This window comes from Hypanus sabinus, chromosome 27 (assembly GCF_030144855.1).
Source record: "Hypanus sabinus isolate sHypSab1 chromosome 27, sHypSab1.hap1, whole genome shotgun sequence".
In the NCBI taxonomy this organism is placed as follows: domain Eukaryota; kingdom Metazoa; phylum Chordata; class Chondrichthyes; order Myliobatiformes; family Dasyatidae; genus Hypanus; species Hypanus sabinus.
In genome coordinates, this window is record NC_082732.1 from 10,599,704 (window position 1) to 10,671,792 (window position 72,089).

The window sequence follows — 72,089 nt, forward strand, 5'->3', positions numbered from 1 at the left end:
GAAGTACAGTCGACGTTTCGTGCCAGGACCCTTCATCAGGACCCCCGAAGATAGTAGTGAAGACTGCATTTATTTCAACCTTACATGCTTCATTGTAATAGTAAGTGGTCAACTGTTTCCTAATGATGATAAAATGTACATAACCCAAAGTGATGTTTTCCAACAAGATACAAGGAATAATTAGGCATTGTATGCCCAGTTCTAAGTCAAGCCAATACAATTCCTTCCCTTATTTTACCCCCTTCTCCAATCAACCCGTTTTATGTATTCTGTAGAAGTCTCTCCTTACGCAATTATCCCACCAGTCTTGCCATTTCCCTAATTTTTAACCCCACTCCCGTCAACCCCATAGCTTTTGATTTGTTAACTGGATGGTCTATATCCATAGTTGAACTTTTAACAGCTTTTTTAAAGCTGAACAATCAGCCCACTCATTCCCCTCAGCACCTCCATGTGCAGAGACCCCACAAGGCCAATACCTTGACTATGCATTTAAGTTTGAAGAGCTTCCAGCAGTAAATTTAGCTTACTGCTAGAATGCCGTTTTACCACTAATCAAAACCAAAAAAAGGACAAATTTCTTCCCACCCACTGTAAACCCAAAATGATCTCAACCAATTCTGCTGTATTTATTAAAAAAGTGGTTAGTAAAATGTTTCTTTATTGTTAACTGTAATTCAGGCACAAAAACAGTCGCACCAACATTCCCAGTTGTCTTTCAGCTATGCCGTCAGCTAGGAAGAACCCAGTAGGACAAAGCTTTCAAACCACTTTTGTAGGTCACCTAATGGCTTGATTATTCAAGTAAATATTGCTTCAACTATCACTAGTCCAATCGTTGTATTGCTGTCCTGGTCGATGACGAACCCATATGAGCCTCTCTACTAACAGAAGGAATGTATATTATGACTTGGGCAGCAGCAACTGCTATTTGCTGAGTAATGGGTCCCTCTTCAGCAGATTGTCAATTGGCATCATATCCTTAATATGGTTCGTCGATGGTTCTTCTTGATTGCATCTGTGTTTTTCCTTTGGTAAAGTTTGACATTGGGTCTGAAGGAAGTGCTTCAGCTGCACTTTCACCCTGGAGGTCTTCATAAGATTTGCAGCAAGTTTGGAGATTGCATCGTTCTCCTTACAGCTTTGGTACTGTTGTTTTCCCAAAGAAAGCCTCAAAACTTCTAAGTTTTCTTGTAGGAACTGGGCTACTCAACTCGGGTGCCATTACGCAACTGCTTGGGTGAAGTACATCAGGAGTAAAACATTTTACAAATGTGTAATGATTCAAGATTGCATTAAACGTAGTAAGAGATGGACAACAGGCAATAAAAGTATGGTATGATTTCAATACAGCAACATTGGAACTTTAAGGTGGGAAATGTAGTTAATGCACGTCCGAACCCCAAGAAACGAAGGTGAAAGAAAGTTGTGGTGAAAAGTTAATTCAGCACTTGAGGATGGTAGTGTATGCCGCCGATATTTAGACTATATCAGGAAATAGCCAAGTGAATCCCTCACTCCAGGAACGAGCTAGTGAATGAGACAGATTATCCTCACAACCTAGCGAAACAGAATCCCCAAGTTGAAAGCACTGAATCCTGACCAACACTTGATTTTATGGTTTCTTATTACGCCAATCAAAAGACCAGAAAACCACTGGAACACGAGAAAATCTGCAGATGCTGGAAATCCAAGAAACATCAAGCTGGTTTCGCTTAAATAAAACTTGTGTAACAATGTCCTATCTACTGGGTGACTATATATTGGTCTGTCATATGATTTCGCGGACTGGTTGATCAATTAATGTTCGACCTACCTGTGCGTGTGAACGTGTACATTGTTTCTGGGTAACTACGAGTCAAGCACACCCATTTGGCTACACTGAACAAAAACATTCTTTAATTATAACATTATACATTTGAGTTCACTATTCCCAACAGAAGCTCTTGTATTACAAACAGCAAGCAGTGACTGTTATAACTTTATTCAATTGGCTTGCATTTTGAGAAAAAAACACAAATGTATGTCAAATGGGGCTTTCACCTCCTGACTCAGTACCATTATAATGAGAGTGTGCAGAATATGGTGGACTACTTAGATCATTTCATCAATTCTCATAGTTCTTAATCACAGCCATTCAACACCCATTTCCTGTAGCCTATTTCTCTGGCACATATGGAGTTCATGACCACCAAGGACAAAATAATCTATCGATGGTCCTACTTACTGAGAGGTCAGCAATAGAAAGGGTGAACAGTTTCAAGTTCCTGGGTGTCAACGTCGCAGACGTATCCCAGGTTACATCTGCAGCTATATTACATTAGTTTGAGATTAGATATGTCTAAGACCAACAGATGCCTACAGGTGCACAGTGGAGAGCATTCTAACTGGTTGTATCAGTCTGGTATGGAGGGGCCTCTGCACAGTATAGGGAAGAAGTTAGAGGGTTGCAAACTCAGTCAATTCCATCGTGGGCACTGGCCTCCCCAACTTCCAAGGTTATCTTCAAAAGGCAATACTTCAAAATAAACAGCAACACCCATCATGAAGGACTAGTATCACCCAGAACATGCTCTTTTAACTACCAATAAAAAGGAGGCACAAGAGCCTGAAGACAAACTCAACAGCTTTGTCCTTTCAGAATGAATTATTTTACACTTAAATGTTTATAATTCATATTTTTATGTATAGCACTGTACTGCTGCTACAAAATAATAAATTTCATGACATATTAGCGATATTGAACTTTACCCACTGATTGGTCAAAACACCTTTCAATTAGCTTAACTTTCCCTAATACTTCATCCCCTTCCCCCCCGCCCTCCTTACAGAACTCAGCACTAATTAACAGTTCACTTGAAATTACAAACCCACTCTAGCTCAGAACACAAGTATGACTTGTGTATAACCGCTGAGAATCACACCAAACCTTAATCAATGGCATCCATAATAAAGTATCTTAAGACGACACACCCCATTTTCTCCAAGCTGCTAAAGCAATCGGTACCCTGGACAAGCCCCCACAAATACAACCCTCTCTCTGGGGCTCGTACTCCAACTTGGCTCATTATCTAACTCCAAACAGCCACATGACTCACTGAGAAGGCTGCCTTGCATAAGCAATACACTATTGGGTCAGTATGATTTGGGATACAACCAAACAGGAATGACATGTTCCAATTAAAGGAACCTCAATTCGACCAAAGTGCCTAGTTATCAGTAGCCCAGAAATGACAGATTGGTAACATAAGACACTTTTATGCACATGTACAATTTTCAACTTCACCAGTTAACTGAGAAAGATATAGGTTAAAGCCCATTACAGTTAACCCAGTCTACATGTGCACATAACATTGGAGCTCATTCCTGTATCAGCTGGGTATATTGCTTTACTCAAGCCACTGAATTCTCATCACCAGAGGTAGGACTTCCCTTCTTGGGATCCTCTGCCACGAAGCATTCCTTGCAATCGTGTCTCCCTTTGGATGGGATTCTCTAGCTGTCTTCCCTGCTGCTCTTTTCTCCGCACCTCCTGCCAAAAGATAACTGTCCTTCAGAAAACTCTTAACCCCTGCTCTCTGGACCTTCTCTCACAACCCACAATCCCTATTGGCTGAAACAACATTCTTAAAATGAACAACATGGCACCCTATCTTTACTCAATGCTTTCCAACAGGACACAGCTTTAACAGAAAATTACTATAATTATCTTGCAGCATAGGAGTAGAAATCTTAACCAGAGCATTACATGTATATAGAAAAGCACAGTACCACACATAACACACAATAGCTTATAAAGGCTATTTGTAGACAGAATCTACAAATAAATTCCACAAAGTACTTTAATGGTAAATATCGTAAGGTATGGAACAGATACTTTGTATATGATGCATCAAGGAGTTCAGAAGCCTAATGGCCCAGGGATAGAAAATTTCTCATCCTGACAGTTCTTGTTCGTATGCATGGTAGTCTCCTGCAAGATGGTAGAAAATCAAAGACAATGCTGGATACATGGGTCAGATCCTTAATAATACTAAGGGCCCTGCATATGCACCACTGATAAATATCACCAATGGATTGTAGGATGATCCCTACAATCCCCTCAGCTGTTCCCAGTCCTTTGTAGGAAATTCTGGCCCAAGGCATGGCTGCTCCCATACCTGGAGGGTGTATGTGTACGAGTCTTGCTTGCCTCAGGGAAGTGATATTAAAAGCAGATGACATCATCTGTGAACTCCCAGGTACTGGGTGTACTTAAGTCTCTCCATTGAGGAGCCATGTATTCAGAAAGGGTGGTTGGTTCAGCTGCACCTTCCTGAAGTCTACAATTTCATTTTCTCTATGTTCAGGCTTGGGTGTTCTCATGCCAATCCACTTCCTCTCTATAATGCCTTGAAATCATTCTTCATAAGGCCAACCACTGTTGTGTCATCCACAAACTTAGTGATAGGATTTGAGCTGGATCCTGCATCAGCAGTGGGAGGGCCAGTGTTCAGTGTAATGGGACTAAAGATGGTGCTGCCCACACAGAATATGGTCTCATTGTTAAAAAAAACATATCTATTTGCAGAAGGGAGTATTGAGACCCAGTGAGGACAGTTTACCCACCAGTTTATGAGGTACGATGGCGAACACTGAACTGGGCTTTAACAGCAGGCTGGCATACGAGACCCAATTTTCCAGGTGGAACAGAACAGAGGCCACTGCATCATCAGTATCAATTTGAGCAATAAGCAAACTGGAGCGGGTCCAATGTAGCCAGGAGAAAGGCTTTAATGCGCTCCACAACTAGCCACTCGAAGCATTTAATGGTTGATGTTAATGCTACCACACAAGTGATTTAAGGCAGCCTACTATCACTGCCTCTGGCACTGGAATGGTTTCTGCCTTAAATGGAGGGGACAATGGATTGTTCCAGAGATGTTTAATACAGCACATGGTACAATTGATAAAACATAAGCAGCAGCATAAATAGTATATGCTGTGCTTCACACCCCAGCCACTTAGTACTACTGTAAATGGGGAATTTTTTTGTCCAAAGGGCTCATTTGCATACCGGGACACTAGTGGCTTCATTGGGTTATCTAAAACTACTGTCATTCCTCAAAACTACAACCAACTTTCTAAGGCACTAACTTCAGGACACAGGATGTAATCAACAATCCTACTATCTCCACCATGCCACCTTCACACTTGCCAGACAGTAGGTACAGAACAGCTACTTCCTTTGAACCACTGGCTTCTTGAACAAACCTGCATAAACCTCACTATAGCACTACAAAGCACTCTTTCCCCCACTAATTGTGTTCCTCCTCAATACACTGTTTTCCCTGTGAATGACATGCATCTCAAACATGCCTGAGGATGCTACAAGTTTTTAACTGCACCTAGGTACACATATACTTATGGACATGACAGTTAACTCCATTTTGACTTTATCCAATACCCTTGTGTGTAGAAATCTATTAATGTTTTCAGAGAAATTGACCTCCAAAGGACACCACCATCCCCAAATTCATTCAGAGGAAAATAGCAACTTTCTTCCAACTACCAGACTTTAGTTAATTAATCATTTATCATTCACATCTGGAACTATTGAATCAGGGCAAAGACCTGCAGTCCTTCAACTGAGGAATTGCCTAAATTTAAGCAGAAAATAATCACAATCTGCAATGCAGCTTCGCTGGAATTATGAAAATTCTAGGGATTAAGCAATTTATATTACAATTAGGAGAATTCAGTTAAAATTTCATAATGGATTACATAAGTGCCAAACGATCTTCAAAGCTAAAAAGTTAAAACAAAAAAGATTGGGTGCAAACTACATGGCATTAGGGAATGACTATCCTTTCATGTAAGAAGTACAACTTAACATAAAACTGAGCAGGTGAAATAATTTTAACAAATCTGATCTGGCTGTAATAACTACTGATTACATACAAGGCAGACTAATAATGTCAGAAATGTAAAATGAATTCAAGATACTTAACTGGCAGCAAACCCATCTAATTGTTACTGGAGTAATGTATTTTTTACCCAGTCCAAAAGTTAGAAGTATCTTGAATGAGAATTGTAAACATCCTGACAAATCTAAATATACAAGGTACTTACATTAGTAGACCAAAGCACACACATCTATAATTAGCTTTTATGATTTAAAGAACCAAATTAAAAGAGCCAAAACACGGCAACAAAATTAAAGTGGATTTAATAGAATGATTGTGAAAGGTAGTACAAGTTTTGGTTGGGGTGTTAATCCCCCTATACATGATCGATTACCTTTTTAATGACAAATACTTGTGATTGAAATATAGGTGGTCATTGCTGAGGCAACATCTGAAATAGCATGCACTTTTACTCTACCCAAGGATAATATGCTGAGGGAATGGCCAAGATTCTTAAAGAAACCATTTATACATATAAATTAGGAATAGGTCAATTGGCTCCCCAAGCTGTATCAATTTAATAAGATCATGGCTAATTAAACCAACACGTTCTTATTAACCTGGCACACCCTTGCATATTCCAACTATTTTGTGAAGTTAGAGCTATATTGCATGCGTTTCTTTCACATGAAGTAAAAGTGTATTTTAATTTAACTGAGAAGTAATAAGCACAAAGAACCTACCTTATAGCCAGAGGTACAGAAATCTTTGTCCCCAAGTAGCAAATTCATCCACGCAGGCAATATAATTGCTTAGTGTGAATGATACTTTGAGCACATCGCCCATTCTGAATAGCTAAAATACATTTGCTTTGGTTACGCATGTTTAGATATTTTGTGAAATCAATCAAGGTTCTTTTTCAGATTTTGGTGAGATAATTCTACACAAATGCACATAAGCCTAGTTTTCCAAAGTTCATTTCAGATTTTGTAGAACCTTGACCATAGATTGGATGGGAGTGCCTTTCAATCATTCTGGAGCCAAAGCAGGAAGAGACCAAATGGAAAATCAAGCTGCACAGAGCAGTTGATGAGAAGTCATCTTCACCCTAAAAAAAAACATTATAGCAGACAGCAAATTATCAATCCTTAAGTTAGTTTTTTTTTATGGATGTTTCTTATGCCCCTCTGCAGTTAATGCAAATCCTGTGTAATGAAATTACCTTTGAATATCTTTGGTAGATTTAATATACATAATTTTCCAGCAAGGTCCAGGACATGGCACCTATTTGTTTTAGTGGAGCTCTTTACAGCATTTGGATTCCTTTACAAACACAGTAGAAAACTTTGAAAATAGTGTAGGTATCTCAACATGGAATGCAGCTGAAAATTGCTTATCCTGCAGTAGAAACCATAATAGAAACAAAAGGTGTTAAAAGGGAAAACTTTCCCAAAAACACTGCTTCAATAAAATTGATGCAACTGCCCCTCTAGTACAGCATATTTTGTCAGTTTGCCTAAAAAACAGAATGTATTTAAGGATGGGAGTCTATTGGGAGCAAAGAAAATTAAGGAAACAGCAGGTTGTGATCAAAAATCCTGTATACAAAAAGATTTACCATAGGTCTGCAGTGTGTCTTGATCAAATATTCCAAAGTGAAGAAAACCTACAATAGGTTTGCAAGTAATTCTGCATTAAAAAATATTTAATCATAGTGCAGGTCAAATGCAACAACCCCTGGAGCACCAGAAGTTTTAATATGTAAGCTTGTGCTGCATATATACAAAATATGTTCAATCATACTTGGACTGAAAAATCACAATAAAAATGTACTCCAAAAATTTACATCATGCATTGGCTTTCGAACGTTTGAAATACGATGACAAGGTGGAAAGTGCCTTGATATAGAAGGCAAAATAAATGCAAAAACCTCATGTAGTTGTAGAACCATGTGTAACACATGTTTTTAAAAATCACAGTAAAGATATAGTAAAGAATCACTTTACTGATGCACTAAATGCTCAGGAAGTTTCAACTGAACAGCTAATTAATCACTGTGTGTAGTCTCTATACATAGGGAAACCCCAAAGCCAATCTCACAGATGAGATAAACTAGTTAAACATATTTTGGCAGTTTTGCATGTTGGATACACGATAGCCTGGATACTGGGACCAAAAACTGCCAGATAATAAATTATCCTGGAGTCCCAATGGTCTTTTGGGTTCTATACTTAACTGGAAATGTTACAAAATATTTACACATTTCTTTCCTCTACTACCCATTCCAAGAACAAATCTAATTTTCTCAAAACATTGACAGTAATTGAATGAATTCGAAACAATATTTCTTTGAAACAAAAGAAATTGTCTAACCTTTGCCAAAGGATCTCCAACAGGTGAACTCAAAAGGGCTTTAACATTTAGCTGAATTGGTAGGCTAAGGCAGCTTGGTTCTTTGCTGCCAAAGTATTATGCTACAGCAACTTAATGAGAAATAGAAGTCAGTGTATTTTCTTTATTCTTGGAGTACCCATGAGTGCAACCTGAACATGTCAAATAAGAGCTAGGCTAAACATCTGCCAGGTTTTCTTAAATCAAACTTTCAGCTGAAGCTGCAAATGAATTACAGCTTTTATAAAATTAGGTCATTTGCTTCGGGTGGACTATTGTGACCGCAGATAAAAATCCCAGTTTAAAAGTTTGTAATTTTCCATTAGGAATGTCAACTTTAAACAAAATCTGACAAAAGTTCCCACTTAGAATTCCCAAATGAGATTTCTAAATAAACTTAAGATAACAGCATCAGTCAAGCAGTTAAAAATATCAAGTGATGACCAAATTCATATACATATAAGCATTACATACTTCCAAGCAGAACAAGGCAATGGCCAAGTTCAATATTCAGTTTGCAAATAACTTGCCCAGTACTGAATTAGAAACACCCAATGTTTAAGCACAAGCTCAAAGATATCTAAAACTTCTAAAAAGGTATTTGTACTGTTAACCTGCAAAGACCCTGTAACACTATAAACTCTAACAATTAAACTCATTAACAATTCTTGTACTGCTTCAAGTTCATTTTTCTGCCTTATCATGTCAGAATACAGAGACAAGAATGTTCGGTCAAGTTAAATTTTTATTAAGAATTACCTAGTGACATTAAAAAAAGGGCTTCAAAACACACTTAACTCAAGCAGTCATTTATTATGCATTCGCAATAAACTCGCAAAAAACACAAACGTACACTCTTGTCCAAGATTGACACTGTGCTCACCCAAGTCATCTCTGGCAGGCAGCAATGCCACAATACACTCCACAGAATATTGTTCCTTCATAACACCACATCATTTCACTTATCCACACTTACAAATCAGTAATACAAAAATACATCACCAACCATTCGGCACACACAGTTAACAGGAAGGGAAGGGAAAGATACAAAATATCAGGGGTTGAAAACATAAGTAAAAACAGTAGTGGTCCTCTCTACAGATTTTAAGGACTGACTGGATGACATTAATTTACAATTAATTCAAGTTTAAAGTAAAACAATTTTATTGTGCACTTTTCATAATTAGAATGCTTACTTCAGTTGGAACATAAATTTGCAAAGGGTTGAATTCTAACCTATAACTTACAACTGAATGCTCTGAATTTTTGTGTTAACTGGAGAACAAAAATTTCTTGGTTTCAACCCCTGAAAATATTCATTTCACTGAACACATTCAACATTTTCCAATTACTCAAATTACAAGCAAATATCACCACTCCAAAGTCTTTTCCCTCATCAGCCACGGACGTCCTTTGTGAATACAAGAAAATCATTCGTACTGTATCCCACTTCTCCTCTGCATTCTCTCACCATGCCAAGGGATTGAGAGCCACATCTTGCCATGTTTAATAACGCCATAATGCAACACCAAGTCTCTGCATGCGCTCTCTCCTTCATCGCTCATACTAGCCCTCTCATTCGCTGGCACCACCATAGCATCAATCCCACACCAGGCTTCAACTTAAGTCACCACAGCTCTGTATTACATCTTGTTTCACAGGGCTGATAAACGAATCGATGAAAAGAACAGTAGAGGACAAAAATGGAACACCCACCGTGGTCCCTTTGAATACAACCTGCAACTCCATGCAGCCTGCAGTTATGTGGCGAAATGGTTTAGAGAAAGCATTTTCTATACATGTGTAGATGCTCATGCCCGGAAATCCAGAACATGCCTTAAAAAAAATTTCAATTTATGAAAACTCTACATAATATTCCATTAAACATAAGATCTAAATTTAGCACTCTTATTTAAAAAGATTTCTACACAGCACTCTCCATTTCCTATTTGTAACTCCCCAAACCATGATATAATGGATACTCTTTCACATTCTTCCTTTGGTTTGCAGTGCTAGTAAAGAGTACTCAGCACTGAAAGTTAATCCTCTTAAATTTTAAAGTGGACAGTACAGAATGTAATAAAAATAACCCAGGGCACACAAATCATTACTGGACACTGATGAGCATTCTGTGCAAAGAAGTCAAACTGGAATGCCAGTAGTTCAAATTCAACACTGCAGATTAACAAGATTATCTACAGCAAAGGTCTTTTCTGATTTACCCATACTGTTCATAGGTGAAATTGTTTTGATGTGCGTAACATGAATGGAAGTGATATTTGCCAGCACAAAGCCAAGAAAAATGTTTCAAAATATGTTAAACCTGGCAATATTTAAAATTGTGACAGCCTGCAAGTTATCCAATTATCAAGAAACTGGTGCACATTGCAACTTTGAAATACCTCATTAAAAAAAAAGTTTTTAAACCTTAACTCAGTCACATACAATTTGTTTTCCAAAACCTCTGCCCACAGCCTTACAGATATTTGCTTGAACACCAAAAGTCAATGGGAAAGCATCCCAAGTACAATAGTAGCTTCTTTGAAGAGATTACTCCTAATTGTATTGAAGGAATAATGGCAAATTGGTTATCAATACAAGGAGAGACACAGCAAAGAGGCATGGAAAGCAGGTGCAGATTATCCAAATCGTAGGTCAAATTATCAGCCTAGAAAGACGTAATGCGTGATACAAATATAAATATTAAGCGATCTTTTACAAGTCAATATCCTTTTTAAATATCTGCAATCCTTTGGGTGATTGAACGCTACTGAAAACCACCATCAATGCACTTGTAAAAAAATAACTTGTCAAGAGCTTTCACCCCTCCAACATAAAATTACATTTCACTCAGAAAATTAGTTTCTAAGGAGAAAATAATAATCCTTCTGAGGTACAGGCGCCACAAGTGGGACATTAAAGATTCACTATTTTGGGGGGGGGGGGGGGGAGAAGAGAGAAAGAAGGGAAGAATTGGGGAATTGAATATAACCAGATGCAATGGATTACTTAGCTCAGGTTTCTAACATTTGGCCCTACGAAATGCCTTTTCACCAACTCCCTCCTTCATGGAAATTCTATGAGCCAATTTCAAAAAATTCTATGAGCAGACTGGGAAGGAAGTTCACCTACATTCAATGTTAGCTTTGTTCAAATACATGTCTAGTGTCAGGAAGACTGACAATGGAGACAATGCAGTGCCAACCACTTGGAGCAAATGCCTTTAAGTGCTATCGTGATCAGCAGTCAATAATAGGGGACTGGTGATGGCACTTGGTCTACATAATTGGAAAGAATTTGACTGAAAACACATTTCCCCAATTTAGTTTAGATTTGTCTCAGATAAATACAAAGTACAGCCTGGGTTGGGAGAAAATATTCAACCAATTTAAAAAAGTCATTTTGATACAATGACAGCGCTGCTACAAAAATATGCAATTTAGCAAGGTAGAAATCTTTGTCACTTGGGAGGTAAACTGCACCTCACTTGAGTGGCTGAAGTCACAAATTCATAACCTGCAGCAAGAATGAAATAACTGGCCTCCCCATGCTGCTGAACACTAACTTGGACATAGTATCAAATTCTTAACACAACTGGGGAGGTAAGGTTCTCAGGAGGATTAACAAATGTGTGCGTATACGAAGTACAGATCATTAGTTTAAGAACTAAAACTCATGACAGAACTACATACTACAGTACGAGTCAGGAACAGGAAGAAGCATTTCCAAAATGCAAGTTCAATTGCTTATTAGTGATTCTCAAAATTTACCTCATCGTCAAGTGTCTTAAATGACAATTCCAAGTAACCACTAAAAACTTTTCAATTATGTAGCAGAAAAAGTTTGTGAAAACCTACTTTTGTTTTTACTTACCATTATTCAAATCTCTACTCTTCCTCCACATTTGCTAAGGACCTATAAAACTTACATTCCCCACCCTGATGATTTGGACTCCATACTGGATCCAAAACCAGAGCTGAAACCAGGACCACCAGAATTTGATGCTGACCCCCAACCTAATGCACCAGAATTTGAACTATAAGAATTATTATTAGTTCCAAATGGCTGATTCTGCTCTCTTGGCACATTACCCTGATTTTGTTGTGGGTTTGCCCCAGCTGCCCCAGATTGGTTCTGTTGACTAGCCAACATTCCCATCATTCCCCAACTACTCTGCAAGGCCGCCTGGGCAGCCGCCATCATTGCTGGATTGATGCTAAAAGCTCCAAAATTCATTCCACCCCCACTCATGTTACTATTTGGACTGCCACCTAATCCTCCACCACCTCTGTTATTTCCAAACCCACCCTGATTGCCAAAGCCTCCCTGGCTGTTTGTGAATCGTCCTCTATCTAGCTGTTGTCTAGCATTCAGATGCTTAGGTTCCGCATTGGAAATATGCACGCTGACCCCTTTAATGATCAGATCTTCACCACACAGAGACTGGGCAACCTGTGGAAGAAAGCAAACCACCATGGAATTATGCAAGATATCATTAATAAATAAGCGTTAACCACACAACTCTATTCAGCTCATAACAATACAGAATCCCTCTAAGTTAACAAATAAGTACACATTTTAAAAACAGATAAATAAGTACTAACAGTGACAGGAAAAGTACCCTTCATATAATGCTTAAACATAATTATTCCTGATGTTGCTCCCAGATTTACAGCAAATAATGACATAGCTCAAAAAAGCTTACAATTATAGCTGTACAATCTGCCTATAGACAGCTTGAAAGTTCCTTCATAAACATGCACCTATAGTGCAGAAACCGAGTACCAAAATAATAAAAACATAGGATTATGGTTTGAAAATTATTGTTGATCTTATTAAATGTTTCTACAAATGCCAGATTAAAGCAATGAACAGTAAACTATATTGCCTGATAAAAGTCCTGAAATTGGTCAAAAGTACACCACTTAGTTTGGTTAAGGTTCACGTGAAAAAAGGAACATTAAGGCTCTTCCACTGGGAATAAATTGGACTTTAAATCATGTATAGGGACCTACTTTTATGTGAAATTAATGACCAATTTAATGTGCAATGATATGGAATAAAAAGTCACTAGAGACAAACTATGTGGCCCCACACACTTTTTGCATCATCTTTCATGGCATGTCGCAATTTGGTACTTCACATTCAAGTTTGCAAATGTGATCGGATTATCAGATACTGCCTCAGAGTTGAGGTATACTGCAAACTTTGGATCCATTTCCCCAACTTTTTTTCTCAAAACCACCTAACATTTTTTTTAAAGCAGACTTTTGAGAACTTATTGAAACCTTAGAAAACCTGAAACACCAGTTCAGCATTTCACATTTATAAAAACCTACCTGGTCATCAGCAAATGTGACAAAAGCAAAAGCACGAAAAGGTTTTGGTATAAATACATCCGTCACATCTCCAAACTGGGAAAAGAACTGGCGAAGCTCATCAGCACTCATGTCCTCTGTGCAACGACCCACAAACACTTTTCTGCTTCTTAAAGGCTCATCTGCATTTTGCTGCAAAAGTAAGATTGCAGATCTGTTATCAAAATGTTTTTGAACACAAGAGATTCTACAGATGCTGGAAACCTATAGCAACTCACGCAATATGATGGAAGATTCAGCAGGTCAGGCAGCATCTCTGAAGGGGAATAAAAAGTCAGTGTTTCGAGCAGAAATCTGAAGGGTCTTGGCATGAAACATTGGTAATTCTCCTCCAAAGCACTGCCTGATCTGCTAAGTTTCTCCAGTATTTTGCATGTTAGTTACAATGGATTCTTTCTTGGTGAAAACAAATTTACTGCACAAGAAGAGGGTCTGGAACTTCAGTGGTTTTGGACTAGATTAGTTTCAAGGCTACTAATACCTTAAGTTACAACAAATTAAATCTGGCAAACTAAGAATAGTTAATTAAAGGGAGTGCAGGATCTGAGACCCTGAGGAAAGAGTGTTGACAAGTAAAAACCAACTGGTGAGCCAACTGCTGACACCAGGATTTCTGAGTAGCTCAATGATTCGAAGTATATTTATTAATCAAAGAATGTATAAATTATACAACCTTGAGATGTTTGCTAACAGACCATCACAAAGCAAGGAACCCGACAGAACCCAATTTAAAATAGAAACCAGCCCCTGGAGAGATAAAACTGAAAACAAATCATGATAACAGCAGCAGCAGCATTCTGAATGAAATTGAGTCCGTAGATCCAAGTTCCTGGAGTAGCCCATAGCCTCGATATTCAGTTCATATTAGCAGAAAAATCACCAACATGTAACACAGCAGCCAGCCTCAGGGAGTCTCACAGCCTTAGTGTTGTGGATAGAGAAGCCCTCAGTTGCAGTAATAGCTTCAACTGGATCCTGGAATTCCTTCCCCACTCTTCTTTGAAATTCTGAGGCAGTTTTTCTTCAACCCATTAATGAATGTTCCTTAATTTTCCTCACACACCCCAAGCATAACTTAATACATTAACTAGCTACAGTGCTAATTTCTCCCAGTTTAGAATGGAAGCAGAACCAGGCAGGAACCTACTGGAATGCAATTGCCAAGAGCTGGAATTATTTTTCTTGCAACATATTCAACAGGTTTTCTACTTATAAATGGTTTCAATCACTTGTCCTGACATTCTTAAAACTCACACAATCCTTTGACAATTATTTTACATTGAATGAGCATGGGAAGAATAAAAAATTGAAGCAGAGAATATTTAAGACCAAGGAGGGGTTCAAAGCTCAAGATAGTTTAGATTAATGCAGTATGAAGCTATTAAGCACTTTATACCAGACTGATTAACTGCAAAACATAATCTGTACTCAAAGAACATACCACCTGATTTCTCAAGTCTGTATCACCTTTTACCAACCTAATGGCTTATCCGATTTGCACCATTAAATGGCAATACAGTAATGAGCACATTTTTTTTTAAAGAGAGACTATTTTACTTACAATTAACACGTGAATGTTATTGAAGAGCAAAATTTCAGGGAATTTGAAAGATGTACAAAAGATATAGTATTACAGAAGGCCTTAAACCATCTGCAAATGTCAGAGCTGGAACAAAGAAAAATTGCTTTTAGAATTGTAATGCAATAGGATACTGGCCACTTCAAAAAGAAATAAAAAGCCAATTTAATTTGATGAAAACAAAAATGATGTAGGCAAATTTGTAAGCAAACCAGTAGAAACCTTCATGCAGAGGTGCTGGAACTAGTCTCAGTACTCTCTATAAGACAGAGATAGGGAAAACCAAAGCTAGAACTCCCCTGACAAAGCAGTAAACCAATGTGTGACAGATGGCAGGTTCTTAATGCAAGGCAGAACCTGGCAATAATAGCAAACTGAAAGAATAGAGTTTAAAAAAAAATGACAGTTTGCATGGAAATAATTTGCTTTCAGCTTTATGTTAGCAACTTTTTTTGCACTCTAGAAAAATGTCACTGCAAACCAACTAATAACCTAGTTGAGGGGAGAAGTAAAAGCTTTCTACCTTGGAATTGGGGAGTTTACAATCACACCATCGTCCATCAATCATGTGTCGCTGTGACATCACTTTCACTTGAGTTTCATATTCTGTGAATCTGACAAAGCCAAAGCCTTTTGAATTCCCAGTCTTGGTATCTCTTTTCACCTGTGAGAATAAGAAAGTATTTAAAAAATATAAATAGGTGACAACTTGCTAGAAGTCCGTGTACAACAAGTACTAACTAGTTCTATCATTTCTATTTAAAGCCTAAATTCAAAAGCAACTTCAATCTCAGCACACCAATTAGGAAGGATAAAATCTATTCAACATAAAAACCCATCTTCAAGATACTACAAACAGCAATACAATCAAAACAGATGACAACACCATAGCAGCAAGTAACATTGCCGCTTCACAGCTTTAGAAACCCAAGATCCGTCCAAATTTTGGTGCCTTAAGTTCATGTTTTTGTGATGACTGCATCATTTTCTGAGTTCTCCCCTCCCCCCACCACAAAGATGGGGTTTACGATTAACTGGCTATTGTAAATTACCCTTTGATGTAAATTAATATCCAAAAGAATGAAAAGTTAATTGATGGGCTGTGCCATGGAGAATAAATTGCCAGATAAGAGTACAACAAGGAGGGAAATGGGACAAGTCAATGTGGAGACCGACAGGACCAATGGCCTTTTCTACATCATTGCTAGAAAAGGGCAACTTGCTTCAAAAGCAGTAAAATCCTAAAAAAAATTTACGACCTGAAGTATGAACAAAATGTCAGATTTCATTTATACGCAATATGGCCAAAAAATGTTTTAAAGCATTCAAAATTAAATATGCTACCTTCCTCTCTTACCAGCTAAGAGAAAAATTACAAGCAGAATAATGACTTCCCAGTTTTGAATAAACTCAATAAAGTGCATAAACTGCAAAATCTACATGATACAGCACTAAAATGGAGTTAAAATTTGCTGCCAAAGCACATGTAGTACTTACAATACAATGCCACCTGAGACATGAACCTCACCTGCACCATAATGACTTCACCAAAAGTACTGAAGTAATCTTTTAAATCCTGCTCTGTTGTCTTCCAGGGAAGGCCAAGAACAATAAGGTCTGATGTCTTCTGAACTGCTCTCTTCACCTTCACAGCTGAAGATGCATCCGTTTCATCCATTTTCCTTTTGTTGTCTAAATACAGTGATAAATATGCAAGCGCTTAGAAGGTGTTTAGCACTTCTGGATTGCTATTGGAAAAGACTATTTCAACTTTTAGATTGCTATGGAATGAAAACATTTTCAATAAAACATCATGGAAAATGGAGCAGTGTACGAGTCATTATAGACATTCACATGTAAACATTAACACTAATATTTATGCTCATGCATTTAAACTGGGTTCCATATCCTTTTTCCAAGTCACCAGTTAAAAATACTGAAGTATTTTCCATCACTCTACAATTATCTCCCACATCTGTTGCAGCAAATGCAGAGAGAATTGTAATTTTATCAATTATTCTGCATTTGAATCATTCCAGATGAATTCTTATTAAAGGTCTACCTGACATTCGTGCCCATTTGCTTTTAAAACTAACTGCAATCCTTTGCAAAAAGTTGCTTTATCCTCCAACTCAAACGTTCCCATGTAGCTCTGAATTCTTCGCCAACTTGTTCAGTTGGGTTTTAAGAAATCTGCCAAATGAAAACAAAACCCCTCTCCTCCTTTGCTTAGTCTCCTTTCGTTATAAAACCCCTCACCAATTGCCCTGTACTTCCCACTATAAAGTATATCCCCAAAGCAGAATAGGGTGCCTTATCACAAAAAAAATCAATAGCCCTTTTGATGAGTGGATTTTGCTACTGTGTCACCAACTGCCATCAAGTGAAGTGCCCCGAGGCCCCTAGTTTCTGTGACTTGCACCCTCAGAGCACACTAATAAATCCCACAAGGGATAATTTGATTGGAGAAACCTCAAGCCATTGTTACATGCCAGTTTGACATTGCAGCAATGGATGCAGGAGGATACAACTCCAAGGAAGGGCTTTCTGGACACAAACAAAACAGTAGCACATTCTATATTTTAACATAAAAGGACAAAAATAATCAAAGGAATAGAATCCTGAAATCTGCAATCTGGTGTGTCTACCTTATACTAGAACTCAGAAGACAGTGGATCATATACAAAAATCTTATTGTGGAAATCTGAAACAAAAAATGACACGTCTCCTACAATAAAAATACTGGGAACGTTCAGAAAATGTCAGAATCTTCGGAGAAGGAAGCATCCCTCCCTCATCTATTGAAAGCTACCTTTTTTCTCCCCACCTCATCAACAACCTACTGCTTATTGTCACATGTATCTAGCAACTGGGATAGATGCACGATGACGTCCAGAAGTGTGAGGGGTGTGCAAAGGACAGGGTTCTGACCTAAATCAATATCCCTCTATACATGCTGTACGATGCAGAGTTCCTCCAGAACTCTGTTGCAGATTTCAGCATTTGCAGTGTCGGGTGTCGAGAACTGGACAGATCTGTTCCAAGACGAGTCAAGATGGTTGTTCTTATCAGCACATTATATTCTGCATTTTCCCTTTTTTGTCCTATACTACCTCGATGTACCTGTGCACAGCACGACCTGTGTGAACTACATGCAAAACAAAAGGCTCCTGTGACAATCATAAACGAAAGCTGTTCCTGCAGCAAATAGAGATGAAAGGAAAGCAAGCTATCTTTCTTTAAGATGTTGGGGAGCGTCTGGAAAAGGATGAATATTTTCCCGTTCACAGATTCTCCCCGATTTACAGGTAATTTCCAACATGAATTTTACTAGGAGCAGTAGCAAGCGCGGCCTGCGCCGCCGCCGCCGCCTCCCCCCACCGGACAAGGCCGCACCTTTCGGGTAGTTGACCACATAGACGAGGTTGCCCCAGCCGTTATCAGGGGCGTGCAGTATACCCTCGACCAGGCGCACCCCGCGCATACACTGGTTGTCGGGGTTGCGGTAGCGAAGGCCGCACGCCCCCGGGAACTGCGCCGTCACCGTGGAGAGCAGCACCGTGCCGTCGTCTTCCGACGGGATCTCCATCGGCTCCTCCGACTCCTCTTCAGCTACACGGATGTACTCTGCCATGGCCAGGCTGCAGATTGAAGCAAGAAAAGGGAGCGGCGAGTCGAGTTTCACGGAAAGCGGGCGAGCGCCGACCGTTCCCTCAGACACTAGCACAAAATGGAGGCGGTTGGCGCTCGACACGCGCTTTCAACCACTCCTGCGTGCCGCGTCATCAGCCCCTGGGCGAAGCGTCAGCTAAACCCGCGCAGCGCGTCACCACCTTTTGCGTGCAACGTCATCGCACCCTGCGGACGCTCTGCGACTATGGAGAAAGTCGCTGTTTGTGCCCTGGAACTTCATGTTTCTCGCTTTTCTACATGGTTCCTCTTGAGTTATTGTTAGGTGGGGGAAAGGATTGCACTTTGCTTGTTTCATATATAGCAAAGCGTTTGAGAAGGTCCGCATGGGGGGTTGATCAAGAAGCATTCGAGATGAGGTTGTAAATTGGATTAGACATTACCTTTGTGGGAGAAACGAGGCGGTAGATGGTTCCCACTCTGACTGGATGCCTGTTGTTTGCTGGGTCAGTCGTTATATTAACGATCCGGATGTGTTTATTTAGATCCGCAAATTTGCCGATGACACCAAGATTGGGGCTTTAGTGGACAGTGAGGAAGGTATGGCTCACAGGGGGATCTGGACCGGCTGAAATAATCAGAATCAGACTTTAATCGCCAAGTACCTGTGCACATACAAGCAATTTACTTCCGGCAAATGTTGTCTCTCTGCTCATAACAATAATAATGATAAATATAAATGAAAATATAGATTATACATACAGGTAGTGCAATCCAAGTAATAGCCGACAGTTAACCGGCAGTTAACTGTTCAGCAAAGTGACCGCAGTAGGGAAAAAATTTCTCCAGTGCCTATTAGTCTTAGTCTGGAGGGATCTGAAGCGCCTACCAGACGGAAGCAGTTCAAACAGTCCGTGCGCAGGATGGAAGGAGTCCTTTATGATGTTCCCCACCCTCTTCTTCAACCTGGAAGAGTACAGGTCCACAATAGAGGGCAGGGAGGCTCCAATGATGCGCTCGGCAGTCCTCACTGTGCGCTGTAGTCTGGTTCTATCCTGCTTGGTGGCGGCTCCAAACCACACAGTGATGGAGGTGCACAGGACAGACTCAATGACTGCAGTGAATGGTAAATGGCAAATGGAATTTAATGCAGATAAGTGTGAGGAGTTGCACTTTCAGTAGGACCTACTTTACACGGTGGGGTGGTCGGACACTGAAGAGTGTGGAGGAACAAAGGGATCTGGGAATACAGATCTATAATTCACTGAAGGTGGCATCACAAGTAGATACAGTTGTAAATAAAGCTTTTGGCACATTACCCTTCATAAAGCATTGTATTGAATACAAGAGTTCGGATGTTATGTTGAAGTTGTATAAGACTTTGGTGAGGTTTAATTTGGAGTATTGAATGCTGTTTTGGCCACCTGCCTATGGGAAAGATGTCAATAAGATTTAAAAAGTGCAGAGAAAACTTACATATATTAACCCCTTCATTCCTGGAATCATCCTTGTGAACCTCCACTGGATTCTCTACAATGACAATGCATCCTTTCCGAGATACAGGACCTCAAAGAGTTGACAATGCTCCAAGTGCAGCCTGACTAGTGTCTTATAAAGTCTCAGCATTATCTGCTTGTTATTATATTCTATTCCCCTTGAAATGAATGCCAACAATGCATTTGCATTCTTTACCACAGACTCAACCTGAAAATTAACCTTCTGGGAGTCCTCCATGAACATTCCCAAGTCCCTCTGCACCTCTGATGTTTGAATTTTCTCCCCATTTAGATAATAGTCTGCACGTTTATTCCTTTTACCAAAATGCATTACCGTACATTTCCCAACATTGTATTCCATCTGTCAATTTTTTGCCCATTCTTCCAATTTGTCTAAGTCCTTCTGCAATCGCATTGTTTCCTCAGCATTACCTACCCCTCCACCTAACTTCGTATGATCTGCAAACTTCGGCACAAACCCATCAATTCCATTATCTAAATCACCGACAAACAATGTGAAAAGTAGTGGTCATATATAACCTGTCATACATATAGGGTGTTCTATCTGTTACACAAGAAATGATATTCCTAATCAAATTACTTTTATCTTCAATTTACATTTTAAGCTCATCATAGGTTGATGCTCCATTTTTAACTTTTTACAAAAGAGAATCTCTTCAAAAACTTTTCCATTTTTTGATAAACTGTACATAAGCCATTAGCAATCCCTCATTTTCTCGCACAGCTGTATCCCAAATTCTGTTTTATGTAGCTCTATGCACAGTTGATACTCAATGTCTTCACTTGTTTCATCAATATGATGAGCTACATTTTGAGAACAGTGGTGAGCACTTCTGATAAATCAGGCATTATTGATCTTTCACCAATTGTATGAGATTTTCCATACATTGCTATCATTTTGCAAATGTTATAAGGAGCAATGAGACCACTATCAAGGTCATTTTTAGCTTTCTTGGCAAATGACAAGAGTGCAACTCTTTTCAATGGCTTCTTTTATCTTCTGGAACTGAGCAATACCATAAGAAGACTTTTCAGGGTGTCTTTTACAGAATTGTTCCTGCAATCTTGATGGTTTCATGTCTTCATTTGACAGTACAGTATTACAAATAAGATGCATGGGGTGTTGCAGATTTGAAAGAAACAGAATAAAACCATACTCCAGGTATATAACATTGTATTGATGCACTTTCTGTAGTTTCTCTTTCTTAGCAAGATAAAAATTCAAGGCTTCACTGCCTTCGTACTCATAGAGATCACGCCATATCCATTTATCCATCATTAATGGGCTAAACTAAAATAAAAATAACAGAAACTGGGAATGCCTATCAGGTGTTGATGGCGGCAGCAAGTTGACACAGTTGGAACAATGGTAGTGGCACGTAAAGTAATGGCGATGCAAAGATGAAGACAGTCACAACCGTGAAAATTACATTGACAAGGATTCAGGTTGGAACCTGGGTGTTAGACGGGATAGAGCTGGTGTTCAGCAAGTTACCTTTATACTACTCCAGTTAGTGCGATTGACCAATTACGTAATAACGCCCAAAGATAGTTCTTGACTGCATATGTGAAGCTGAGGTTGCTTTGAACATCTCAAGAGGAAGCCTCGGAGTCCAGATGTTAACTGATTGGCTCTATTTCACCGTCTGGTTCTGGCCAGCACTGTGCCGTTGCAAAGTGAGAGGGTGTACTTGACATAACAATTGTTAAATTGTAGTAACTTGTTCCCTGCCACTAGACAAGGGGAACTATTGGGCACCCTGGCTACTAATTTCTGCATCCCCAACAATGTCTGTTTGGTTGGTAAGTCAGATGTCATTGCCGAGATTCAAACACATTGTGAAGATGAGTGCTCACCATCTGCAGAGCTATGGTTCTTCCTGTGCCTTTTTATTGAAAGTGTCTGCTCTATAATGGTTGATCATGTCTAGTGCTTCAACTTAAGGTGCCTCCAAGAATCTGGAAGGCTCCCTATGACTTCTGTTTCCCCTATCATCCCCTTAGAACACATAACCACTCCCTTCTGGAAGTGCCCCTGTTGGGAATCACTTTTCTACACTATCCACAACACCACCAACCTTGTTAATGATTTAATAATCATTTGCCTTCACATTCCTCTTATTAAATGCATGACTTCCTATTTTCCCATGCTAAAAACTATTTACCAAGTTTTAATCCACTAAGTTAACATTGTAGCAGAGTGAAGACAGCTTCATGGCTATAAGCCCTCCCTTAAAATTCATTGTCATTGGCAAAGACGTGGATATGTTTCATTCTGTTCTCTGCTTCAAATTATTAATATAAATACCAAAACATTGAAGGTAAAAACTTAACTCATGGACACTACAAGTTACATTCTTCCAGCCTGAAAAACAACTGTTGATCTTTGTGGCAACCTTCATGCTAATAGAAGAACATATGACCATAAGGCATACTTTCCAAGTACCATGAGTTCCAATATTGTGGGCTAGACTTTTATGGCTGTGATGCAGCCAGTCAACATACTCTCCACCACACATATATAGAAGTCTGTCAAAGTTTTAAATGTAATGTCAAATTTTCACAAACTTCAAAGGAAGTAGAGATGCTACTGTGCTTTCTTTGTAATTGCCTTTATGTGCTGGGCCCAGGACAGGACCTCTGAAATGACAACACTGAGGAATTTAAAGTTGCTGACCCACTTCATCTCAATCCCAAATGAGGACTGGCTCATAGACTTCTGGTTTCCTCCTCCTGAAGTCATTAATCAGTTCTTGGTCTTGCTGACATTGAGTATGAAGTTGTTGTGGCACCACTCAGCCAAGTTTTCAGTCTCTCTCCGTCATGCTGATTTGACACCACCTTTGATTCAGCCAGTGAAACTTGAATATAGCATTGGAGCTGAGCTTAGCCACACAGTCATAAGTGTAAAGCGAGTCGAGCAGGGGGTTAAGCACATAGCCTTGTGGTACACAGGTGGTGGTGGAGATCGTGGAGGAGACGTTGTTGCCAATCCGAACTGACTGAGATCTGCAAATGAGGAAATCAAGGATCCAATTGCAAAAGGAGGTATTGAGGCCAAAGGTCTTGAAGCTGATTGATTAGCCTTGAGGGGATGATATTTTGGTTGCTAAACTGTAGTCAATAAAGAGCATCCTGATGTACAGTATGCATCTTTGATGTTCAGATGTTCCAGGAGTGAGTGAAGAGCCAATGAGATGGCATCTGCCGTGGATCTACTGTGCTGTGCTTAGAGCAGATCCTGGTAAATTCTCAATGACACAGCATAAATACCTATTGTTTTTGATGAATGTAGGGCTGAAGTTGCTGATTGGCAATCCATATCTTCAGCTTATTTTCCCTTGAGAGAGAAAGGGACTATCTTTATTTGTTACACATACATCAAACCATACAGTGAAATGCATTGTTTTGCATCAAAGCAAATTGGCATGGATTGTACTGGGCAGCCGAAAAGTATCACTATGCTTCCAGCGCCAACATAGCATGCTCACAACTAAAGCTAACTGTATATCTTTAGAATCTGGGAGAAAACTGGATCACTTAGAGGAAATCCACATGGTTGTGGAAAGGATGTACAAACTCATTACCAACAGTGACAGCTGGTGTTGTAATTGCATTATGCTAACTGCTATGCTATTGTGCCTCTGGTTCTAGTTTCTGGAGCTAGATACAACCCTGATGAAGATGAACTCTGGGCTACATAGTGTTGAGAAAACATTCACAGCATTGTGTAAGTACACAGAAAATGCGTAAAAATGAATTATTCCAAAATTACAGAAGATCCAAAGTGCAGAGAACCCAGTTAATCAGGAAGCTTCCTAATGTTGGATTCTGGTAGAGACAATAATGACTGCTAGATATTCAGTTTGTACAGAAATTGCCAGGAATGGAAGCATAACTTCTTGAAAAGGAGGAAGACTCTCTTGGATCTAATGCCATCTCCTACCCATGGCAGAATTAACTGTAAGATGAGTTCTTCATTAGCCGCATTCTCTGAATAATTTCCGGTGAAGTCCTGTGAAGTGTCTTGCTGGAAAATAAATGACTGTTTGTGACATCAATAGCTAAAACCCACTGGCTTGTATTCATTGTCTGTGTTTGTAATAGCCAAATACAGTTTTTTTTGTGGAATGAAAAGCAATCTATTTTGGGAAGGGATCAAAGATGAAATGCACAATTGTAATCTTATGGTATGCATCTGATACAGGGAAAGCATCTGATGTAGTGATATAAATCTGGACAAAATATACCTAGATTTGTAATTACTCTATTTCCACCCAGAAGCGATCATCAATGTGATTTCCTCCAATTTTGGAAAGTATAGTGTTGGGGAAAGTGATATAGTGTTTGTGATCCAATTCTTATGCATGTATGTGTTCTCCTAACTTAATTGCAGCAGTGTCTATCAAATATTAGCAAGAGTTTTCATTTGGTTTCTATATAATGGAGTACTAGACTTTTTTAAATAAATTCTTCCCAATATTTGTAAATAATTTTTGATGGTCAATAGGGATTATACAGATGAATGTGCATGGTGAGGTATCATTTTATAGTATGGCTTTCAGCTTAATATCAATATTTCAATTTATTTTTGAGATTACAAAATAAAACAATCAAATTATGTTGTGGAAGCAGTCCTTTGTGGGGAAAAATACCAACTTAGTTGTTACATAATGTGTTTGTACACCCATTATGTGATATTGCTGCTGCTCCTAGCTGGTACATCTAAGTAGGCTGTTTCCAATAAATGGTCAGCCCAGAACGAACATAAACATAGAGAGCTTACAGCACAATGTAGGCCCTTTGGCCCACAAAATTGTGCTGAACATGTCCCTACCTTAGAAGTTACTAGGCAGACCTATAGCCCTCTATTTTACTAAGCTCCATATACCTATCTAAAAGCCTGTTAGAAGACCCTATTGTATCCGCCTCCACCACCGTTGCCGGCAGCCCATTCCACGCACTCACCACTCTGAGTAAAAAACTTACCCCTGACATCTTCTCTGTACCTACTCCCCAGCCCCTTAAACCTATGTCCTCTTGTGGCAATCACTTCAGCCCTGGGAAAAAGCCTCTGACTATCCACATAATCAATGCCTCTCATCATCTTGTACACCTCTGTCAGGTCACCTCTTATCCTCCTTTGCTCCAAGGAGAAAAGGCCGAGTTCACTCAACCTATTCTCATAAGGAATGCTCCCCAAACCAGGCAACATCTTTGTAAATCTCCTCTGCACCCTTTCTATGGTTTCCACACCCTTCCTGTAGCAAGGTAACCAGAATTGAGCACAGTACTCCAAGTAGGGTCTGACCAGGGTCCTATATAGCTGCAACATTACCTCTCGGCTCCTTAAATTCAATTCCACGACTGATGAAGGCCTAACACCATATGCCTTCTTAACCACAGAGTCAACCTGTGCAGCCGCTTTGAACGTCCTATGGACTCAGACCCCACGATCCCTCTGATCCTCCACACTGCCAAGAGTCTTGCCATTAATGCTATATTCTGCCATCATATTTGACCTACCAAAATGAACCACTTCACACTTATCTGAGTTGAACTCCATCTGCCACTTCTCAGCCCAGTTTTGCATCCTATCAATGTCCCGCTGTAACCTCTGACAGCCCACTACACTATCCACAACACCTCCAACCTCTGTGTCATCAGCAAACTTACTAACCCATCCCTCCACTTCCTTATCCAGATCATTTATAAAAAAATCACAAAGAGTAAGGGTCCCATAACAGATCCCTGAGGCATTCCACTAGTCACTGACCTCCATGCAGAATATGATCCATCTACAACCATTCTTTGCCTTCTGTGGGCAAGCCAGTTCTGGATCCACAAAGCATTGTTCCCTTGGATCCCATGCCTCCTTACTTTCTCAGTAAGCCTTGCATGGGGTACCTTATCAAATGCCTTGCTGAAATCCATATACACTACATCTACTGCTCTTCCTTTATCAATGTGTTTAGTCATATCCTCAAAAAATTCAATCAGGATCGTAAGGCACGACCTGCCCTTGACGAAGCCATGCTGACTACTCCTAATCATATTATACCTCTCCAAATGTTCATAAATCCTGCCTCTCAGGATCTTCTCCATCAACTTACTAATCACTGAAGTAAGACTCACGGGACTATAATTTCCTGGGCTATCTCTACTCCCTTTCTTGAATAAAGAAACAATATCTACAACCCTCCAATCATCCAGAACCTCTCCCGTCCCCATTGATGATGCAAAGATCATTGCCAGAGGCTCAGCAATCTCCTCCCTTGCCTCCTACTGTAGTCTGGGGTACATTTCATCTGGTCCTGGTGACTTATCCGACTTAATGCTTTCCAAAAGCTCCAGCAGATCCTCCTTCTTAATATCTACATGCTCAGGTAAATAGTAAGGTACTCCAGTGAATTGGTAGTAAGTTCACTATTCATTAGAAGTTTGAAAGTATCCAGTTAGAACTTTGTGCGTGTGTGTTCTCATTTAGTTGTGAGAGGGAAGTCGTTGCAGGCATAAGATTTGGGTGTATTCGAGGTAGGAGTAAAAACAGCAAGCTTCTGATGTTTTCTGAAGTAGGATAGCTTAGAGTTAGCTTTGGCTCAGTTGGCACAGAATGTTTTTAATGTATTATGCTGTTGCTGCACAAAGCTAATTTTCAATGCATTTATATCCTGTTCCAATGCCAATGACAATAAAATTGAACTGGAACTAGAAAAGCCCTCAGCTCAAGCTCTGTTTTGATATCTAGTCATTCTTTCAGAACTGTTTGTAGCACTGTGCATTATTCTCTCTGTATTTTTCTACATTAAAATCCTCCACACAATAATAAGAGGTTCTTGTTTCTTCTTTAATTTATTGAAGTGTAAAAAGTCGAAATACTCACCTGCTTCTTGCAAATCAAGTAAGTCCAGATACATCACTTTCCAAATTGTGATGTTAGCTTCAGGTTGTGAGTTGGCCTCTGAGGTCAGAATCAGAATTAGGTTCTATATCACTGGTGATAAATGTCATGTAATTTGTTGTTTTGCGGCAGCAGTACATTGCAATATGTAATAGTAAAAACAACTGTAAATTACAGTAAGAAGTACAGTACATTTTCAAAAATTAAATTAAATAAGCAGTGCAAAAAGAGGGCAAAAATAGTGAGGCAATGTTGATAGGTTCTTTGTCTATTTAGAATTGTAATGGTGGAGGAGAAGCTGTTCCTGAAATGTTGAGTGAGTGTTTCCAGACTCCTGTACCACCTCCTTGATGATAGCAATGAGAAGGCAGGTCCTCGGTGAAGGGAGTCTTTGATGATGGATGCCACCTTTCGGAGGTCCTGGATGCTGGGGAGGCTGGTGCCCACGATGGAATTGGCTGAGTTCACAACTTTCTGCAGCTTATCCTGATTGTGTGCAGTGGCCCCTCTGATCCAGACAGTGATGCAATGAGTTAGAATGCTCCACACAGTGCACAGTATATCTGTACAAATTGGCATGAATCTTTGGTGACAGGCCAAGTATCTTTAAACTCCTAATGAAATATACCTGTTGTTGTGCCTTCTTTGTAATTGTATTAATATTTTGGGTCCAGGATAGGTCTTCAGAGATGTTGACACCCAGGAACTTGAAAGTGCTCACCCTTCACACCACTGACCCCTCGACGAGGACTGGTGTGTGTTCCCCTGACTTCCCCTTCCTGAAGTCCACAATCAATTCCTTGGCTTTAGTGCAAGGTCGTTGTTGTGACACCACTCAACCAGCTCATGACCTGTCTCTGTGCTCCTTCGAAATTCACTATGTCTCTGTTTCTCACTCCCCCTTGAAATCCACTGGGTTTTGTTCACATTCTCCTTATCAACTCTTTTGGCTCATTGGAAAGTTTGTTATACTCCAGTGTAGTATAGAAACATCGAAAACCTACAGCACAATACAGGTCCTTCAGCCCAGAAAGCTGTGCTGAACATGTCCTTACCTTAGACATTATCTCAGGTTACCCATAGCACTCTATTTTTCTAAGCACCATGTACCTATCCAGGAGTCTCTTAAAAGGTCCTATCGTATCCGCCTCCACCACCGTCACCGGCAGCCCATTCCACGCACTCACCACTCTCTGCGTAAAAAAAAACTTACCCCTGACATCCCCTCTGTATCTACTTCCAAGCACCTTAAACCTGTGCCTTCTCGTGCAAGTTGAGTGCAAGGTCGTTGTTGTGACACCACTCAACCAGTTGATCTATCTTGCTGCTGTATGCCTCCTCGTCACCATTGGAAATGCTGCCAATAATAGATGTGTCATTGGCAAATTCATAAATGTCACTTGAGCTGCACCTAGCCATAAAGCTGTGAGTGTAGAGACAGCAAGGTAGTGTGCTAAGCGCACATCCTTGAGATGCTCCAGCGTTAATTTTCAGCGAGCAAGAGATGTTATTTCTGATCCGTAACAACTGAGGTACAGAGGCCCAGGTTTAGAACTGAGGGAATGATTGTGTTGAATGCTGAGCTGTAATCTATAAATAGCAGCCTGATGTAGGTATTGCTATTGTCCATGTGATCCAAAGGCTGAGTGGCAAGCCAATGAGATTGAATCTGCTCTAGAACTATAGTGGCCATAGACAAATAGTCCAGGTCCTTGCTTAGGTAGAAGTGGATTCTGGCCATGACCACCCTTTCAAAGCAGTTAATTACAGTAGATACGAGTGTATATGGGTGATAGTGCTTGAGGCAGCTCACCCTGCTCGTTTTGGGCAGTGGTATGATTGTCCTCCATTGAAGCAGATGGGAACATCCGTCCACAGCAGTGAGAGATTCAAGACGTCCTTGAATTCTCCTGCCAATTGGTTGGCACAGGTTTTTAGTGCCCTACCAAGTACGTCATCAGGACTTGATGCCTTGCGAGGGCTCATACTCTTAAAACATGTTACCTAAGAACATAAGAAATAGGAGCAGGAGTAGGCCACCTGGCCAATCAAGCCTGCTCCACCATTTAATATGATCTTGGCTGATCTAGCCATGGACTCATCTCCCTCTACCTGCCCTTTCCCCATAACCCTTAATACCCCTTCTATGTAAAAATCTATCCAACCTTGTCTTAAGTATATTTACCAAGGTAGCCTTCACTGCCTCATTGGGCAGAGAGTTCCACAGATTCACCACCCTCTGGGAAAAGCAGTTCCTCCTCATCTCCGTCCTAAATCCACTCCCCTGAATCTTGAGGCTATGTTCTGACGTCAGCTTCCAAGACAGAGATCACGGGTCACCAGACGCTGCGTGCATAAAAGGCGTTGAGCTCACGTGGGAGTGAAGCATCACAGCAATGCGAGGGGTCAGGCTTCACTTTGTGGGAAGTAATGGCTAACTTCAATCGGAATTGTTTTCCCACTCTTAAAATAGCCTTCCTTACGCCATACCCTAATAGACAGATAAATACTTTATTGATCCCAAAGGAAATTACTGTGTCACAGTAGCATTACAAGTGCCCAGATACACAAATATACAAATATTGGAAGCAAAATAATGAAGAATAAAAAATGAGTTACCTCAAACAGTCTAACAGGAGTGGTGTTCACTTCCCCAGCTATAGGCTGACTCATTATAGACCCTAACAACTGAGGGTAAGATTAAACTCATGTAGTACTCTTTGGAGCAGTGCAGTTGTCTTATTTTATGCTGCTGCACTGACAGTGTCACAACCACAGATTCGGCAGCACAGTAGATATGGCAATTGTGCTTGTTAATTTGCATGTGTCAGCTAATTATTATTTAATCGTGATAGATTTTAACTCCATATTTGTCATCGTAGTGCTTGTCAAGACAGAGCATAGCAACACTTCGCTGCAGTTTTGCATTCGGCCTTCCCTGAAATATTGGACTTCATTTAATGTGTAAATGTTCTTTTCAGCCGCAGTGTAGGCTTCGTTTTCCTTTTGAGAGTTTTCGTTAACAGCCCTGTTTGGCCTAGCGTTTATTGTTTTATTTTCCCTTTAACACTGTTTGTATTAAAGTCTGTGAACTATCAAAATGTTTCAGTGTCTCTCACTCTGCACTTGGGTCATATCCGAACCTGGTAAAAGCAAGTCTCGAACAATAAAGATGGACCCAGCAGAGAGAGAGCAGCTGACCTTGGCCATGAGATTCATTGGTCAGGTGGGAGACAAGCTACAAGCAATGGAATCTGTTCTCAGTGAAGTTACGGAGTCAATGAGGCAGATAACCTCGTGACAAGCCCAGCTTCACTTGGAGGAACAGGTATTGTTTCTAGCCACAACTGTTCAACAGCTCACCACAGGCAATCAGACTTGGATGTCTGAGATTTCCACACTCATCACTGCCGTCCATGAACTTACTGTGAACAGCCAGCATCAGCTGACAACCATTAACGTTTCGCCAGCTCAATTCAGCAGCTTCAGGCCACCTCAGTCCCTCTCCCAGCATCTTGCAGGTCCTCCTTTTCTGCTGCCCTGACAATCTCTGGTGCTAGTGTTCCTGCTCCCATGCCCGTTGAAGAACCGAGTATTCCACCACTAGGCAGATATTTTGGTGATCCCGATGGTTGCAGGGATTTTATTACCCAACGCGAGCTGACATTCCAAGCCCAGCCTGGTTGTTTCAGTGATGACGCACAAAAATCAGCGTACATGGTCAATCTTCTTGAAGGACCTCCACTCAGCCTGTTCAATGCTTTACGGGAGCAAGGATACCCCGCAGCCCAGTCATTCTGACATTTCATGGCAGAGTTAAGGAGGGTTTTTGATCTTCCAGTACGGGGTCAGGAGGCTGCCCACCGACTCTTGGAGCTGCACCAAGGCAGAGGAACAGTGAGAGCCTATGCAGTCAAGTTCCGTACCCTTGCCGTAGAGACGGGATGGAATGGGAGATCTCTCATCTCTGTTTTCCAGCGTGTATTGAATGCAAGGGTCCAGCATGAGATCGCTGTCCAGGACGAGCAGGGTAGTCTGAATGACTTGATTAATCTGGCTATTCGAGTTGACGACCAGGTAACTGAATGGCGCAGGGAAAAAATGTCTCAAATTTCCTGTGCACCACCAGATCACCGTCATTCCTCACCCTCGCCCCCTCCCTCATCTGATCTCTCTCATTCCTCGCACTCTCCCCCACCCTCATCACCCAGTACCCAGTCCACAGAGGAGCCTATGCAAGTGGGACACATACGCCTGTCTCAGAAGAAACAAGAGTGGCGCCAGAGAACAGGTTCCTGCCTCGACTGTGGTGACCCAGCACACTTCCGAGTGGCTTGTTCCAGGCATTCAGAAAAAGAGAATACCCGTCAGCAGGGAGGTCGGTTCTCTCTTCAGTCAGCTTCCCCTAATTCTGTAATGCTCACAGCTTCCTTGTCGTGGAGGTCTCAGACCCCGTTTATTGACTCCGGTGCAGCCGGGAATCTTATGGGCATCTCTCTCACTCAAAGATGGGGAGTTCCTACTCGGGAGTTAAGAGAAGAGATCAACATCAAGGTGCTGGACGGTCCACCTCTGGGAACCGGTCAGATCCAGCTTTCCACCCAACCCCTCTAACTGGTGCTCAAAGGCAGCTATCATGAAGAAATATCTTTCTGTCTGGTTAATTCACCTGAACAGCCACTGGTGCTTGGTCTCCCCTGGTTATCCCGATATGACCAACCCTTCAGGTTGGTCTCTGAAGGTACTCCAAGAATGGGGACCAGCATGCCTGTCTCCCTGTCTGGGTCCAGCTCAAGCTCCATCCCATGAATCCCCTCCTGAGTCAGCTAAGGATGTGGACCTGTCTGGGATTCCAGCTGAATATGTGGATCTCCTTGAGGTTTTCAGTAAAAGTAGGGCCCCACACAGGCCATACGACTGTGCCATAGACCTCCTACCTGGCACTAGTCCTCCCCGGGGCGGGCTCTCTTCCCTCTGTCGTCCTGAAACGGTGGCCGTGGAGGAATACATTAAGAAGACATTAGCCATGGGATTTATCCGTCCGTCAACCTCACCGGCAGGAGCAGGCTTCTTTCTTGTGAGCAAGAAAGTTGGAAAGCTCCGTCCCTGCATCGATTATCGGCCCCTGAACAACATCACCGTGAAGAACCACTCCCCTCTTCCCTTGCTGGTGTCTGCATTTGAACATCTCCAGGGAGCAATAATATTTTCCAAAATTGATCTGTGCAATGCTTACAATCTGATTCGCATTAGAGAAGGGGATGAGTGGAAAACGGCTTTCAGTACCTGTAATGGCTACTGTGCATACCTGGTGATGCCTTTTGGTCTGGCCAATGCCCCCGCTGTATTCCAGGTCTTGGTTAACAACATGCTCAGGGACATGTTGAACCAGTTTGTGTTTGTGTAGTTAGGTGACATCCTTATCTATTCCCGCTCTCATCAGGAGCACGTCCGCATGTCCGGAGAGTACTCAGACGCCTTCGTGAAAATAACCTGTACGCCAAGCCTGAAAAATGTGAATTCCATAAAGACTAGGTGTCGTTTTTGGGCTATATACTTACCCCATCCAATGTTCAGCTGGACCCTAGTCAAGTTCAGGCAGTTGCAGAGGCCCAAACTGTCTACAGTCAAACAGTTACGGCGCTTTATGGGGTTTGCAAACTTAATCGCTTCATCCGTAGTTTCGGCTCTTTCGCAGCTCCAAATAATGCACTCACCAAGAAGTCCTCAGCAGGGTTCCATTGGACAGACGATGCTGACCAAGCATTTTCTGAGCTAAAGCGTCGTTTCACCACCACCCCGCTGCTGCAAAACCCGGACCCATCTCAGCCATTCATTGTCGAAGTGAATGCATCCGATGCAGGCACTGGAGCTGTCCTCTCTCAGTGCTCGTCTGCGGATAGCCGGCTGCACCCTTGTGTCTTTCTTTCCTGTTGTTTGACTTCGGCCAAGAGGAATTACGACTTTGGGAACCCGGAGCTTCTAGCGGTCAAGGAGGCTCTGGAGGAATGGCAACACTGGCTGGAGGGGGCAGAGCATCCAATCTTTGTCTGGACAGATCACAAGAACCTCTCCTGTATTCAGGATGCAAAGAGACAACTCTCGTCAAGCCCGGTGGGCTCTCTTCTTCACACAGTTCAATTTCATCCTCACTTATCGCCCCGGCAGCAAGATTACAAAAGCCGACACTCTCTCCCGGCAGTTCGACGGATCTGAGGAAGATGCTGATCCAGGGCCAGTCTCCCTCGCTTGTGTATCGCTGCTCTGGTGATCTGGGGAATAGAGGCAGAGGGGAGGGCTGCCCAACAACCAGATCCAGGCCCGGATGGGGAACCTACCAACCGGCTGATTGTCCCTGCTGCAGTGCATTCCAAAGTGCTGGAATGGGGTCACTCCTCCCGCCTGGCCTGTGAATTCAGCGGATTCAAGAATTTATAGAGACAATTTTAGTGGCCATCTATGTCCCAGGCTGTCCATGACTCTGTATCTGCCTGTCCCACCTGTGCTCAGAACAAGACCTCACACCACTGCCTGGGCCCCACCGCCCCTGGTCCCACCTCTCAGTAGATCTCATCACCAGTCTGCCCCCATATCATGGAAACACCACCATTTTGGTTGTTGTGGACCGATTTTCCAAGGCTGCCCACTTCATTGCCCTCCCCAAGCTCCCATCGGCTCGTGAGACTGCCACACTCATGGTTCAACATGTGTTCAGGCTCCATGGTTTTCCTCAAGACATTGTGCCTGATCGTGGACCACAGTTCACTTCCCGCTTTTGGAAGGCTTTCTGCTCTCTTGTAGGAGCCACGGCCAGTTTCTCATCTGGATCCCACCCCCAATCTAATGGCCAGACTGAGAGAGTGAACCAGGAGTCGGAGACAGCCCTGCACTGTCTTGCCTCTTCCAACTCCATGTCTTGCAGCTCACAATTGGTTTGGACAGAGATCGCCCACAAAAACTCCCAGTTGTCCTCCACTGGTATGTCACCCTTTGAATGCCAGAAGGGATTCCAGCCCCCCACTCTTCCCTGATCAGGAGATCGACGTAGGAGTTCCTGCTGCTGAACAGCTGATCCAGCGCTACAAACGGACCTGGAGACCGGCCAGGGCTACTCTGCTGCACGCCTAGAAACAGCATTCCCAGCAGGATGATTGGCTCCGTTGACAGGTAAGGCCATATAAGCCAGGAGAGGAGGTCTGGTTGGCATCAAGGAATCCTCCCTTGAAAGTCGAGAACTGGAAATTGCCATCACGCTACGTGGGACTGTTTGTAGTGGAAAAGGCTGTCAACAAGGTGTTCTATAGATTGCGTCTACCAGCATCACTGAAGATCCACCCAGTATTCCATATTTCCCAGCTCAAGCTGGTTACTACCTCTCCCGTGGTCCCAGTCACCCCCACCTTCCCCTCCTCCCCACCTGGTAGATGCTTCTATGCTGTACGGCGCCTCCTGGCATCTCTCCAGGTATGTGGTAAGGTCCAGTACCTTGTGGACTGGGAAGGATATGGCACAGAAGAATGTACTTGGATCTCAGTGAAGGACATCTTGAACAAGTTGCTGCTCCAGGATTTCCAACGGACACAGGTCTGTGGTGCCTCAGGGGCTGCCCCTAGAAAGGGGGGCCCTGTGGCAACCATGGATTCAGCAGCGCAGTAGATACGGCAATTGCACTTGTGAATTTGCGTGTGCCCGCTAATTGTAATTTAATCGTGATAGTATTTAACTCCATACTTGTCCTCATAATGCTTGTCGAGACTTGGATAGAGATAGCAAAGCTTTGCTGCTGTTTGCATTCAGCCTTCCCTGAGATATTGGACTTTCAAGTCAACTGACTCTGAAGACTAGCGGTATTCATTTAATGTTTAGATGTACTTCTCAGCTGCAGTGTAGGCTTCGTTTTCCTTTTGAGTTTTAGTTAATGGCCCAGTTTGACCTAGCGTTCATTGTTTTATTTTCCCTTTAACATTGTTTGTATTAAAATCTGTGAACTATCGACCTGCTTCAGTGTCTCTCACTCTGCACTTGGGCTGTATCCGAACCTGGTAACAGACAGATCCTTTCCTTTATGCTTGGAAGGAAAATGTCTACAAAAGGTATTCTACACCACTGAGTTAACTTCTATGTACCTGCTTTATTCAGAATAATATTGCAAAATCTTAGTTATTATGTCCTTATCGAGTTACAGTTGTCTTGGAGTAGATGGTGAAATAAGTCACTGAAATCTACAGAGCAGACACAGCCATCAAATGAAATGCTCAGAGCTCACTTTTCTTGCAATCAAAGCAGCCCTTTATTACAACCTAATTTCTGTCTTCAAAGTGGGACTTTGTGATTCATTACATCCAGGATTATTTCCCAGGTCCTATGAGCAGCATCATGTACAGCAAGTTTTAAAAGCCTAACAGCAACACATTGAATGTCGCATTCTAGTTAATGGTTAGAAGCCTCCTTAGAATTCCGTTTAATGTGCTGGTTACATAAACTAAGAAAATTAATTTGTTTCATAGCATCTTCAGATCATAAAATATAGAAACAGGCCCTTTGGTCCACAATGTCCATGCCAGTGATCAAGTGTCTATTTATACTCGTCCTGCACTTAGCCCTTAGCCTATTTGCGCTGGCAGCTCTTCTAGATACTTTAATGTTATAACTTCCTCCACTCAGGCAGTGTGTTTCAGAATCAAACCACAGATTGAATGGAAAAATAATGCTTCCTCATTTCTCCTCTAAATCTCCCACCCTGGTCATAAACCTGCGCTGAAGAGAAAAGTTTTTCATGATCGGAACTCGTTGTGCCCTATAATTTTGTATACCTGTTTCTGGTCCTTCCTCTGCTCCAAGGAAAATAAACCTATCCAGTATCTCTTCATAATGGAAAAAACCCATGTTCTGGTGAATCTCCTCTGTACTCTCTCCAGTGTGACCATGTCCTTCCTATAGCATGATGACATGAACTTCGCACAGCTGTCTGCTAACCAGTGTTTTATAAAGTTGTACCATAAAGTCTCCCTATTTGTGTTCATTGCGAATCTTCTATTTTCGTTAATCCACCCAAAGTGTGTCAGCTTCTACTAGGAAGGACTAACTTTTGTCTGCCTTTGCTCTGCCCATCTTACCAACTCCTCAATATCAAACTGTAGCCTAATGCCACTCTCCTCACTAAGAATAACAAGCATCAGTTTTTGTTCTACTTTGTCAATTTGCCCTGGACCTAATATTTTGGACTGATCTTCTATGCAGAACCCTTTTTGAAAGCCTGCATAATTCCCTTGTAAACTACATTAGATGCAATGCCCTCATCAAATCATTTCAATACCCTCTTCATAAATCCAAATCAAATTGGTGAGACAGACACTTCACCTAACAAAATTGTGCTGGTTACCTTTGATTTCTACCTTTCCAAATTCAGATTGATTACTGTCCCTCAGAAATTTTTCTTACTATTGAAATTAGACTCACAGGCTTGTAGCTACCTGGTTTAACCCCACTGTCCTTCTGGAATAAGGGGACCATATTTGCTCTTCTCTAGTTACCTATTACCTCACCTATGGTCAGAAAAGATTTCAAAAATCCACGAGAACTGATGAGATATATTCCAGATGCAGAATACTTAATGGAAGAAGATGGGGAGGACAAGCCATGGGAAATATTTATTCAAATTAAAGCTTGCTAACACATCTAAAACTGATCAATCTCTGCCTTAAATGCACCCAATGACTTGTTCTCCACAACCCTCTGTAGCAATGAATTCAGAGATTCACCACCCCCAACTCAAGAAACACCTCCTCACCTCAGTTTGAAAGAGAACTCCCTTCGTTCTGAGGCTATGCCCTCAGATCCTATACTCTCTTATTGGTGACATCTCCACGTCCACTTTATCTAGGACTTTCACTATCTGGTAAGTTGTAATGAGGTTGCCATTTAGGATTTTCCTTAATCTCTTCAAGCCTTCTCTTTGCCATCCTAATCTCTTCTTAAAATCCTCCCTTGCATCATGCTGATCAATACTTGTTTTCCCAGCAACTTCTTCAGGATGGTTTAAAACCAGCAGTCACCCCATAAATGAAGGGGCAAAAGAGAGACCAAATATTCCGCTAGAGCAGGGGTTCCAAACCATTTTTATGTCATGGACCAATACCATGAAACAAGGGGGGGGGGGGTTCTAGGGACCCCAGGTTGGAAACCCCTGCACTGGAGGAAATAGGTGCTTTGGCCCAAGCACCTGTTTGATCTTATCTTATTCTCCCCACATTTCAATTAGCTCCCCCCACATTCACTCTCTCACCTACACACTAGGGACAATTTAATGTACTAGGCTGCCATCTTTGATAGGACATTGATGCAGTTGAACAAAATGCTTATGGTCACAAGAAGTATGCAAAATCGACTCGGACAGAATGGGAGATGCAGGCTGAACCTGGTTTGCAGCCCGTGAGAGAGCAGCTCTGCCAGCTGCCCTATTCTCTTTATTCTGTTAGTCAGAGGGTGGTGCGTCTATGAAATGCATTGCCACATTCAGCTGTGGAAGCCAGTTATTGAGCATATTTAAAATGGAGGCTGATAGGTTCTTGATTAGTAAGGGTGTCAAAGGTTATTGCGAGAAGGAAGGAGAATGGGGTTGAGAGGGTTAATAAGTCAGCCATAATTGAACTCAATAGAGTGAATGGCCTAATTCTGCTGCTATGTCTTAATGTCTTATGGTCTATTATGCCAGGTCAAATTTACCACCTTCAAATTGGATAATAAACCTGCCAGCAGGTTAAATAATGGCCTGTTCAAAGAACAGGATCGTTCCCAAGCATGCCATTGTATTGTGAAGCAGCAATTCACTCTTTGAGATAGTTCAAAGGTGAATCAAAATGTATTTCTCTCTACATTGCTGTCTGCTGCATATGCTTTCTTTGCAAAAGGGTTTGGTCTGAAAGCGAGAGAAGTAATACAGATGAGAGGCCAATGCGACTAAAAAATTGAAACATGAAACTGAAAAGTTTATGACTCCAAAGGAAATCGTCGTGTCTGTGCTTGTCAAGAAAGTGCTCCTCTGCTTAATCACACCTTCCAACATTGGTTTCCCATCCTGTAGGTCATGGGTCACCAAGCACACACCCAAATACTGTTTAAATGTGATGAGAGTTTTTGCTTTGAAGCTTCTTTTAAGGCGGTGAGTACTTGGTCACCCACTATCCACTGGGTGAAAAGTTTTTCTCTTTTCCTCTCTCTAACCCTTCAAATTGCTGCCCCTTTCCTTTTAATTCTGCTCTTTTCCTCTCTCTAACCCTTCAAATTGCTGCCCCTTTCCTTTTAATTCTGCTCTTTTCCTCTCTCTAACCCTTCAAATTGCTGCCCCTTTCCTTTTAATTCTGCTCTTTTCCTCTCTCTAACCCTTCAAATTGCTGCCCCTTTCCTTTTAATTCTGCTCTTTTCCTCTCTCTAACCCTTCAAATTGCTGCCCCTTTCCTTTTAATTCTGCTCTTTTCCTCTCTCTAACCCTTCAAATTGCTGCCCCTTTCCTTTTAATTCTGCTCTTTTCCTCTCTCTAACCCTTCAAATTGCTGCCCCTTTCCTTTTAATTCTGCTCTTTTCCTCTCTCTAACCCTTCAAATTGCTGCCCCTTTCCTTTTAATTCTGCTCTTTTCCTCTCTCTAACCCTTCAAATTGCTGCCCCTTTCCTTTTAATTCTGCTCTTTTCCTCTCTCTAACCCTTCAAATTGCTGCCCCTTTCCTTTTAATTCTGCTCTTTTCCTCTCTCTAACCCTTCAAATTGCTGCCCCTTTCCTTTTAATTCTGCTCTTTTCCTCTCTCTAACCCTTCAAATTGCTGCCCCTTTCCTTTTAATTCTGCTCTTTTCCTCTCTCTAACCCTTCAAATTGCTGCCCCTTTCCTTTTAATTCTGCTCTTTTCCTCTCTCTAACCCTTCAAATTGCTGCCCCTTTCCTTTTAATTCTGCTCTTTTCCTCTCTCTAACCCTTCAAATTGCTGCCCCTTTCCTTTTAATTCTGCTCTTTTCCTCTCTCTAACCCTTCAAATTGCTGCCCCTTTCCTTTTAATTCTGCTCTTTTCCTCTCTCTAACCCTTCAAATTGCTGCCCCTTTCCTTTTAATTCTGCTCTTTTCCTCTCTCTAACCCTTCAAATTGCTGCCCCTTTCCTTTTAATTCTGCTCTTTTCCTCTCTCTAACCCTTTAAATTGCTGCCCCTTTCCTTTTAATTCTGCTCTTTTCCTCTCTCTAACCCTTTAAATTGCTGCCCCTTTCCTTTTAATTCTGCTCTTTTCCTCTCTCTAACCCTTTAAATTGCTGCCCCTTTCTTTTTAATTCTGCTCTTTTCCTCTCTCTAACCCTTTAAATTGCTGCCCCTTTCTTTTTAATTCTGCTCTTTTCCTCTCTCTAACCCTTCAAATTGCTGCCCCTTTCCTTTTAATTCTGCTCTTTTCCTCTCTCTAACCCTTTAAATTGCTGCCCCTTTCCTTTTAATTCTGCTCTTTTCCTCTCTCTAACCCTTTAAATTGCTGCCCCTTTCCTTTTAATTCTGCTCTTTTCCTCTCTCTAACCCTTTAAATTGCTGCCCCTTTCCTTTTAATTCTGCTCTTTTCCTCTCTCTAACCCTTCAAATTGCTGCCCCTTTCCTTTTAATTCTGCTCTTTTCCTCTCTCTAACCCTTCAAATTGCTGCCCCTTTCCTTTTAATTCTGCTCTTTTCCTCTCTCTAACCCTTCAAATTGCTGCCCCTTTCCTTTTAATTCTGCTCTTTTCCTCTCTCTAACCCTTCAAATTGCTGCCCCTTTCCTTTTAATTCTGCTCTTTTCCTCTCTCTAACCCTTCAAATTGCTGCCCCTTTCCTTTTAATTCTGCTCTTTTCCTCTCTCTAACCCTTCAAATTGCTGCCCCTTTCCTTTTAATTCTGCTCTTTTCCTCTCTCTAACCCTTTAAATTGCTGCCCCTTTCCTTTTAATTCTGCTCTTTTCCTCTCTCTAACCCTTTAAATTGCTGCCCCTTTCCTTTTAATTCTGCTCTTTTCCTCTCTCTAACCCTTTAAATTGCTGCCCCTTTCTTTTTAATTCTGCTCTTTTCCTCTCTCTAACCCTTTAAATTGCTGCCCCTTTCTTTTTAATTCTGCTCTTTTCCTCTCTCTAACCCTTCAAATTGCTGCCCCTTTCCTTTTAATTCTGCTCTTTTCCTCTCTCTAACCCTTTAAATTGCTGCCCCTTTCCTTTTAATTCTGCTCTTTTCCTCTCTCTAACCCTTTAAATTGCTGCCCCTTTCCTTTTAATTCTGCTCTTTTCCTCTCTCTAACCCTTTAAATTGCTGCCCCTTTCCTTTTAATTCTGCTCTTTTCCTCTCTCTAACCCTTCAAATTGCTGCCCCTTTCCTTTTAATTCTGCTCTTTTCCTCTCTCTAACCCTTTAAATTGCTGCCCCTTTCCTTTTAATTCTGCTCTTTTCCTCTCTCTAACCCTTTAAATTGCTGCCCCTTTCTTTTTAATTCTGCTCTTTTCCTCTCTCTAACCCTTCAAATTGCTGCCCCTTTCCTTTTAATTCTGCTCTTTTCCTCTCTCTAACCCTTTAAATTGCTGCCCCTTTCTTTTTAATTCTGCTCTTTTCCTCTCTCTAAGATCCTCAATTTTATATGCCCCATTTAAGTCTCTCCTTAGTCTCCACTGTTCAAAAGAAAACAACTCTAGTTGTTTCAATTTCATTTTCAAATGAGGCAAACAAACCTGCTGCGGAAACTATAGTAACGGTGAGGATGGAAAGCCAGGTTCAAGCATTATAAGGTCTCGATGTGCGGGCTGAGCTGTTTTGTTAGATAACTCTTGTTATGCTCCAAACACGAGCTTTGAAAGAAAAACATAGGACCCCAGGAGAACCTGCATGCTTCATTTTACTGTAGTGAGGTGCGCACATATCAGATTCAGAATCAGGTTTATTATCACTGGCATGTGATGTGAAATTTGCTAACTTAGCAGCAGCAGTTTAATGCAATCCATAATCCAGCAGAGAGAGAGAAAAAAATAATAAATAAAATAAAACATAATAAATTAACAGGTAAATCTATTACATATATTGAATAGATTATTAAAAATGTGCAAAAACAGAAAACCTGTATATTAAAAAAGCGAGGTAGTGTCCAAGCTTCAAAGTCCATTTAGGAATCGCATGGCAGAGGGGAAGAAGCTGTTCCTGAATCACTGAGTGTGTGCCTTCAGGCTTCTGGACCTCCTACCTGATGGTAACAGTGAGAAAAGTGCATGCCCTGGGTGCTGGAGGTCTTTAATAATGGACACAGCCTTCCTCAGACACCACCCCCTAAAGATGTCCTGGGTACTTTGTAGGCTAGTGCCCAAGTTGGAACTGACTAGATTTACAACCTTCTGCAGCTTCTTTTGGTCCTGTGCAGTAGCCCATCCATACCAGATAGTGATGCAGCCTGTCAGAATACTCTCCACGGTGCAACTATAGAAGTTTTTACATAGAAACATAGAAAATAGGTGCAGGAGTAGGCCATTCGGCCCTTTGAGCCTGCACCGCCATTCAGTATGATTATGGCTGATCATCCAACACAGAACCCTGTACCTGCTTTCTCTCCATACCCCCTGATCCCTTTTAGCCACAAGGGCCATATCTAGCTCCCTCTTAAATATAGCCAATGAACTGGCCTCAACTGTTTCCTGTGGCGGAGAATTCCACAGATTCACCACTCTCTGTGTGAAGAAGTTTTTCCTCATCTCTGTTCTAAAAGGCTTCCCCTTTATCCTTAAACTGTGACCCCTCATCCTGGACTTACCCAATGTCGGAAACAATCTTCCTGCATCTAGCCTGTCCAATCCCTTTAGAATTTTATACGTTTCAATAAGATCCCCCCTCAATCTTCTAAATTCCAGTGAGTATAAGCCTAGTCCGGGGGTCGGCAACCCGCGGCTCCGGAGCCACATGTGGCTCTTTTACGTCTGTGCTGCGGCTCCCTGTTGCTTTGGGAAATAATTGGTTGTGGCGACCCTTTTCCTGGCACATCCGAACCGACTCACAATTAGATAGCCTACGGGGGTTTGCGAGCACAGAGCTTTGGAGCCTCTGCACCACGGGGGGGCAGGTTGAGGGAGGCTTAAAAGTGAGGCTGAAGATTTTGAATAAAGTTTTTTCCTTCGACTGCAGTTACCGACTCCGTGTCGTAATTTTAGCGCTGCGTGTAGCACACCGCTACATGGTCAGTATTTAATTAAAATGTATTTTATGTTAGTTTGTTAGTTTTTGAAATGTAATTCTAAATTTGAAGATTATGGTGATCTTGTACAATCTAAATAAGACGTTGTGGCGACCCATTTCCTGACACATCCGAACCGGCTCACAATTAGCCAGCGTTCAGGCTAAGGGAGATAGCCTACAGGGGTTTGTGAGTACGTGTCTTTTGGAGCATCCGCGCCCATGGGGGGCGGGTTGAGGGAGGCTTAAAAGCAAGGCTGTTTAGTTCGAATAAAGCTATCTTTGACTGCAGTTTACTGACTGCGTGTAGCACACCGCTACAACGTGTTTTTATCGCTGGCTGTCCAGAGGGGAGGTGCTGAAACGCTTTGTCGCGTGTCTGGAAGAAGTGAAAACTTTCCTGGGCAGCAAAGGGCTCAACTTTCCTGAGCTGGAACAGCCAGAGTGGCTGGAAAAGCTACACTTCATGGTAGACATGACAGCGCACCTGAACACGCTGAACACAGCTCTTCAACGGGGTAAGGACGTACAGCCCTGCACATGTTGGAGGATGTTTTGGCATTCGAGCGCAAGTTGACGTTGCTTGCCAGAGATTTACAGAAAGGCACATTGTCTCACTTCCCCAATTTGAGAGAGTTCAAACAAGGTCACGACATGATAAATTCGGAGTATTTACATTCTGCAATCATCGCAATGCAAACATCGTTTGGGAAACGCTTCTGTGAGTTCAGAGAGGAAAAAAACACATTATCCTTCCCGGTCACTCCCCTAAGCATCGATCCATCCCTACTGAATACGACTGCATTGTCAGGTGTGAGTCAACCTGAACAAGTATGATAAATATTTTAATTGCCTATTATTTTACGTATATTCATATGTTTTCATTGTTCAGTGAAATAGTCCTTTCATTTTTCAGGTTGACAGCTGGCTGACATTATTTTTGGTTTGCTGCTGGTGGCAAATTTAAGTTTGGCGTTTTTCATAAATACAAGAAGGACTCAAATAGACGTTGAGTATTTTACTTAAAAGTAACCTTCAACCCAACGTCTTTTTTTCGGAGTTCAAAATGTTTTTGTTGCATGCAGAAATGTAATTTCGTTTTCTCTGCAGGAGTTCATCAATTTCATAAATGCAACACATTATAGTTTGTTTATACATAGCATAAAGGCAAAACAAAACGTTGTATGTAGTGTTATTTCATTTTAAATGTCAAACGGGTTTTGCGGCTCCCAGTGTTTTCTTTTCTGTGGGAAACTGGTTCAAGTGGCTCTTTCAGTGGTAAAGGTTGCTGACCCCTGGCCTAGTCGATCCAGTCTTCCTTCATATGAAAGTCCTGCCATCCCAGGAATTACTCTAGTGAACCATCTTTGTACTCCCTCTATGGCAAGAATGTCTTTCTTCAGATTAGGGGACCAAAACAGCACACAATACTCCAGGTGTGGTCTCACCAAGACCTTGTACAACTGCAGTAGAACCTCCCTACTCCTGTACTCGAATCCTCTTGCTATGAATGATAACATACCATTTGCCTTTTTCACCACCTGCTGTACCTGCATGCCCACCTTCAATGACTGGTGTACAATGACACCCAGGCCTCGTTGCACTTCCCCTTTTCCTAATCGGCCACCATTCAGATAATAATCTGTTTTCCTGTACTTGCAACCAAAGTGGATAACCTCACATTTATCCACATTAAATTTTTGAGTGTATGCCATTCTGGTACTTTCAAATATAGGACGCAGAACAGTACAGGCCCTTCAGCCCACAATGTTGTGCCAAAGCAGCTAAAAAAGTGAATCAAAAAATCCCCAAAAATGAATCCCTACTACCTACACAATGTCCATAACCCTCCAAGTTCCTCATATTTATGTGCCTATCTAAACGTCTCTTAAATACCTCTAATGTATTTGCCTCTACCAGCATACCAGGCTGCGCATTCCATACATCCACCACTCTGAGTGAAAAACTTACCCCTCACATCCCCCCTGAACCTATCCCCTCTCACCTTCAATGCATGCCCTCTGGAATTAGACATTTCTACCCTGGGAAAAAGATACTCTCTGTCTACTCTACCTATGCCTCTCATAATCTTGTAAACCTCTATCAGATCTCTCCTCAGCCTCCGCCACTCCAGAGAAAACAACCCAAGTTTGTCCAGCACACGCCCTCTAAACCAGGCAGCATCCTGGTAAACCTCTTCCAAAGCCTCAACATCCTTCCTACAGTGGGGCAACCAGAAAGGTATGCAATACTCCAGATGTGGTCCGACCAGAGTTTTATAAAGTTGCAAAATAACCTCTTGACTTATGAACTCAAAGCCTCGACTAATAAAAGCAAACATTTCATAAGTCTTCTTAACTACTCTATCGACCTGTGTAGCCACTTTCAAGGAGCTATGAAGTTGGACCCCAAGATCTCTCTGGTCAGTAACACAGTTAACAGTCTTGTCCATAGCAGTGTTCTATCTCCTTGCATTTCCTTTACCAAGGTGCAACACCTCACATTTTCCTGGGTTAAACTCCATCTGCCATTTTTCTGCTCACAGCTGCAACTGATCTATATCATGCTGTATTCTTTGCCAGTCTTCTACACTACCCGCAAACCCACTGATCTTGGTATCACCCACAAATTTACTAATCCACCTATCTATGTTTCATCCAAGTGGTTTATATACATCACAAACAGCAGCAGTCCCAGTACAGGTCCCTGTGGAACACCACAAATTACAGAGCTCCGGCTCACATAAGTCCCTTCAACCACTACTCTCTGTCTTCTATGCGCAAACCAGTTCTGAATCCAAACAGCCAATTCACCACACTCCGTGAATCTTAATCTTCAGGATTAGCCTCCCGTGAGGGACCTTGTCAAGCACCTCACTAAAATCCCTGTAGACAATATCCATTACCACTACCTTCATCAATCTTTCTCAACACCTTGTCAAAAAACGCATTCAAGCTGGTAAAACACGACTTGCCCCACAAACAGCCAGGCTGGCTCCCTAATTAGGTTATGGGTTTCCAAATGCTCATGTATTCTATCCCTAAGAATTTTCTTTAGCAATTTCTGTACAACTGACATGAGAGTCGCTGGTCTATAGTTTCTAGGATTTTCCCTTGTTCTCTTCTTAAATAGTGGTACAATATATTTGCCACTCGCCAGTCCTCCGGGTCCTAGCCTGTGCCTCGAGAGGATATGATGAAACTGGTCAAGGCCTTAGCAATCTCGTCTCTTGCCTCCCTCAATGATCTGGGGTAAATCCTATCAAGCCTAGGGACTTACCCACCTTAAGGAGACAGAACATTTCCTTGTCCTTGACCTCTAAACGCCCTAACATATTTAAGCCCTCAGCACTGATCTCCTGATTCTCCATGTCTTTTTCCTTGGTAAATACTGAAGTAAAATACTCACTAAGTACCTTAATCACATTCTCCATATCCAAGCAAATGCATCACTTAATGAATTATGTAATCAAGAAAGAATGCTTAATCAAGCAACATATTTACAATATTACTCAAATATTACTGAAATGCTAAATACACATTACCTCTCTTCTGCACATTCCAAAGAAATTGAACCAAACTCCTGGGTCAATCAGACCTTATCCACCCAGTCTCAGTCCTGAGTACCTCCTGTTCATCCCTCTACAACTCCTTTGCCAACGTTTGTGACCTCTTCTCATCCACGTTTTGGGCTGCCATTCTTTGAATAAGTACAAGCTTTTGCAACGAGCCCTTTAAAACAGTTTGTTTCACTTTTAAGTACTTGAATTTTACTTCAATCTTAAAATCAATTATTTATTTGCAAGCTTACTATCTATTTTACAACTAAGTGGTTATTCCTCACCGTTGCTCTCTGATCATCTAGTTTTGACTTTATCTTACTGAACTCTATGTGATGAGGCTTCTAGTGCACATTCCAAATGCAGTTCGGTAACATCACATAGAGTTATTAATGACTGTGAAAAGTATGTGGGAAATAGAAGTATAAGTGGGCTGATGCTGTTTACTGCTGGAAGCAAAGCCAAGCCCAATATTACGACAGGGTTACATCACGTACCGGATAAGATTCTGGTAATGTCCTGGGTTTGTATATTGTGAAGCCTAATAATGTTTGTGGCTGTGTGGCTTCTGGTATTGCTTTTTGCTTTAGCGTGGGTTTATAGGAGAATGAAGGCACAAGGATGCTTACCAGTTTTTACTGATGCACCATAGGAAGCATTCTATCTGGATACAAGATGGCTTGGTATGCAGCTACTCTGCATGTGATTGCAAGAGTCCGCAGAGTTGTAGACACATCATGGAAACCCATTTCCCGTCTATTGATCCTGTCCATGTTTCTAGTTGCTTCAGTAAAGCAGCCGGCACAATCGAACACCCCAGCTTTCACCTTTCCTGCTCTTAGCTACATCCCACCCCCTCCGGTCTTCTCCTATTATTTTGCATTTCCCCCTCCCCCCACTACTTTCAAATCTTTTACTATCTTTCCTTTCAGTTAGTCCTGACGAAGGGTCTCGGCCCGAAACGTCAACAGCGCTTCTCCCTATAGTTGCTGCCTGGCTTGCTGTGTTCCACCAGCATTTTGTGTGTTGTTGTTTGACTTTCCAGCATCTGCAGATTTCCTCGTGTTTACCCTCCTTGGAGTTCTTTCTTTTCCTCGATCCTATTGGGCAGAAGGTACAAAACCCTGAAATCATGTAGACTAGAGGCAAGGACAGCTGCTATTATCAGACTCTTGAACAGATCTCTTGTATGATATAATGGAGTTTTGACCTCACAATCTACCCTGTTATGATCTTGCACTTTATTGTTTAACAGTACTGTACTTCATAGATTTTAAACTTTATAGAACATAGAACATAGAGTAGTGCAGCACAGTACAGGCCCTTCAGCCCGCAATGTTGTGCTGATCCTCAAACCCTGCCTCCCATATAACCCTCCACCTTAAATTCCTCCATATACCTGTCTAGTAGTTTCTTAAATTTCACTAGTGTGTCTGGCTCCACCACTTTATTGTTACTATTTTACCTTGTTCCACCTCAATGCACGATAGAGTCATCGAAAAGTACAACACAGAAACAGGCCCTTTGACTGACCTAAGCTGTGCCAAAGTATTTAAAATGCCTAATCCTACTGACCTGCAACCGGACCATAGCCCTGCATACCCACAGTATCTATGTATCAATCCAAACTTCTCTTAAACGATGAAATCGAGCTCACATGCACTAGTTGTGCTGGCAGCTCGTTCAACTTCCTCAGAGTGAAGAAGATTTCCCCTTCATGTTCCCCTTAAACTTTTCACCTTTCACCTTCAATCCACGACCTCTAGTTGTAGTCTCACCCAATCTCAGTGGAAAAAAAATCTGTCTGTATTTACCCAATGTACTTGGAGTATTGTCAAGAGTTTTGGGCCCCATATTTGAAAAAGGGTGTGTTGTCATTGGAGAGAATCCAGTGAAGGTCCATGAGGATGATTCCGGGAATGAAGGGGTTAAGAGTGTTTGGCAGCTTTGGGACTGTACTCACTGAATTTTAGAAGAATGCAGGGAGATCTCATTGAAACCTACCGAATGTTGAAAGGACTAGATAAGGTGGATGTGGAGAGGATGCTTCCTGGGGTGAACAAGCAGGCACAGCCTCAACATTGAGCAGCGACCATTTAGAAAAGAGGTAAGGAGGAACTTTTTTTTTAGCCAGAGAGTAGTGAATCTGTGGAATGCTCTGCCACAGACTGCGGTGGAGGCCAAATCTGTAGGTACATTTAAGGCATTAGTTGATCGTTTCTTGATTGGTCAGGTCATCAAAGGATATGGCGAGAAGGCAGATGTATGCATTTGAGTGGGATCCAGGACTAGCCATAATGGAATGGTGGAGCAGACTCGATGGGATAAATGGCCTAATTCTGCTCCTATGTCTTAGGGTCTTATGGTTTAATCCACACCTCTCATAATTTTGTATACCTGTATCAAATCTCCTCTCAATCTTTACATTCCAAGCAATAAAAAGCAAGTCAAGCACTGTATCTTGGTGATTCACCAAGAGGATTTTAAAACACAGCTGAAAGTGACTGAGAAGGATTGAGTAATGAAGAACATTCCCAGGTTGCAGCTCTCTGGTCTGGCACCCTTGGAACCTGACTGGTGAACAGCCACAGTAATGATCCCCGGTCGTCACCTTCTGAGCAGAAGCTTTCAACTCCAAACAAATTACATAGGAGTTCTGAGAACTGTCTGCAACACAAAGTTTCTGCAAGTTGGGAAGCTGTGGGCTGAGTTTGCAAAAGTTGTACTGGCATTTTAAATGATTACAGAACTTAAAATAAGTGATTTAGTACAGATCTGTACTACAGATTCAAGATATACCTAACCATGGGAGTTGCTGAATCACAGGGACTTGATGTTAAATGAAGGAAATGAGGTTGTTTACTAGTATGAAATATGGATTTTTAAAGAAAATATTGAGTACATTGGTTGGTGCAGATAGAAAGAGGAATTGTTATGTTAACTGTTATTGCAAGGGATTTACTTAGAAGTGTGAGCAACTTATTCTGAATTTGTCTTTTAGTGAGACTTCAACTAAAGTAGCACATGTAGAGAAGCTGAAGATGCTGGAATTTCAGATTAGGCTGCATTAATTCCAAAGGTCAGTTAACATTTCGGGTTTAAGTGCAAGCAATTAGAAGTTCTGATTACAAAACAAATGTCAGAATGCCACTCATCGACTGTAGCTCAGCATTTAATACCATCATTCCCACAATTCTGATTGAGAAGATGCAGAACTTGGGTCTCTGCACCTCCCTCTGCAATTGCATCATCGACTTCCTAACCGGTAGACCACAACCTGTGCAGAATGGTGGTAACATCTCCTCCTCGCTGACGATCAACACTGGTGCACCTCAGGGGTGTGTGCTTAGCCCACAGCTCTACTCTCTATATACACATGACTGTGTGGCTAGGCATAGCTCAATTACCATCTATAAATTTGCTGACGATACAACCATTGTTGGTAGAATCTCAGGTGGTGACGAGAGGGCGTACAGGAGTGAGATATGCCAACTAGTGGAGTGGTGTTGTAGCAACAAACGGGCACTCAATGTCAGTAAGGCAAAAGAGCTGATTGTGGACTTTCGGAAGGGTAAGACGAAGGAACACATACCAATCCTCGGAGAGGGATCAGAAGTGGAGAGAGAGAGCAGTTTCAAATTCCCTGGGTGTCAGGATCTCTGAGTATCTAACCAGGTCCCAACATATTGATGCAGTTATTAAGAAGGCAAGACAGCAGCTATACTTCATTAGGTGTTGGAAGAGACTAGGTATATCAATAAATACACTTAAAAACCTATAGATGTACTGTGGAGAGCATTCTGACCGTCTGCATCACTGCCTGGTATGGGGGAGTGGGGGTTGCTACTGCACAGGACTGAAAGAAGCTGCAGTGAGTTGTAAATTTAATCAACTCCATCTTGGGTGCTGGCCTAAATGTACCCAGGACATCTTCAGGAAGCAGTGTATCAGAAAGGCAGTGCCCATTATTAAGGACCTCCAGCACTCATAACGTGTCCTTTTCTCATTGTGACCATTGAGAAGGAGGTACAGAAGCCTGAAGGCACATGTTCAGCGATTCAGGAACAGCTTCTTTCCCTCTGCCATCCGATTCCTAAATGGACATTGAACCCTTGGACACTACCTCACTTTTTAATATATAATATTTCTGTTTTTTGCACAATTTTTAATCAATTTACATATACAGTAATTGATTTAGTTTTTTTTTATTATTATTATTTTATTTTGTTTTTTCCTTCTATATTATGTATTGCATTGAACTGCTGCTGCTAAGTTAAATTTCATGTCACATGCCAGTGATAATAAACATTCTGATTCTGATATGCAAAGCCATAGAGAGGATGTTGGACAGAACACATGAGGCTTGTGATAGGATGCTAGGCTTGGAAGATCAAATGACAAAAGACATGATAGTGCAAGGTAAAAGATGAGATGTAAGTACAGAATAATCTGAAATTAAGGAATCGACTAAGAGATCAACCATTTTGGAGTGAAATAAGTTTCCTTAATAGAACACGAGTAGCAGGTAATCCAGTGAGTCGGGCCCAGATCACACCTGATCTGATCTTTACATTCACAGGTACTTTCCTGCCTATTGCAGGCTTTTTATGCTCCATCTTCTGGCAATAAAAATAAATAATCTATTTTGCTTGTTTCAGAATCAGTTTTATCTACACATGCTATAAAATTTGTTTTGTGGCATTATATCTAGTGTAGTGCTAGATAAAATTGCTAAGTTACAAAAATATTGTGCTAAAGATAAATAACAAGGTAATATTTCATGTATTAAATGCAAAATCTTAGTGTTCCATCCACCACTCTGATCTCGAAAGGAATATTCTGGAGTTTCTGCCCTGTCAAACAGGATTTTCAATATCTAACTTGAAATCCTCCTCTTTGCTACTGAATACACCATTTGCCAAATTTTTGCTTGTTTGTTTAACTTGTATATGTTTATCTGCAGACTCTTTGTCCTCAGGATTTGCTGTCCCACCTATCTTTTAATCAACAAATTTTGCTACAATGCATTGTGAATAATTTAAGTCTAGAAATGATCCTTGTGGTGTCTCATTCATAAATGGTCACCAATAGCCCTGAAAATGGGCTATTTATTCTGTTTGCTGTCATTAGCCTATCCTCTGTCAATGGTCATATATTTGACCCAGCGACTTGAACTCCTACCTTGTGCAAATATCTCTTATCTATTCTCTGGCTCCTTTATGCATTTTGGTATAACTAGTGGTCCCCTTTATTCACTTTGCTCATGATATCCTTAAAGAACATAAACAAATTTGTCAGTATTTCTTTCATAAAACTCTTCTTCTATGGTGCATGTTGATGTTAAGTCACTGAATTGAAAGGAATAGATTTTTCTTTTGGTTAAAGAAACTGAGGATTAGGGCAAAGTCGGGCGAGCAGAGTGGAGGAGAGGCAGGTTCAAGGCTCAGCCGCCTAGACTGAAACTGGGATTTGCTTCATCTAAGTACCAGGCTGATTTGGAAAGGATGGGTCTGGGCCACAAAGTGGTGGCAGGGTCCAGGTCCACAGCATACCGATGTGACAGGACCCAGGTCCCAGTGCGAGCAACAACCTGATGTTTGGATGGTTCAAATGTCAGGCCAGATGGAATGAAGAGGCAGGTTGTTGGGACAAGAGATGAGGGTTGGTCCGGCTCTGCGTGCTTTCCTGCGATGTTTTCTCGGCTCAGTATTAAACTGAGGCTGAGGCTGTGACCTGTTCCAGCTGATCCAGGCTTTGTGTCTATGAACTCACTTTTGTTCTGAATGCTATTTTCTTACTTTTACTGTTTTGCACACAGTTTTTTTTTCTCCGCACATTGGACGTTTGACATGTTTTTTATTTCCCAGTCCCACTGAAGCGTCTCGGCCTGAAACGTCGACATTATTAGAAGATGCCTGGTCTGCTGAATTCCTCCAGCATTTTGTATGTGTTGCTTGGATTTCCAGCATCTGCAGATTTCCTCTTGTTTGTGATTGGATTCTATTTTATTAATGGGCTCTTTTTGTTTTCTTGGTTTTGTGGCTGTGTGTAGGGAAATGAATCTCAGGGTTGTAAATGTATTTTACAGGATAATAAATGTATTTTGAACTTAAATGAAACTGATCAAATAGGATGTTAATGATAGGACAAGATTGAGAGTGTCCACTTCACGTACGGGCTTTTATTTTTAGAACTCTTTTTAAGTTACTGATCTCAAGTGCTATTAGCTTTTCCTTTAAACTTGAGCCAGATTTTGGAAGATCAGTTTGTAAGCCTTTAATATGCCACTCATATTCAGGCCACAGTCACCAGTCCATACCTTCAAAGTCGCACTTCTGTTTTACTTTGTCACCTTAAACCATGATATTTGACTGAATTCAGCTTCACTAGCGTAAAGCAGCTTTGGCTGCTCTTTTGATCTTTAAAGCACTGTTAGAATAATCTGGCAGAATGAGGATAATTAGACACCTGGAGATTTCAAAGAAAAGGGATTGAAAGAATGTCAAGGCCACCATGTTTTATTTTGCTTTTCATGATGTCTCAGATCTTATTGCAATGTATAACATTCCTTATAACATTCAGATGTTTGTGCCAAAGAGAATTAATTATCCAATAATTCAAAACAAGCAAACTGGATAATAGTGGACAAGAGAAACTCTGGAATTCCAAAGCAACACACACACAAAATATTGGAGGAACGCAGCAGGCCTGGCAGAATATATGGAAAAGAGTACAGTCGACATTTCGGGCTGTGATGCACCATCATTAACTCTAGGGGTTTGTGGGAGCAGCTACAGGAGCAGTCAGCAGGGGGTGGGGGGCATGTCAAGACAGGTATATGTAGTTCACCACAGGCTGAGACCCTTCAGCAGGCCTGGCAGAATATATGGAAAAGAGTACAGTCGACATTTTGGGCTGAGACCCTTCAGCAGGGCTGGAGAAAAAAAAAGATGAGGAGTGGAGTGAGAAGGTGGGGCAGGGGAGAGAGAAACACAAGGTGATAGGTGAAGCCGGGGCGGGGGGGGGGGGGGTTGGGGATAGGGGGGAGGGATGAATTAAAGAGCTGGGAAGTTGATTGGCGAAAGAGATACAGGGCTGGAGAAGGGGGAATGTAATAGGAGAGGACAGAAGGCCCTGGAAGAAAGAAAAGGAAGGAGGAGCACCAGAGGGAGTGATGGGCAAACATGGAGATAAGGTGGGGGGGGGGCATTACTGGAAGTTTGAGAAATCGATGTTCATGCCATCAGGTTGGAGGCTACCCAGACGGAATATAAGGTGTTGTTCCTCCATCCTGAGTGTGGCCTCAGTGCGATAGTGGAGGAAGCCATGGATAGACATATCAGAATGGGAATGGGAAATGGCCACTGAGAGATCTCGCTTTTTCTGGCAGGCAGAACGTAGGTGCTCAGCAAACACTTTATATTCCATCTAGATAGCCTCCAACCTGATGGCATGAACACCAATTTCTCGAAATTCCAGTGATGCCCCCACCCCAGTCCCCATCCCTTTTTCCTTCTCTCACCTTATCTCCTTGCCAACCCATCTCTTTCCTCTGGTGCTCCTTCCCCTTTTTTTTCTTCCATGGCCTTCTGTCCTCTACTATTAGATTCCCACTTCTCCAGTCCTTTATCTCTCTCACCAATCAATTTCCCAACTCTTTACTTCACCCCTCTCCCCCTCCTGGCTTCACCTATCACCATGTGATTCTCCCTCCCCTCCCCCACCTTCTAACTCTGCCTCCTCATCTTTTTTTCTCCAGTTCTGCCGAAGGGCCTTGGCCTGCGACGTCGACTATACTCTTTCACATAGACATTGCCTGGCCTGCTGAGTTCCTTCAGCATTTTGTATGGATGTTAGTGGGATTGTTTCTCCAAAGCAATACTAAGAAGAGCAAAATAAGTGAAAATTTGGTACAAAAAAGATGCAGTTTTAGCTCGAAGGGACCTATGAATTCCTTCCTGCTGGAGGGGGAAACATACTAAAATCTAAAGTTACCGGAAATAAATGACCAACCCTTGACAGAGACTGAAGTGAGCAGTGATGTTGTTCCATTCTGTTGCCTCAGTTTCTGAATATAAATTAACTACCCCATTTCCGTTCTAAAAGGTTATTCCTAGCAAGGAGCTATCGTAAGTGATTTGAATGACTATGTAGCATCTGGTTTGAGTAATAGCTATTTTTAAAAATGTTGTAATACACTGAGTGTCTTAAATGAATGAAAATAGTTAGCTTGATAAGGTACTGGTCTGAGCTGTTTTCCAGAGGATCATATTACTTGTATTTTATCAATGTAGTTCTCCCTGTCTTTTCACAGTTAAGGAATTGTTTTGAATAATCTGCTTTGCATACCTTCTCCATGGTACAAAATGTGAAATTCCTCAGCCTAATCTGTTAAAGGTCAATGTTGCACTTTGAGGTGGTGAGTATCATTTTTGTTGAAGGGGCAACATTTGGAGCTGTTTTATTCGAGCTTAAGCACACATAACTATACAAATTTGTTTCCTATGAATGACAGATGCTTTACAGCTTATGAGCACCCAAGTTGTACTCCCTGCAGACATGAGCAATATGGGTGACTGGCACCTGCAGGGGTGCAGGTATCTCCTGACGTGTGAAATCTCAGTTCATGACTGAATTTCAGGCTGTAAACATTTCATAAGATTGCAGTGATCTGCAGGGCTTGGTGTTGGGACTGCTTCCAATCATGTTATATATTAGTGATTTGGTTGATGGAATTGATGGCTCTGAGGCCAAGTTTGAGGACCATATGAAGAATGGACTAGAATATAAAAACAAGGATGTAATGAAGCTTTATAAGGCATTGGTAAGACCACATTTAGAATATGATGGGCAGTTTTGATCCCCTGATCTAAGAAAAGATCTGCTGGCATTGGTGAGGGTCCAGAAAAGGTTGACAAGATTGATTTTGGGAATGAATGGGTATGAAGAGTGTTTGATGGCTCTGGGCCTGTACTCGCTGGAGAAGAATGAGGGGTACCTCACTGAAATCTTTCCAGTATTGAAAGGCAAACAAAAGAAAATCTGGAGATGCTGGAAATCCGAGTAAACACACACAAAATGCTGGAGGAGCTCCGTAGGCCAGGCAGCATCAATGGAGAAAAGTACAGTCGATGTTTTGGGCTGAGACCCTTGGGCAGGACTTAGTATTGAATGTCCTTCAGCATGGACGTGGACAGTGCCAGAATCAAGGACCAAGGGCACCACCTCAGAATACAAGGAATCCTCTTTATAATTGACATGTGGTTGAAATTCTTTAGTCAGAGGGTAATGAATCTGTGGAATTCATTGCTACAGATAGCTGTAGAGGCCAAATTATCAGGTATATTTAAAGTGGATGTTGGTAAATTCCTGATTAGTAAAGGTGGGAAAGGTTATGAGTTGAGACAGTGATAAATCAGCCAAAATAGAATGCCAGAACCGACTCGATGGGCTGAATTGCCTAATTCTGCACCTTTGTCTTATGGTTTATGATCTTATGGTGTTATGTCAGTGATAAACTAATACCAATACCTGTACCAAGGTTAGTGCCAGATATAGGAGAATGACCATCAGAATGAAATTTGCACAATCTGGCCTATTAAACCAACTTTACCAGTTTGGTTTTTACTTTGCTACCTTTGGCATTTCAGAGTCAGCAGTGTCTCAGCTCTAAGTGAGAAGGTTTTGGGTTCCAGTCCTGCTCCAAAGATTCGAGCACCAAGTTAGTTAACTACCTGAGGCTACTGTTAGAGATATTGCCTTTTGGGAAAAAAGGAACCTAAACTCTGCCCGTCCTCCAACTTGTGTAGCAAAGATCCAAGCATTAAGAGTCCCTCCACCCTTCCTCTCTTCCCCTATTTCCCTTTTCCCCACTCTGACCTTTTTCCTTTTTTCACCTGCCCATCACTTCCCCCGGGTCACTTCCTCTTTCCCTTACTCCTATGCTCCACTCTCCTTTCCTATCAGGTTCCTTCTTCTCCTGCCCTTGACCTTCCAGAGTCAGAATCAAGTTTATTATCACCAGCATGTGTCAGGAAATTTATTAACTTAGCAGCCGCAGTTCAATGCAATGCATAATATAGAAGAAGAAAAAATAATAAATAAATCAATTACATATACTTATATTGAATAGTTTAAAGATCATGCAAAAAACCTGAAATAATATAAATTAATTAAAAAAGTGTAGTGAAGTCAATCAGTCCCCTACCAGACCTCACCTATCACCTTTCAGCTAGCCTCTTCCCCTCCCCACTCCTTTTTATTCTGTCGTCTTCCCCCTTCCTTCTCAGTCCAGAAGAACAGTCTCAGCCTAAAATGTTGACTGTCTATTCATTTCCATAGATGCTGCCTGACTTACTGAGTTCGTGCAGCATTTGTGTGTCATCCTTACCTTATCTTGAAGGTAAATTATCCCTGATGATGCAATCAGCATTGTGGTCTACTTGTTAACCTGCTGCTAAATTAATTTAAAAGTTAACAATTCTATCTTCAAGAACTCCCACCATTAGTGAGTATGCCTCTTACTCCATTGCAGCAGCGTATCCTCTTAGCGTTTGAGGACCGCTTCCTCCCAAAGTGATGCTATTTTCATTCTGCAAGTAAAATTCTGGGAACTTCTTCCAGAAAATTAAAAAAAAACTGTCTAGTAATGGGAGCAGCAGTATGTTATCCAAGCCAATTCTAAAAGCAATTATGAGCTTGTTCAGCAAAAAAGTGTGCATTTCTATCACATTTTCAAAATACTTTAAAGCCAGTGATGAAGGGTCATTGTTGTATTGACAGAAACACCTCAGGCATTTGATGCACAGCCATGTTTTGAAAAATAATAAAAGGCTTTTTATAGGAACAGCTTTGTGTTATGGCTGGAGGTACAATGTGCAGAAGGTGTGATACACGCTTCAAGCGGAAAACACAATTTGATAAAAGAAGCTGAATGTATAGCCTCAAGACTCTGCTGAGATACTACACCACATAGATGGCAGCCTCGGCATAATCTAGCATACTTGACAGAGCATGCGTTTGAACCTCATTCTAAGACCAGGCCACAAAATATAAGCTCAGTGGGTCTTCAGACAGAAATGGACAGCCTACCATTTGGTTTGAGACCCTTCTACTGAGTCTGACTCCTTTCAAACCCAAGCTCTCCTTGGGTTTGAAATCCTCTCTGTAGGTATGGAAATGGCCTTTTCTATCTACTGTCTCTGAAGCCTACACGTCTGTAGTACATCAGGGCTTCAGACAGGATTTTATAGCTACTTTGTCCATCTCCATGGACTGGCTCTCTTTGTGGATGTTAATTTCCAAGCAAGAATTACAATGGAGAAGTTCTGAAAGAGAGCTTAAAGGCTCTGTTGGCATTGTCTCTCTGAATCGATACTTCCACTTATCATCTTCTATTAAGTCAGAAAATCCCAGTTTGACACTTTATTGGGAAACATGTCAACAGCCAATTGCAGCACACTTTTATCAAAGGGCCAGGATTGTCCGATCAATTAAGGTATTGAGTCCGTTAGAATTATCTCTCCTTGATTTCTTGAAGCCTATGCTACTGGGTCAATTTGTTATGTTTTCTAGGAGTTCTATTTTGTTAACCTTATTCGCTAAATCTCATAAACTTCAGTATAAGCACAAGTTATTAGGAAAGGTAACCTTATAGCCAGAATGAAAATAAGTAAAAACTACAGATGCTGGAAATTGAAAATAAAAATTGAAAATATCAGAAAGACTCAGAAGTTTTGTAGTACTGTAGGAAGCAAAACAGGGCTAAGGTTTCAGGTGTGAAACTTTTGATTGAACTGGGAAGATGTAAACAAGTTTAATTTCAGTTGTAGAAAAGGTGGGGAAGGAACGTGAGGTAGGCTATATTACTTGCATTAGCATAACTTAGTCCGCAAAACATTCCCCACACTGCTATTAATAGGTCTTAACCTAGACAGAAACGTATGACATAGTCTGTTTCTGTCACATTAATCAGAGCAGTGCAGAGATTTATGACGATGTTGCCAGACCTGTGTCTGTGTTATAGGGGTTGTGGTGAACTACATATACCTGTCTGGACACGCCCCCTGCTGACTGCTCCTGTGGCTCCTCCCACAGACCCCTGTATAAAGGTGATCAAGGCCTGAGCCCGGCCTCTCAGTCTCCAGGATGTAGTATGGTGGTCGCTCACTGCTTGTTCCTTCTTCCAGTCAATAAAAGCCGATATCTCGCCTTTACGTCTCAGAGTGAGTTATTGATGGTGCATCAGGGGTAAATCGGTCAGTCTGGGTCTTTATTCCATGGAATTCAGGAGAATGAAGTGGCCACTGCACAAAATTGATATAACCTGTGGTAAATTGTAAACTCAGTCAGCTCCATCATGGGCACTGGCCTCCCCAGCATCCAGGACACCTTCAAGGAGTGATGCCTCAAAAAGGCTGCATCCATCATTAAGGACTGTCATGTCCCAGGACGTTCCCTGTTCTCAGTGCTACCATCAGAGAGGAGATGCAGTAGACTGAAGTTATACAATCATTCAGGAACAGCATCTTCCCCTCTACCATCAGATTTCCGCATGGACATTGATCCCATGAATACTACTTCATTACTTTTTTTACTATCTCTTTAACTTTTCAATATATACATACTTCTTACTGTAATTTACAGTTTTTATTATGTACTGCAATGTACTGCTGCTGCGTAACAACAAATTTCACAACATATGCCAGCGATATTAAACCTGGTTCTGACCTTAAAAAAGAATTTAAAACTATGAGAGGCATAGATATGGTGGTTAGTAACATTATTTTCCCTAGGGCAGGCAAATCTAAAACTAGGGTGTATAGATTTAGAGTGAGAGGGGAAAGACCCAAGAGGCAGTTTTCCATCACTGAGGTTGGTGAGTATATGGAATGAGCTGCTGAAAGAAACGGTTAAGGCAAGTCCAATGGTACTGACGGAGAAACACTTGGATAGATACACAGAGTGGTGGGATTCAAAAGGATATGGGTTGGAATTTGGGACTGGCACAGAATCAGCATGGACTGGTTGGGCCATAAAGTCTTTATTCATGCTGTATTGTTCTTATCCATTTTATTTTATCTGAAATATTATCTTTATTCTACCCAGCCCTCCCCAACTTTTTCTACAGTTCAAAATTAACTACTTGTTTTGTTGCTCACATGAGAGACTAAAGATGCTGGAATCTGGAGCAAAAAAAAATCAAAATGACATTTCAACTAAATGGTCTCGACCTGAAATGGCGACTGTCTATTTTCTCCATAGAAGCTGCCTGACCAGTTGAATTCCCCCACTGGTTTCTCACTTTTCTCTTTACCCCAGTTCTGACAAGAGTAAAAGAGTTTCTGTGATCTACAGGTTCAAACAAAACAAAAATTGGTCTATAGAGCAGTCATCCTTCCTACATTACTGTATGGAGCTGAATCATGGACCACCTATGGTAGACACCTAAAAACCCTGGAACAACCCTACTAAAGAACCTTACAAAAGGTTTTGAAGATCTTCCAGAAGGACAGACACACTAACACCAGTGTACTAGAGGAGGCCAACATGCACATCATTTCCAACCTGATAAAGCAACACCAACTCTGATGAATAGATCATGTTAGCTGGATACCTATCTCACATCTCCCCAAACAGATCCTTTATTCCCATTTGAAGGGAGAACAGTGAGTCCCTGGTGGGCGAAGAAAATTCTTCAAAAATAATATTAAAATCAGTTTCTACAGATGCTGGAATTCTTGAGAAATACACACAACATGCTGGAGGAATTCAGCAAGCTGTGGAAGGAAATAATATATAGAGGGAAAATGCTAACTGTTTATTCCCCTCCATTGATGCTGCCTGACATGCTTTTTTCCTCTAGCATTTAGTGTGTTATTTAATCACAATAATCATTATAGTAACTGGACAGCAGAGAGCAGCAGAGTCCAGGTTTTTGATACGGAGCTCCAAAAGGAAGACAATTCAAATGAAACAGAATGCTGTTTTTCAATGTTGGAAATAATTTTTCTTTCAAGCGAGGAATGTAGGTCATTTTGAGTCAGTTGGCAATGCAGTTGGCCTTTCTCCTAGCCACAAGCTGACATTTTTGCATTTGAAGGAGTGTAGATGAAGAACACCGGATTAACTTCTAGGATGACAGTCTCAAAGTGCAGCATTTCATGAATAAGTTACAAATAAATTTCTTCACCCAGAGGGTAGTGTATCAACGGAACTCTGGATCCAAGAAGGCTACAATACTTCAGCCAATGAGTATATTCAGAACAGAGATTGAATCGAGGTATCATACGGACAGGAAAGGAATGGAGGGTTATGTGCTGAGTGCAGGTCGATGGGACTAGGTGAGACTAAGCGTTCGGCACGGACTCGGAGGGCCAAGATGGCCTGTTTCCATGCTGTAATCGTTATATGGTATGAGATAAATATAGGAATGTGGTGCAGAGGTAAAAGATCAGCAATACATTCATAGAATTGGAATAGGTCAGAAATGCCAAATAACCTAATGTTACTTCTTATAATTTTCTGTTCATCCAATTACATCCTCTACCATCAAATCAGTGCTAAGCTCCACAGTTGTTGCCCCTTTCCCACCAGGTTTCAGGCCTTGGAAGTGAAGCATTAGATGGAAAACTTTCAACTCTTTTAGAGTGCACTAGAATTTCTAGGGACTTCAGTTTTTCATTTGGTGTGTGGAACTCTTGATTTCTTGATTGGTGTAATGTGCCTCTGCACCAATTCTTTGTACAAAAGGTACTAATAATCACTAATATAGTATAGGACAGGCAGGCTCTTTGGCACACAAGGTCTGTACCAAACAAAAGGCTAAATTAAACTAGTTCTCTTCTACCTACACATGACACATATCCATCCATTCCCTTTTTATTCATACCTCTGTCTTGTAGCCTCTTGATTGTCACTATCATATATGCTTCCACCATTCCCCTATTCATAAGAACATAACATAAGAACATAAGAGATAGGAGCAGGAGTAGGCCAATCAGCTCCTCAAGCCTGCTCCGCCATTCAACAAGATCATGGCTGATCCAATCTTAACTCTAGTTTTCACCGAATCCCACAAGGCAACAGTGCCAACCAACAGGGCGCCATGCTGCCCATTTTATTTTATTATTCATCCCGCCCAAACCCATGTGATCACCCAGGGGAAAAAAAAAACGATTTGCCAATTGAGGAGAAAAAATCGGGAAAATTCCTCTCCGACCCATCCAGGCTATCGAAAACTGGTCCAGGAGATCACATGGCTGATCTAAACCTAGCCTCATGTCCACTTACCTGCTCGCTCACCGTATCCTCTAATGCTATTTTTATCCAGGAAAATGTCTATCTCCGTTTTGAATTTATTGAGTGTAGTAGCTTCCACAGCTCTTTGGGGCAGTAAATTCCACAGCCCCACTACCCTCTGAGTGAAGAAATTTCTCCTCATCTCAGTCCTGGAACGGCATCCCCTTATTTTAAGATTATGCCCCCTAGTCCTAGTTTCACCCATCATTGGGAACATTCTCCCCGCATCCACCCGATCAAGCCCCTTCACAATCTTATATGTTTCAATAAGATTGCCTCTCATTCTTCGGAACTCCAATGAGTAGAGTCCCAATTTACTCAACCTCTTGTCATACATCAACCGACCCATCCCTGGAATTAACCTAGTGAACCTTCTGTGCACTGCCTCAAGAGCCAGTATGTCCTTTCTTAAATATGGACACCAGAACTGCACGCAGTACTCCAGGTGTGGTCTCACCAATACTCGGTTCAACTGCAGTAAGACCTCCCTGTTCTTATACTCCAGCCCCCTAGCAATAAAAGCCAGCATTCCATTGTCCTTCTTGACCAGCTGCTGCACTTGCAAACTAACTTTTTGTGTTTCCTGCACTAGGACTCCCAGATCCCTTTGCACAGAAGCACTTTCCAGTTTCTCTCCATTTAGATAATAACTTGCTCTATTATTTTTCCTGCCAAAGTGCAAGACCTCACACTTGTCAGTATTATATTTCATCTGCCAAATATCTGCCCAATCACTCAGCCTATCTATATCCCCCTGCAGGGTTTCAATGTCCTCCGCACTCATTACACTCCCTCCCATCTTTGTGCCATCAGCAAACTTCGATACATTGCACTTAGTCCCTTTCTCCAAATCATTAATATAGATTGTAAAGAGTTGGGGTCCCAACACTGACCCCTGTGGAACACCACTAGTCACTAACTGCCAGTCTGAGAATGAATCATTTATCCCAACTCTGTTTTCTGTTAGAAAGCCAATCCTCCACCCATGCCAGAATATTATCCCCAATCCCATAATTTTTTTACTTTAAGTAATAATCTTTGGTGTGGCACCTTGTCAAATGCCTTTTGGAAGTCCAAATACACCACATCCACTGGTTCCCCTTTATCTACCCTATATGTTATGTCCTCAAAGAACTCCAACAAATTGGTCAAACATGACTTCCCTTTTGTAAAGCCATGCTGACTTTGTCCTATTAAGCTATGTTTATCCAAATACCCTGATACTGTTTCCTTAATTATCGATTCCAACATTTTGCCAACCACAGATGTTAGGCTAACTGGCCTATAATTCCCAGACTTCTGTCTATTGCCCTTTTTAAATAAAGGAGTTACATTAGCATTTTTCCAATCTGCTGGGACCATTGCCAAGTCCAGCAAGTTTTGAAAAATTATCACTAATGCATCCACAATCCCGACCGCCACTTCCCTTAAGACCCTAGGATGCAAGCCATCCGGTCCAGGGTATTTATCCACCTTCAGTCCCATTAATTTATCAAGTACCATTTCCTTGGTGATTTGAATCGTAGTTAGCTTCTCTCCCCCTAGAGCCCCCTGTTTATCCAGTGTTGGGATATTTTGAGTGTCTTCTACTGTAAAAACTGATACAAAATATTTGTTCAGCATTTCCGCCATCTCCATGTCCCCTACCATTAATTTCCCGGTCTCATCTTCTAGGGGACCAACATTTACTTTAGCCACCCTTTTTCTTTTTATGTAACTATAAAAACTCCTACTATCTGCTTTTATGTTTTTCGCCAATTTACAATCTATCTTCCTCTTCTTAATCAATCTTTTTGTTATTTGCTGCTGATCTTTAAAAGCTTCTCGATCTTCAATCTTCCCACTAGATTTAGCTACCTTATATAACTTTCTTTTTAGTCGTATACTTTGCTTTATTTCTTTACTTAGTCACGGATAACTATTTTTTTCTTTTACACCCTTTTTTCTTCAGTGGAATATATTTTTCTTGATTGTTGTAAAATAACTCCTTAAATATACACCACTGATCAAGTACCGATCTACTCTTTAATCTATTTTCCCAATCCATCTTAAGCAATTCCGCTCTCATACCATCATAGTCTCCTTTATTTAAGCTCAGTACGCTTGTTTGAGATCCAACCCTCTCATCCTCTAATTGAATATGGAATTCCTACCACTTGCAGCTCTGGTAGTCTACTGCAGGCAGCCACCACTCTGTAAACAAAACAAAAATGTGCCCCATATACCTACTTTAAAATATCCCCAAAATTTGTCCAGTCTCTCCCTCCACAGCTCAGACCCTCTAATGCAGCCTGCATCCTGGTAAACCTGCACCTTCACCAAAGCCTTCACATATTTTGTTACAATAAGGCAAACTAGAATGGCACACAATATTCGAAGGGCAGCCTAACGAGACTTATATATCTGCAACATGACTTCCTGACCAATGCCCCAACTAATAAGGTCAAATTTGCCCCGTCTAATTGCGTGGCCACTTTCAGTGAGTTGTAGATTTGACCCAAATAAAGACATGTAAATTCTGATCATCTGAGTGTAATTACCATTTTTCATTCTGTACCTTGTACCATGCCTATTTTAGGATTCTGTTTTGAACTTATTGCCCCTTTCAAATCCTCAAGGCGTCCCAAAGTACTTACAGCTGATGTTAATTCTATGAAAGGAGTATTAGTGTGAAACAAAGCGTGGTCTCTCATTGAAAATCCAAGTCCCCGACAGGTTAGCTTCTCCTCTCTCCATAGACACTGCTTAATTTTGCTGAATATTTCCAGCACTTCTTAAAAATTCTGCATTTCTAGCACTAGCTGTGCGTTACAGGGTCTGATGCTTGTGTGTTTATCTGATATTGTAGGATACATGCTCATTAACTTTGCATTATGAGACTAAATGGCAAAGGTGAAGACAAAAGGGGGATAAAATGTTTTGATTACAAAACGCAAGACCAATATAGTAAGAAACCTTCAAACATGTCACTCTGAAACCAACAGAAAGATGCAGGTAGGAGTCTAGAGGTTAGTTACAGTGGTTAGTTCTAACATCAGGAACTTCAGGAAAAGCAAACCAGAGATCCATGAGCCAATTCTCATTGGAGGATCAGAGGTGGAGAAGGTCAGCAGCTTTAACTTCCTCAGTGTTATCATTTCAGAGAACCTAGCCAGAGCCCAGCACCTAAGTGCAATTATGAAGAAAGCAAGGCAGTGCCTTTACTTCCTTAGGAGTTTGCAAAGACTCAACATGACATCCCTAATTCAGACAAACATCTATAGATGTGTGGTGGAGAGCATATTGACTGGCTGTATCACAACCTGGCATGGAAGCACCAATGGTTTTGAATGGAAAATCCTACAAAAAGTAATGGATAGAGACCAGTCCATCACGGGTAAAGCCATCCCCGCCATTGTGAAAATCTACATGAAGCATTATCACAGGGAAGCAGTACCTATCATCAAGGACCCCCACCACTCTGGCCATGCTCTCTTCTCACTACTGCTATTGGGAAGAAGGTACAGGAGCCTCAGGACTCACACCACCGGGTTTGGGAACAGTTAATACCCCTCAGACATCAGGCTCTTCAACCAGAGGGGATAACTTTGCCCCATCATTGAAATGGTCGCCCAACCTATGGACACACTTTCAAGGATTTTTCATCTTATGTTCCCAAACTTTATTACTTATTTATTATTATTATTTCTTTCTTTTCGTATTTGCAGTTTGTGTCTCTTACACACTGGAGAAGATGCAAGTTGGTGTGGACTTCCATTGATTCCATCATGGATCTATTGAGTATATCCGCAAGGAAATGGATCTCCAGGTTATATATAGTGACATATATGTACTTTGATAATAAATTTACTTTGAACTTTGAACTTAACACAGTGTGTGCATAGTTCCTACTCCCTCTCATTAAGCAAAGTGATCTGGGCCGCAATGAAAAATAAACACTGTGATTTAGTTTTTGACCATGCTAATGGGCTAATTATGCTAATTGTGGCATTGATAACATCCAGCAACACTGCTACATGAGGTTTTCCTTATTACAGCTCTCAGTTGTTGCCATGTTAAATCATTAGTGTGCATTCTCATAAGCTGCCCCAAGGACTGGGTAAATACCTGGAAAATATGAAATGCATCCAACTCTATAAATGTCCACATAAAGTTAAAACCAAGGACAATTTTAAGGTTTAGTAGCCAGTAAGTTTTTTTTTGTTGTGAAGCAATTCCATTTTCTAACTATTGCCTTTAGCACATTCTAAGCTCATATATAGGACTTTTTTAATATAAAAGTTTTATTCATCACCCAGCAGTCCAGCTGAGGAAAATTCACTGGTAAATCTCAAATCAGTGGCATTTTTTGAGAAAAAAATTGTAATAATTTTTCTCCTGAAGCTTACCTCATCTGTAACAAATGATAAAATTCAGGTAGCCAGTTGTCCATTGACTGGAGTTAAGCACTGGATTCATTTTCAGTTACATTCTGTATGCTGCTTCAGATGTTTGCTGATAAGCATGAGAAAGTCATGAGAAAATTATCCTTAACTTGCAACTGGAATTGGTTTATTAGTGTCACGTGTAGTGAGACACAGTGAAAAGCTTGTATGGCATAACGCTCATCCAGATGAAATCATTACACTGTGCATTAAGGTAGAACAACATAGAAAAAACAGAATGCAGAATGAAATGCAACCGCTACAGAGAAAGTGCAGTACAGGTAAACAATAAGAATCAAGATCGTAATCAGTTAGATTTTGTCAAGAGTCCATTTAATGAAATATTTAATGGTTTTATAACATCAGGATAGAAGCTGCTCTTGAACCTAGTGGTACGTGCTTTCAAGCTTTTGTAACTTCTGCCCGACAGAAAATGGCAGAAGATGGGTGGGATCTTTGATTACCTTGGCTGTTTTACTGAGGCAGAGTGAAATAAATTTAGAGTCTATGAAGAGGAGGCTGGTTGCCATGAAGTGCTGCCCTTACACTTCCTCCCTCACACCATTCAGGGCCCCAGACGCAGTCCTTCCAGGTGAGGCGACACTTCACCTGTGAGTTAGCTGGTGTGATATACAGCAGCCGGTACTCCCATTGTGGCCTTCTATATTCTGGTGAGACCCAACGCAGACTGGGAGACCATTTTGTTGAAAACCTATGCTCTGTCTGCCAGAGAAAGCAGGATCTCCCAATGGCCACATATTTTAATTCCACGTGCCATTCCCATTCTGATATGTCTATCCATGGCTTCCTTTACTGTCAAGATGAAGCCACACTCAGGTTGGAGGAACAACTCCTTATAGTCCATCTAGGTAGCCTCCAACTTGATGGCATGAACATTGATTTCTCTAACTTCCATTAATGCCCCCTCCCCTTCTTCCCCATTCCTGATTGATTGATTGATTTATTTATTATTTTTCCCCTTTTTTCCCTTCTTTTCTCTTTTTTCTGTCTCTGTCCCTCTCACAATCACTCCTTGCCTGTTCTCCATCTCCCTCTGGTGCTCCCCTCCTTTCTTTCTCCCTAGGCCTCCCATCCCTTGATCCTTTCCTTTCTCCAGCTGTGTATCCCTTTTGCCAATCAACTTTCCAGCTCTTAGTTTCATCCCTCCCCTCCAGTCTTCTCCTATCATTTTGTTTTTCCCCCTCCCCCTCCCACTTTCAAATCTCTTACTATTTCTTCTTTCAGTTAGTCCTGACAAAGGTCCTCGGACCAAAACGTCAACTGTACTTCTTCCTATAAATGTTGCCTGGCCTGCTGCATTCCACAAGCATTTTGTGTATTTGCTTGAATAGGAATTGAATTTGGGTCTCCGGTGCTGTAAGTGTTATTATATTATGCCAACTGCTATGTTATCATACTGTAGCTTAATGGTGGATTTTCATTAATTTGGCAGCAGGGTGATGAATAAGAATTTTATAAAAAGATTCCTGCATATGAGTTTAGGGAGAGAGCGAGCCTATGGTGTGTCAAATACCAGGTGATTAAGTAGTCTTTGGGGTACTGCAAGTCTGTGTCTTTGCTGTTGCTTTGCTGCACACTTGAGTGCTCGGTGGTGGGTGCTGTTGCTTTTTTTTGCTGGTGGGGGAGGGGGAATTATTGCTTGGTACTGCTTTCAGGAGGGAGGGGAGCTGTGGGGGGGCTTCGGTGTTCTAACATTTAACTGTTATTTATTCTTTGGGGGCACTCTGTTTTCATGGGTGGTTGTGAAGAAAAAGCAGTTCAGGATGTATATTGTATACATTTCTCTGACTTTAAATGTACCTTTGAAACCTTTGAATATGTTGATGTTATGTTAATAGTTGCACACAAACTCTTCTAGGAGTAGAGAACATCCTGAATGTTGAAGATCATATTGTACTTTCTTACTTTTTCATAACATGATGAATATTTGATATCTCTGGGCCTGTACTCAGTGAAGTTTAGAAGAATGGGTGGGGGGAGAGGAGGAAATCTCATTGACACCTACTGAAGATTGAAAGGCGCAGACGACACAGCCTGAGAGTAGAAGAATGCCCCTTTTGAATAAAGATAAGGAGGGATTTCTTCAGCAAGTGAGTGGTGAATTTGTGTAACTTGTTGCTGCAGAAGACTGTGGAGGCCTAGTCATTAGGTATATTTAAAATGGAGGTTGATAGATTTTTGATTTGTAAGGCCATTGAAGATTATGGGGAAAAAGTAGGAGAATGGGACTGAAGGGGAAAATAAGTCAACCATTAACAAATGGCAGAGCAGACTCAAGGAGCCATATGGCCTAATTCTGCTCCTATGTCTTATACATAAAAATAAAGACTAACTCTATATGCACATTCCAAGGGCTGATAAACTATGAAAAAATAGATTAAAGTTCTTTCTGAAGTAACCCATCAAAGAAAAAAGATATCCTTGTATCTTCAGGTAAGAGTTAATAAACATTGACAATAACCTAACTTCTCTTTTCACAGGCACATCTTGTTCTTTCACGTGCTCTCGTTCGTCCCCCTCTACCTTGCAGTGATGTGTCACTCACTTTCACTTGTGATAAACGTATTCTCCTCATTTGCCCTATTTCTCTCCCAATTATCCCAAATATATTTTTCAGTAGTTTTCCACATCCTATTCTTTCTCCCTTCATGCAGCAGTGGATCTTTCCTCTCACTCTCTTGGTCTCAATTCTCTCAACTCTTTCTTGGCTTCTCCATATTTTATTCCTTTAAGATATAATTTTGTTTCTTCCACTCAACCTTTTGTCATTTTTATCCTGACTACCCATTGGTAAGTGATTTTTATTTGAGTTTAAAAACTGTAAATTATGATCAGTATATATTCCAAATAACTCAATAAAGCTCAACATTTGTGAGCACAGTTTATTCAATTTGATTGCTTTTGGTTATACGGTAATGGTCATCAGCCAACCTTGAAGTTCTGCTCTGCTCTTTAATTGCATATCTGCCCATCTTTTTTTCCTTGTTCATCCTCAATATTTTCTTGTTCTTATCTTTGTTGGTTGGTATGTTAGTGTTGTTCTGTCGGGCATTTTTGGCAAGCTGTGTTGCAAACCGAATTTGTGGTGCCACTTGGGGGCTGCACATCCTTGGGTGTGTTGGTTGATGATGCAAGTGACATACTTCAATTTTTCTATGTACTTAGTTACTTACTTAAGCCCATCACCACTACAGAAGCATAGGCTGTGAAATGTAACTCGCCAGAGTCCTCTGTCATCCTTTCAAGTTGTCCCCAGGTGGAGCCATTTTCTTGGTGTATCTATACTCTGTCAGGAATGAGGTCAATGGAGCTTCTGTCAGTATTTCTGTCTCACTGTGTTTTTATGTAATGGGGTTGCTAGCCCCATGCCCAAACATCTTCCTTTTGCAGCTGGGCTTAGGACTGACCATGGCAAATTTGTTTTGATGACCTGTACATGTGATAAATAAATCTGAATCTGATAACGTGTTAACCAAAAATTAATTCCCAAGCCACATCTCTACAAAGCAATAAGAAACGTTCCCTTTATCTTCCTACCCCCTTCTCCATCCACTCAGCAACTTTGTACCAACTTGCTTTCTCTCTGTCCCCCAGTTCTAAAAAGACCTTTAACCTGAAACATGAACTATTTCTCTTTCTACAGATGCGGCCTGATCTGCTGGGTGTTCTCATGTTTTCTGTTTCTATTATACATTTAGTTTCTTCATTTCCTTATCCAAAGCATTACATATCATGAATACTGGGGCTTAAGCTCTCATCATCCGGCACATGAAAAAAGACCTGTTTATTCCTGTTCCATTTCTATTTGGGCTCATTTATTCCATCATTAGTTTCTTTGGCATTCCATATCAGCCTTCATAAATAACCACATTTTTGTAAATGTTCTCGTAGCAAATCATGGGGAAGAAGAACTTCAAGGTTTAGAAAAGGCATTAACTACTGTAGCCTATTTTTAAAATAGGACATAAAGCATAGAAAATCTACAGCACGTTACAGGCCCTTTGGCCCATAATGTTGTGCCGACCATGTAACCTACTCTAGAAGCTGCCTAAAATTTCCCTACCGCATAGCCCTCTATTTTTCTAAGCTCCATGTAGCTATCTAAGACCTATCATATCCACCTCCACCACCTTCACTGGCAGTGCATTCCTCTGACCTTCACTGGCAGTGCATTCCTCTGACCTTCACTGGCAGTGCATTCCTCTGACCTTCACTGGCAGTGCATTCCTCTGACCTTTGCTGGCAGTGCATTCCTCTGACCTTCACTGGCAGTGCATTCCTTGTACCTACTTCCAAGCACCTTAAAACTATACCCCCTTGTGTTACCCATTTCAGCCCTGCGATAAAGCCTCTGGCTATCCACATGATCAATGCCTCTCATCATCTTATAAACCTCTATCAGGTCACCTCTCATCATCCATCGCTCTTGGGAGAAAAGGCCAAGTTCACTTAACCTATTCTCATAAGGCATGCTCCCCAATCCAGGCAACATCCTTGTAAATCTCCCCTATACACTCTCTACAGCATGTAGATCCTTCCTGTCATGAGGTGACCAGAACTGAACACAATAACCCAAGTGGGGTCTAACTAAGGTCTTGTATAGCTGTAACATTACTTCACAACTCTTGAACTCAGTCTCACGGTTGATATCGGCCAACACACCGTATGCCTTCTTAACAACACTGTCAACCTGTGCAGCAGCTTTGAGTGTCCTATGAACATGGACTCCAAGATCTCACTGATCTTCCACACTGGCAAAAGTCTTACCATTAATATTATATCCTGTCTTCAAATTTGACCTACCAAAATGGACCACTTCACACTTATTTGGGTTGGACTCCATCCGTCACTTCTTAGCCCACTTTTACATCCTATTGATGTCCCGCTGTAACCTCTGACAGCCCTCCACACTATCCACAACACCTCCAACCTTAGTGTCATCAGCAAACTTGCTCACCCACTCTTCTACTTCCTCATTCAGGTCATTTATAAAAATCAAAGAGGAGGGGCCCCAGAACAGATCGCTGCAGAACTCAACTGGTCACCATCCTCCATGCAGAATACAAACCATCCACAACCTTTCTTTGCTTTCTGTGGTCAAGCCAATTCTGGATTCACAAAGCAATTCTGGATTCCTCTTGGACCCATGCCTCACTACTTTCTGGATAACCCTCACATGGGGAACCTTATCAAATGCCTTATTGAAATCCTTATTGAAACTTTCATAAGCTTTTCTTTTCAGCTTAACTACATTTTCAACATCTTTTACACACCATGGTCTTTTACCCTACCATCCTTTCCCTGCCTCCATGAACCATATCTATGCAGAACACCATACAAATATTCCCTGAACATTTGCCACATTTCTGCCGTGCATTTCCCTGAGAACATCTGCTCCCAGTTTATGTTCCCAAGTTCTTGCCTAATTGCATCATATTTCCCCCTACCCTAATAAATTGTTTTACCAAATTTTCTGCTCCTATTCCTCTCCAGCGATATGGTAAAGGAGCCAGAGTTGTGATCACTACCTCCAAAATGCTCTCCCACTGAAAGATCGGACACCAACTCCACCCCATCTAAATCCCTTGCTCAAAGGAGATGCCGGTCAATCTTCAGAAAGTTAAAGATCACCCATGACAACAACCCTATTATTATTGCACCGTTCCAGAATCTGCCTCCCTACCTGCTCCTCAATGTCTCTGTTAGTATTAGGGGGTTTTTAAAAACACCCAGTAGAGTTATTGCCCCCTTCCTGACTTCTACCCACATTGACTCAGTAGCCACTCGCTCCATGACTTCCTCCTTTTCTGCAGCTGTGATACTACCCCAATTCGCAGTGCCACATCATTCAATCTTTAATGGGAAAAATCTTTATCTCTGGTGACGAGCAATGTAGTGAAATTTACTGGTTAACCATGAACTATCTCTTTGATTGTTAATGTTGCCTTCACTATGTGTTAACTTCCTTGCTTCAGCACACAAATGTTACCATCTCCACATCTACAATAATGGAATTAATTAACAATACTTTGAATGATCTCACTGAACTTCTCCATTTGTTTGATTATTTGAAACACATTTCTCTCTGGAGGAAAGATAACTTATTTTTAATGCATCTTTCAATATTGTTTCTCATAATTTCTACCTATGCTCACCAGTGCAATTTTATCTGTGCGTTTATGCAATGATTTTAACATGATTACAATTTTTCATAGTACTTCACAGCAGCATTCTCAGACAAAATGTGACACTTGGCCTTAGAAATGAAATATTTCAACAAGCAAGTCACAACCATGCCAAAGTATTAC

The 72,089-nt window shown here is 41.4% G+C and overlaps 1 protein-coding gene across 5 annotated transcripts; it reads right to left on the reverse strand.

Annotated features, from left to right (window-relative positions):
- Window positions 1-6,191: 6,191 nt before the first annotated feature.
- On the reverse strand, window positions 6,192-18,996 carry tardbpa (TAR DNA binding protein a). 5 transcript variants are annotated; one of them, XR_009508167.1, is made up of 8 exons: window positions 18,630-18,996; window positions 16,762-16,925; window positions 15,757-15,897; window positions 13,616-13,786; window positions 12,584-12,728; window positions 9,993-10,112; window positions 7,108-7,283; window positions 6,192-6,993 (listed from the first exon to the last, which is right to left on the reverse strand). XR_009508167.1 is itself a non-coding variant. In XM_059951735.1 (6 exons), exons 1-6 carry the CDS (start codon window positions 18,865-18,867, stop codon window positions 10,054-10,056), a joined length of 918 nt encoding a protein of 305 aa, XP_059807718.1. In that variant the 5' UTR covers window positions 18,868-18,995; the 3' UTR covers window positions 9,009-10,053. The 5 variants fall into 5 exon arrangements, 2 of the variants coding, with proteins under 2 accessions (XP_059807718.1, XP_059807717.1); XR_009508168.1 differs by lacking the exon at window positions 7,108-7,283; XR_009508166.1 differs by having other exon boundaries at window positions 9,993-12,728.
- Window positions 18,997-72,089: the final 53,093 nt, after the last annotated feature.

Coding starts and splice junctions, on each gene's coding strand:
- tardbpa (XM_059951734.1), bottom strand. CDS start 18,867: ATGGCAGAGTACATCCGTGTAGCTGAAGAGGAGTCGGAGGAGCCGATG. Junction 16,926..18,629: donor TGTGGTCAACTACCCGAAAG/GTGCGGCCTTGT, acceptor CACTGTATTTAG/ACAACAAAAGGAAAATGGAT. Junction 13,787..15,756: donor GTAAACTCCCCAATTCCAAG/GTAGAAAGCTTT, acceptor TTACTTTTGCAG/CAAAATGCAGATGAGCCTTT.